At 30.7% G+C, this 72,089-nt stretch overlaps 1 protein-coding gene and 1 long non-coding RNA gene across 3 annotated transcripts; both read right to left on the bottom strand.

The window, feature by feature from the left end:
• Positions 1 to 46,921: 46,921 nt before the first annotated feature.
• On the bottom strand, positions 46,922 to 51,126 carry LOC124356305. The gene is made up of 2 exons (XR_006921844.1): positions 50,981 to 51,126; positions 46,922 to 48,409 (listed from the first exon to the last, which is right to left on the bottom strand). It is a non-coding gene; the product is annotated as an uncharacterized LOC124356305 (long non-coding RNA).
• Positions 51,127 to 56,080: 4,954 nt separating this feature from the next.
• Positions 56,081 to 62,155, bottom strand: LOC124354374. Of its 2 annotated transcripts, XM_046804778.1 has the most exons (3): positions 61,971 to 62,155; positions 59,717 to 60,229; positions 56,081 to 56,308 (listed from the first exon to the last, which is right to left on the bottom strand). In XM_046804778.1, exons 1-2 carry the CDS (start codon positions 62,040 to 62,042, stop codon positions 59,720 to 59,722), a joined length of 582 nt encoding a protein of 193 aa, XP_046660734.1. In that variant the 5' UTR covers positions 62,043 to 62,155; the 3' UTR covers positions 56,081 to 56,308; positions 59,717 to 59,719. The 2 variants fall into 2 exon arrangements, with proteins under 2 accessions (XP_046660734.1, XP_046660733.1); XM_046804777.1 differs by lacking the exon at positions 56,081 to 56,308 and having other exon boundaries at positions 59,366 to 60,229; positions 61,971 to 62,150.
• Between the last annotated feature and the right edge of the window lie 9,934 nt (positions 62,156 to 72,089).

The following is a 72,089-nucleotide window of genomic DNA, read 5'->3' as shown; positions in this document are numbered from 1 at the left end:
GGGTATATTTAGAATTTAAAGAATACCTCTTTTTATGTCTTTGAAATCCCTTTTTTACAGGTATTATTTCCAAGCGACTGTAATTCCTTAAGTATAAAAGCATTTATTCAAATATAGAGACATTGGTAGGGAATTTTCCATTCTGTTCTGTTTTTAAAAGTAGTTTTTAAGATGGAACATTTATAAAGGAAACATATTTGTTCAAGGGAATGCGTCACTGCTAGATATTTCGAACTTATCTCTTACACAGTTTGATCATTAACGTAAAATTTGCAGGTGGACAATGAGGACTAACGCACTGCAAAGCGTAGATATTAAGAATAACAACAAACATTATACGTCAATTTCATAAAATAAATGCCTCTTAAATAAATGCTTGTAATAAAGATCATAATATTCTGCAAATCAAAGTTAACATCTGGCAACCAATTACTTCCAACGGAGATATCATTTACTATTTATTACTTAACTGGAGAATACAATTCCCTACAGCATCTGCACTTACGCATCTCCAATCCTTTACAAGAACTTGTTTAACTGTCAAAAATGATACATGAAAAGTATAAAGTTTAACAATTGCTACTTATATCAATACTAAACACACGTATAACTTGCATATTATCTCAGCAATGTGTAACAGAAAATAGGATCCCCTTAAAGGGTCTATAAATAAGTCCTTGGCTACACGGTCATACTCACATCCAGTTACATGGGAGCGTTCTGAACAACCTTCATAATGAACATTATACAGGTCACGTTTTGACTCTCATTTATTATTTAAAGAGTTTTATTTTAAATTAGTACGATTCCATATTAGGCATTTATATTGGTATCTTAATTTATGTTATTAATCTTATACGGATTTTGTGATTCCCAAAGAAAACCAAAATAAAATAAGATTAGTAAAAAAGTTATTAAGATGTTCGGTCACTCAAATTATACATGAAATACAGAAGGATAATATCGATTAGGTAAGGTTGAATTTCGGGAGATATAAATAGGTTTAAAGATCCGAAAACTGTGAGACGGCACCTCTAGCTTGTTTTATTACTGATCAGTTATAGAACAAAATACCAAAGGAGGGTCTTAAAGGGCGATATGGCAAATATTCGCTTGGACACAGACTTCAGTACCAGTCCTTGTTGCTTCTAGCTACAATATTCAAAGCCTTATGACCAGGTTTAAAACACCAAAACTAGTAATAAAATCTCGACGGTAAATAAGTGGCGTATAGAGTTCTTTATAAACTGATTCAAAATAATCAAACAAGTTTGTAGGCAAACATAAGTAATATACGCGACAATATTTCTAAACACTCTAATATTAGTTATTGTTTAGGTGCTGGTTTTGTTTCTATATGTTTATCAAATGTACAGTTTAAAAAATGGATTTTAAAACACTACATTACATAATGCAACGTCTCTTGTGTTAATATATGACACACTGTACATGTGTTAGTTACTGTGCAACATTTTGTTTTGTTATTACATTGTACTCGTTCGGTAGTCAAGGTTATGGCCTCACATCTGCACGAGATTTCCCCTGATAAAAGTGCACAATCAGGCATTTCTCCACCTTACCTTCTGCTTCTCTTACATACTTAATTATGCACAATAATGTGAGAGAAAAATAAATTAGAAAATTGTTATATAACATCATTAGTCACGACACATTTGACATCTATAATAATAATCGCTTACATAATGTTAATACTCCACAGTATTTAAAATGCACTCTTTTCAAGCGTTCTAATATTTATTTTAGGCAAGTATAAAATTTATTGTTTAAATCATTATTAAAATTTTCAATTCTAATTTAAGGCAAACTTTTCTTCAAGAATATAATATTTCTTTGTTTATTGATAGTAAATGCTAGTATTGTTATCACATATAGATATACATAATCAAACCTATCACGGGGTGCGGTGCTATAGTTGTTTTTACGCTTTATTAAAGTATATTTTTCATATATAAGATTTACAGCAATAGCATTTTATTGGAACCCCAAAGGATAACCCTTATATCTGACTGATTATGCGAACCATTAATTCGCGGGAGTTGGTGTGAAAGTATCTTTCAACTCGGAATCTATTCAAGTACCTATATCTGAGTAATTAAATATTGGGACAACAACAACACTGTCCCATCCAACAATATCTACACATCCTGGGGTCTGCATATATTGATAATCAAGAGGGATTGGCTTAAAGCAAAATATAAATGATTACTTTTCGGTTGTTTTTGTAAGCTAGAAATCTTTACCACTTACCAAAAACAGTTAGGAAACAACTCAAATAGATTGTTGTGTAATAATTTTGGGTGGCTCATATTTGTCCTGTACTAAGGTTTATAATATATATGGAAAAAATATTGTTTTTAAGACATTCATCGGTGATTTCATGTTTTTTGAGTTTTACACACCCCTGAGGTACAAACGTCGCGATTTCCGCTAAGAAAATTAGTCTGTCCAGTCAAAAAACTCATGCTGCCATAACTCTGTCAGAGGCATTGTAGTAGCAATATTAATGTTCAAGGATGTCTTGGTCATCAAGTTTAATGGGGCCAAAATGTGTGATCGTTCAGTTAAAGGAAATTATTTCTACTTTAAATATTACTAAGCAGATTTTTAGATTATAAAGTTAATAGGGCTGCGTTTTTTAAAGCCTATATTAGTTCTAACAGTAAGACAGTGATATTTTAATGCAGTCAAGATGTCAGATCATACACCAGAGTTGAATAATAAATCATTTTTTTCAGTCTTGCAAGGATAAGATTTACTACTAGGATAGTAAATGTACAATATTTTACTACACATGTACTATATTTTTTTAATAAATATATTGTTATATTGCTGTAATAAGGTATAGATTATTGGTTCGTTGTGCCAGTGATTAATTTAGCAATGGCTACAGGATGTTCTCAAGAGCATTTAGCGTAGAACTTTGAATTCAGTCTTTTGCTTTTAAAAACTCTGTTTTGTAAATTCACGATTCATATTTTCCGAAAAATTAGCATTCCGTCCTAACTAGATCGGATTAAAATGTCTTAGACTTTAAATGAAAATAGTGGAAGAAATGGATGCGGAGAGTATTTCGTATTTTGACGAAGTGTTTTGAGGTCATAAATGGTCCATATATGACTCACCGGTGTCAATGCATCTTTTGTCTGGTTTCATTGAATTTATACTTATTTGAATAATATTTAGATCAAATTCCTCTGAGGAGCAAATATTATTAATACAGATAATGCCAACGTTTTAAAAGTGGATTCAGATGTATTGTATCTTATCGCTTACCCGACCCAGATCATAAAGGAAGTGGTTACAGCAAAACCCAATAAGTGTTTTGAGGTCATAAATGGTCCATATATGACTCACCGGTGTCAATGCATCTTTTGTCTCGTTTCATTGAATTTATACTTATTTGAATAATATTTAGATCAAATTCCTCTGAGGAGCAAATCTTATTAATACAGATAATGCCAACGTTTTAAAAGTGGATTCAGATGTATTGTGTCTTATCGCTTACCCGACCCAGATCATAAAGGAAGTGGTTACAGCAAAACCCAATAAGCTATATACAACATTGTGGCTAGAGGTTACAGTGATTGTAAAACTTGATCTAACGAGTGACGACGTGAGCTAAATATTCCAAGCCCAGGATCTACGTGTCTTTAGTGTTCTTGTGGAGTATAAGTAGATTACGATAATGAGTATTTTTTTAAGATTTCAAACCTTATCAATGAGATATATAGTTAGTTAAATGATTTTAAACAACATAGCAAGTTTCAAAAGTAATATATTGCTACTATTATAATTAATGTTTTCGATTAATCAGGCTGATATAAGCCATATTTTCCTACCGATGTTATACTATAAAACCCAACTGCATAATGACACTATACGTTATATCGTTATCTTATCTATAGTCAACTTATCCATAGTCATGAAGAAAGTTCATTATTGTATTTAAATTATGTTAGATTATCCAAACAGTACACGTTTCACATTACTCATCCCAGATACCACCATATATAGTTTAATGGTTGGTAGCAATAAAGCCGTTTCAGTAAAATATCTCCCTTTGGCCTGTCCATTGCAATGATTTATAGTCCATGGAGTGTACAACAGCATCACAACTGCAGTAGATTTCCCCTGACACTTGTCCGGCTTAAATGTTGTTGTTGGATTAGTTAAAAACTTAACCCAGTTTGTAGTTTTCCCATGGTAAAACAACTTCCCAATGGATTTCAGTTGACTAATGATTGTTATTCATTATGACACGCTACATAAGTTTGTTATTTTGTAATTGAAATTCACATTTTAATGCATAAGTAAGTGTTATGGATTTTATAAAAATAGTATGTATATATATATATATATATATATATATATATATATATATACAGGGTGAGTGGCTCTTGGTGTGACAAAATGTTTTGGGTTATAATGCAATGTAAATGTGATACAATGGCGGTTATAAAAAAGTCTAACTCCAAAAATTAGGTCTGAAATGAATTATTTTAAGTTTTTCTAAAAAAACCCGTGTTTTTGTACGTAAATCTAATATTTATCAGCAACGAATAGACATATGTGAGCAAACTACACTATTTTTAGATTCCCCGTTAAATCGGTTCAAACGGTAAGAAAAGAAAGTTAAGGGTCGATTTAAATGGCAAAGTTGCTAAGTTTCCGAAAAACTGAAATATCATTGAACCCCATCTTTTTACCACACCCTGTACACAAGAATGTGTCAAGTGATATTAAAAACTTTGCCATCTAATAGGCTTTAAAATGGTATGCCATATGACCATAGTTAAGTATTCGGTTACCTACTTTTATCGGTTTAAATATTACAAAACATGCAAGCTACAAAAATATTAACACAATTTAATAACAACTGTACTTCATTTTTATGTTTTATAAAACTGCCTCATAAAACAAGGAACTGAAGATTTTAAAAAAGTAAGGCAGTTTAAACATTAAAAGTCAAATCATTGCAGTTAATTCTCAAAATGGCGACCTTCTTTTCTCACACAAGCTCTTGCTTGCTTTCTCATTGCTCCTGCGGTCATTTGAAAAGACAGTTATTCCCGAAGCCTTTGAGCAGCCAGACCAATTCTCCCTCGTTATTTTTCTTTAATTATATTATTTTTTTTATATTATTTCAAATGTTAAAGTTACAAGGGATTTTTAAGGGTTGTATACTGTAAAAAGCGTAAACTCCTTGTGTGATAGAAAATTTTAGTTTTATCACTGAACTGTATATGCTGGTTTAAAGATTGATTATACTTCCTAAATTACAACACAAATTAAAAATACAAAGTGTTGAATTAAATTAAAAAATCATCACAACAACCTTATAAAAATATACTTAATAATATACTTTGACTTTGGATAATATACTTAATAAAAACTAAACACTACTTATTAACACTGAACTACAGACTGCACGTCACATTATGTCTGCACTCAACAGCCAACCAACTCTAATTTTTAAGTAGTAACGTAGTGTTACTGATGGTATTGTATAACTAAACCATAGCAAATATCAGAAAAAAAATCTTGTTTTCTTTTTAAGTTCCTTCTCAGTTGCATGTTCTTTCATACACATTAAGACAATTCTGTCATAGTTATTTGTAAGTGTAGTATATATCATAGTTTGACAGCCTGCACATTATTAAGTAGGCTACTTACATAATTCTGTGGAACCCGTTTATCTTGAGTTTCTGTTGGTGAAGTTAGAATGGTAAAGTTTGTCAGCTGCCAAAATAGCCTTGAGGTTGCGGCTGCTTGAGGTTATACTAAAGTTGACGAGGGCTCGGTCAGAGTTTGTTATGGCAGTTGTATAAACATCAAGATAGAACAGGTTTAGATATTAAGCAGGAAATTAAACATTTTGATTTTGCTTCGTTGTAAGTGATAGCCTTTAGAATTCAATCTAATCTTTGATTGCTTTTGGCTTAAAATCATTTTGTAGAATTGATTTTGTGCATAAGAGTAAAAGTTTCTATGCTCATATAATATTATAGTGTCTGTTATTTACCAAGTACTGTCTATAACTAATTTGATAATAAAACCAACAATGAGATAAACACTTTGTGTAAAATTATAGTTCTGCTTATTAGAGAGTTGTTTGAAATAGTTAGATAGTTAGGTTTTAGATATGTGTATTGCATATGATTTTTTAAGAAACTGGTGCTTAAATTAGGGAAATGTCAATTTCGTTTAAAATAATGTGATTTCTGCATTACTACAGAAGGCATGAAATGTGAATTCGATTCACTTTAAATTTCTTCGTTACATGTAATCATTTTAATGTTAAAGAAATAAATGCCGCTCAATGTGGCATTGACATTTAAATGTTACCTCTTTTATGGGAAACTTGTTCACTCTCCGACTTCTCAATCTACCCACGAGTTTGTGAGATTTTCATATAAATTACTGAAATTTCTGAAACTAAAGAAACAATGTTACACTATTATCTTCAAGTTTGCATTTCCAAGTTGAATAATAAACGAGACTAAGATCTCTAAGTTGATGGTTCAAGTTCGTTAACGTTATGTTTCATCAAAACTACTGAAACATTAGAAATTGCTCAACACACGCCATGACAGTTTCGCTTCCTGAAAACGAAATTTAAGTCCTCCAGCATTTAAAAGTAAACTTGAAATCATTTAGAAATAGGTTATAAATATATAATATGAATGTAATTATGAAATTAAACATAATTAATTAAAAGATTGTCTGTGAACATAACGGCTAGTATCTTTTAAATCAAAATCACGAGCGCGTTTATGAATAGAAATGGAATTGTTGAAATTATCACCGATCTTAATAAAGCTAAGATAGGTGAGACAAGCAGTTGCACATATTTAAGTACTTTTCTCGATGTTTTAGTTCAACAGTAACTTGTAAAATAGTTTCGAAATCGTACATTAAGTTATTTACGAATACATCCACCGTATCATCAAGTTATGTTTTGAATGTGCATTAAAGTTCAAAGATGTTTAAACAATAAATCGCCCTTATTTTGAATAATAAATATTCATATTTTAACATAAGAAATCGAATAAAGCAATCAAGCCACAACATGAAAAATAATTTATAATAACAATATAATTCAGTAACATTAATATCAGATAACAGTAATTACATATAATAACATAGCAGAATTAAAAAGTTGTTTATGTAAGATAATGAATATATATAACGATAACTACAGCATATGTTACACATACATTTCAGGTGATTTTCCCTTGGAATAAAGTTAGAAAGATACCTCCTGAAAATTTTTCGTGGGCCAAAGTATTATCAAAATTTGAAAAACAACCTTGAAACTCTATCCCGATAGGTATAGTTCACATAAAGGTCTTTTTTTTGGCAAATTAAGCCTTATATTGAAGAAGGCCAAACGGAGAAGTCTCATCCATCCAAATGATATTAAGACTAATATTGAAATTTACTACGTTAAGTAATCATCACTAAAAAGTATATTTTTATTAGTTTTTTCCAGTGATGGTAAATTAAAAAACTAAAATAGAAATATATCAATATTGTTGCATAGTTTTTAATATAGCACTTATAACAAAAGTTATTAAATTCTCATAAAACATGATCCTTGGTGTATAATATTTGCAATGGACAGTTTGTAGTAGGCTTTATTTCATTATATATAGAATACTCCTTGGTATCAGTTGTAATAGTTCAGGGCATTACAATGCCCAATCAATAAACTGGCGAACTGATTCAGTAAACTTTGTACATATCATAATATGTAATGGCCGTTTATCATTGGTGGACTCATTGCGTGGTCTCTGTCCGTAGGAATGCCCCTTAGACACTGGAACAGTCAGTCTCGCACTTTGCACTCTCTTTGGCAGTGAATTGCCTTCTTGGGTTACGATGCCCTCTTTTCTCGTACTCGTACGAGTTGTACCATCGCAGTCGATCCGACTATCACATGCTCCAGTGGCGGACGCTCACAAAGGCGTAGCCCTTTATTCTCGTTTCTAGTAGAAGTATCAGTGCCATATTGAATACATGAAGGCATAAAGCTTAAGCGGTATCTCAACAAACCATTTGTTTTCTCTATGGCAGAGAAATGCCGTTCTGGGACTCGATGCCCTTATTTCTCTTACTCGTTTGAAGTAGAAATGTCACCTCTGTGAACGCGGTTACCAAGGTAGTGCCACATCAGTGAGTTGGCATCCTTTAAGAGCACCCTCTCTATCTAATGTACAACCTATCCTTCCTTCTTCGGATGTAACTCTTTCATTTTATTGCAATTACGCTCTCACTACGATACAGGTTAGTTCTTCTAGGGAGAATATCTTAAACTAAAAACTTGGTATAAAGTTATGTTCATACTTGACCGTCTGTGATAATGTTGTCACATAAAGGACTTTTTTTTGCAAATGAAGCCTTATATTGAAGAAGGCCAAACGGAAAAGTCTTATCCATCCAAATTATATTAAGATTAATATAGCAATTTACTACTTTACGTAATTTACTACAATCATAACGATGCATTAACTAACCTACCATCTTGTAAATTACCAACTGGCACAATAAATGTTGCCCAATTCAAACATATTTCCCTAACAATATTTTACAAAAATATCAGTATTATCGTAACTTTTATCAGGTTACATAAGTTCAAAACATTAGTAACCATACATGACAATTATTAGTATAAATATAGCAATATTTTTGTGTTGGTTCTTTCACACAATGAGTAAATCCAACGTTAATTATAAAAGAAATTACAAGAGATATTTTGGTATTGAATTTTTACTATAAACAAATAAACAGATGCACTTTTACTATATCAGAGATTTAGACATGTGGCTCGGTAGTATATGTACTCATTACTTACAAGTTTAATTTTTCTAGTCTGGTAAAGATATATTGTTTTGTTCAGCTGTTTCGATTAAAGCATTATTCAATTCATTTACAAAAATACGCAACTAGACATGAACCGTAAATATTTCCTTAAGAATCGTTGTCTAAAAGGAGCTCAATAAAAAAACATAGATTTACATAATGTCTGATAGATGAATTAATATGTTCCGCTCTTACTAGATTTATTATTTTTTACACTATATTTTAAAAATGAAAACAAATAAAATCTTATACATTACTTTGAGTGTGAAAAGCATTAAATTCGTTACATTAAACTTCTATATTTAATATAAATAAAATACAGATAACAGCTAAAATTAGGAAAATTGAACAGCCCAGAAGATTAAAGCAGATAAATATCAGAAAGGGTGTAGGAAGATATATATTGGCATTGGTCTCAGTAATAGCTCTGTCGATAGCTGAGTGGCAATATATATCCGGCTGTTTTGGTGAACGACATGAAACTTCCACCTACAGGTTTATTGTTAAACTTTGCAATTGTTGTTATAAATATAGTAGTATCTAATTGGCTGAGCATTAGATAATTCTATCATTTGAGAAGCAACAAAATCCATAACTCTTTGTCGATTTGCTTGTCCATCCGTAAAATATTTCTACAACGAAGCGACCTATAGACAAGAAATGTGCCATTAACTTCCACAAAACGTTACATCAAGGTCGATGATAGTGTATGTCTCTTCACTTTGTATTACTTTTATTTCAAAACTTTTTAACGTGTTACACACCAAGATTCAGCACATAACGTTACAGCAGTCAGCTGTAAATAAAATTTTACTACTGGCAGTTTAAACTCATTCATTAAAAATGTCCAAAATCTCAGGAATAAGAAATGTTTCCTTCGACTGGAATGATAGTAAATACTTGTTTTAAAATCCAGTTGATAAAAATGGGACAGATAGATTAAATATTACTTAATTTATTGTAATGAATTTTTGTTTTAATTCTAATCCTGATAAGTAAAATTAGCCATTTAAATCTTTTTTTCTATTATTTTTGAAAACTTTATAAAAAACGAGTATATTTACAAAGCTAAATAAGTACATTGTTACGATTTCCGATTTATAATGATTGCTAATTGGCATGGCTTTGTACAAACATCATAATATAAGTTTGACTATGCGTTATGTCATTAAGTGCATCATGATGTTACCTTATAAAATTATGGACCTCTGTACAAGTGTTATTTAAATACCTTTAATCGATAACCACATGGTAGGAAATAATTGTGTCCCAGTAAAGATAGATACAAAACAGACTTTAAAATTTTCAGCGGAAAGAATGTTGAGATTTCATTCTACAATTATAACATTTTGACCATTAAATTTCCATATTTTTGCTCTCCTAACTGTTAATGAATTGTGGGTATTTCTTCATAATTTCGTAATGGCTGTGTGTTATAATAATTTGTTACTGTATATAATTATATCTTGTACATTTAAGTTTATTTAAAAAACATTCAAGTGGAAAAACCAGCATGGCAAGGAAACTTATGTAATGCACTTAATCTTCCATACAGTATTACATTAAAATTTTTGTTTTATTAATAAAAACAAATTTCAGGATGAAGTAAAACTATTTACTGTAACACCAGTTCAATTTGGTATAGCTAAGTTTTGTACTATTACTATTCCATTTTTTTGTAGCTAGAATAGTATACAAATTTTGCTCTAAACATATTATACTGTTAAAATTATTTTAAAAGTCTTGGAAAAATAGTATTTTTTAGTATGGATTGCTCAAATAGGACAACAGCCAACTAAAACATTAAATTTGCTTTTAATATTAATATGCTAATTGTATCTTTATTATATATTATGATTCATAGAACATTATATTTCAATTTTAATAATTTTTAGCACGACACATTTGTCAGTTTAATTTTTTTTTTATTTGAGAGCATAATTTTGGGGATTTAAATTACTTTATTCAATAAGAATTCGGTAATTTTTATTGTAAAAAAAACTGTTTATTCTGTTAAAATAGACAGTTCATTAGTCTTTGATAAATACTAATGGATAATACAAAGTAACTGAAAACTAGATAAAACAATACTAAATTGACTAAATTAGGTAAAAGGCTGTATATTATTTTTTTTTTTAGAAACTATATTGTACTAAAACGTTTTAAATTTATAATTTGCTACATATAACCCAAACGTTAATAAAATGTATAAAACTTTCTTTATGAACAGGAACCTTATAACTAACAGTTTGCTGAGAGACCTTTTAGTATTGTTTGTTATTCTTTCATGCTTATCATTAGTAAAGACAACAAGGAAAATTAGGTCATTAAATATCGTCTTGTAGTTTTCCAAATGAAGGATTACTAGTTCTTTTCTTAATACCTATGCACTTGTACTTTTTACTTAATAACTTCCAAATTTATTGGGGAATAAACCTTAAACATAGTTGTTAACCATAACTGTTTCCATGGTTTAAAAATACTGACCGTTAATTAATGAATTGTAACCAGTCTAGCTTATGGGAATGTTTACTTTTGGAACACTTCTTTGAATTCTATCTCAATAATCAAAACGTTAAAATGTGAAGTAAAAAGAAGTATCTAAAAGGTATTATTAGACTTCAAATTTTGTATAACACTTAATTTCTTCATAGAAAAGAATTAGTTCTGTGATGATGCATTTTAAACTCAAGAAATTACTTACATGTAAGATGTAAAACATTGTTTTTGTGTTATTTTCTATCCATAGGACGACTCAAGAACGAAATGACCAATATACTTAAAAAAAACTTCATACGAACTTAACGTAGCCTGTTACGTAACACGTGTTGTAGTGTACTTCTAACGTTTTAAACAGTATATATGAGTATTGGCAATAAGTTCTGATTACGTGCAAAGCAAGATTAGTATTACAGATAGAACTTTATTAAGCTCAAAAGCCTCATCTTGTAGACTATAAAAATAGTATTTGTAAAACTGTGCTGGATCACTTTTTAGAGAAGAAAGGCTAGCTTCCAGTGCTAAATATGAAAGGCCTTACCATATTCCTGAAATTCCTCTTATAATTTCTACTTTATTTCATAAAATAATTTAGAAGTTTATCTGTAAAATTATTTAATATGCTAATACATTACATTTTTTTTTTATTTGCTGTCAGAAAATATTTGGGTGTAGACGATTAAAGTAGGCCAACCTTCGTTCAGACCCCTGAACTGTACAAGATATAGTTCATTGCACAGTATGAATGTCAAGTAGGAATGCATGTAGAATAATTTGGACACATTGTTATTAAACATCTGATATTCTATCAGTGTTTTCTGTGTCATGCCATCAAATATTTAGATATTTTCTAGTTGCAGCCTGTAATTGATATCTATAAAAACATAAAACTATAGTATAATAGGTAATACTTTTCAAGTCAAACCCCATTCTATGTTATATTAAAATGCTTTTTGATGAAATAATAGAACACTCCGAAATTAATACATTTAATTTGTTTACTACTGTCCATACAACAGTAAAAACCGCAAATAAAAAAGTTAAAAATTTGGACATATCAATAACATATACTGTGCATGTGATACGGTATTACATTATTTACAATCATTTCTTAAGGGCCACAGAGTTTTAATGAACTGACGCATTATGGCTTAAAACGTGTACAGTAGCCTAATAATATAATATTTGCACTTCATGAATCACCTATTAGTTAAAATTAGTTGTATAGTAATATAAAAGTTTTTTACCTTTTTAAGGTAATATTTAATGCGTTTATTTGTAATCTTTATTCTTTTTAATGTGAAATTTACCTGTTCAATAAATCAACTGACTATAATATTTAATGAAAAGCTATAGGTTACGGAACTGAATTATTTAATAAGTTTAAACTAATTCAAGTATGAATAAGCACTGAATTTGAAAAAAAATTCTTGTTTTGAAACTTCTAATCGACAAAGGACAGGATAGCAGAACACTAATGATCTAGTTATTCTATCACAGAACTAAATACTGGCTTCAGTGGAGCCAATGCAAATGTAATGTGCAGCAGGAAGATCAAAATGTATGCTGAGTTAATGACACGTACGTCAATATTGTTTAGTTTATCAATCTCTTCCAATCCTACGATGAAAATTTATTTTTCTGATGAAATGAAACAATATTTAAAGTATGCTAACAGAAGGTTTTGGTAGCAGTTTTAGTATCTTTTTTGATATACTTGTATAGGTAGGTGTATTTATTTCTTATTTACACAAAATAATTCTAGAATAAAGTGTTATATATTTGTAAATATAAATTATTTTTAACAATCTTGTTCGTTTAAGGATATACTTAGAAGCTCGTGGATTACTAAATCTATTCAGACAGACCTGTTACAATGTTATGCCAATTCCGCAGGTGTAAGCACTAGGCTCGCAATGTACAGTAAATACACTTTGTGTTACAGCCTAGGTAAAAAATAAGTTCTATGATAAATGTTATTGTTCATACGGTAGAGATATATTTCAATGTTATAATAATACCATAGTATTTTAATAAGTAGTAGGTAAGGAGTGTCGAGTTAATGCACGGCAAAATAATTATCGTTCCCACTCAATTGAAAATTACTATTTTGGCCAGAACCTCTGTGGAGAAAGGATATTTATACAGTATCTGCGGAGGATTTGGATCAGAAATTGTAGCTCAATGTACATCTTTTTATTCTAGGAGAGTTCAAACATTACTAGTAAACAGGCTAGGATGTATCTGATTATCTGTAGCGTTTCCGGTAATTAAAGTGTTCAATTCGTACAAGGGATATCTGATGCTTCCCCATTAGACTACATAATACTTGAGAATTTATTGCTTAGATCGTAAGTCTTATGCTCTTTGCCAAGTATCAGATACACGTTTGTGTTTACAATGATGCCACAGAAAACGTGATAGAAGCGTCATGATGCCATATTTCACTTGTTGTAAGGTGTTACCGGTTTTGTTCCACCACGCCTATGTGTAAACCCATATCTAGCGTTTTTAAAAAGCATTGCCTTTGTCTTATTATCGTTTACTTCTATTAATCTATCTATCAATATTTCGCGTCTATCAACCTATCAATTAATAGTTGTAATAAGAAAATATAGTAAAAATACCGTTTCTATGGTAGTTAAAAGAGAATCAACTAATGCGTCTAACCAAAGTTATTATTAGAAACAAAGTAAGATGTGGTTAAAAATCACCGTACATCTACTAATTTCGAATTTCTAAAATATTATTGCAATTTGTTTGAATTACTTAATTTTAAATGTTGTAATAGGCTTCACTGAGGCTGCATGCAAAATTTGAAATTTAAAGCTCATTTCGTACTCTAGGTGTCCTGTAGCGGAAAACGCAATGAAAATAATAAGAAAATGAATGTGACAAAAAAACTACTCGTCATAGAACTCATTCTTGTAGCAATGAATTGTCCTGAATATTTTAAAGTCCATATATGAAATCCTTTTTTGAAATATCATGCTATATTAAGCAATCATATGTGTATAATTAAATTAAATCACATGAGTGTTTAATTTTTAAACATTTACACGAAAATTCATTATAAAATTGTGTTTTAAGTTGAGAAAGTTAAGCTAAATGTCTTGATATGTCACATATTTGAAAGTCTTGTTGGTCTATTCAGTTTTTCAAAATGTATTTATTCTGCTATATTTTGGTTGCCATCATATTTACCCAAAGGTCCAATGTAAAATATTTGCTAACGCTTAAATGATTCCTTAGGAGCGACATACATTTTCGAACGTAGTGTTACTCATATAGAAATTAAGCTTTATGCACAATTGAAAGTCCATTCATCATTTCGTTTTCCCTAAAGCTCTGTCAACAAATACATTCTAAAGCGGGAATATAAAAAGCAGACACGGGAACAGTTTGCGTACAGGGGTATCCGTCAGTATTTATTATTCAGAGAGAACACCTAGACTCTAGTTATGCACATTAAACGAGTAACCAACAAAACCGCGCCAGTCTTTGCGTTGATAACAAAGCAAGCGCTCTAATGAGTTTTGTTAAATAATAATGATAGATTCGAGACAACACCTTATGGTTGGTTTCGCTAATAAGACTTGTATGCATATTATTATTTTATTTTTTGTAAAAAATACATTAGGTACATAATAGTATGATACAGGATTTAATAATGCACAAAATAATACATAATTAATTCATAAATAATCACATAATACTAATAGTACAAACTGATTACTGCATATTGTATCAAGTCCATTGCTTGTTTGTCCTGAATAACCTTGTATTGATATTAATAAACTTGAAATATTGTATTAATCTTGTACTTAAGACCGCAATTTTTGAACAAAAAACACAATATAACTTTGCTTGTCACATCTAACTCAAGGTGTTAATATGTGTATTATAAAAGTGTCTTCGTATGTTTGCATTTGCAACAAAAGGATTAAAGTAAACGTAAAAATATAAATAAAACAGCATTGTATATCTATTTTAGATCGCCTCTTTTATGTATGTTTCCAAAGCGTACACAAGCTGACTTTGCTACACCTCCCAACACTAAACACTATGCAGCGTGGGAGCTATAGTTTTTTTACTTGAAAGAGTTTACGGTCTTTACAATAGAATACAATAGAAGAGCATTTGTTATGCCTAACAGACGGCACATGGTGCATAAAGTCTCTTGTAGACACACAAATAAATTTATTATTTATAAACACTGGTTTTAAATTTACACTCACAAGTATTGCTATAAGTTGTAAGTTTGTATATTTATACTAGTAATTGTGCTGTATAGTAAAAATTAGTTAACCTAAAGGTCACTGCATAAGGAAATATAAATTGTTTAAATTTATCTAGGATTATATCATATTTTAAGATTTTAGCAATTTTTTTATGCCAGCAGATACATTAACTAATAGTCAATTAGCTCACGTATCGGATTGAGTTAATTCAAAAGTACTAAGAATCTTAAGTTTAAAAAAACTTTTAATAAGGACTATTTTATATGACAATTATATTCCTTTATTGTATTAATATGTATTTAACAGTTCTAATTCTAATAATATTATCAAATGCGAAAGTGCATTTGTTTCTTTGTTTTGCTTTCAGGCATAAATTATTTATTTTATTTTATTACTTTCATGGTATGTAACTTCTATAAGAATTAAAAATTAATTGTGTTTGATAGGGGCAGCTTTGCTATTGAAAGGCCTCACAAAAAAAAGTTGTTAGTATTGGTTGGTGTGTTTTCAATTTATTGAATAAATTAAGAATAGCCAATACAAGCTCCATCTTTCAGCATTTCTAATTGTTGGTTTATAAAAGTGTAAATTAACTATAAAGCCTTTAATTCAATACATTTGTAATTATGTTCACTTAGTTTGGAGGAAGATTTGATAATTATAATTACAAAATATGATATTATATAGTCATAAGAAAGTGTACTTATATGAACAAAAGCAATGTGACAAAAATATCAAACCGAAAGCAATCAAAGGTGCTTATATCCAGAAGCTTCCACTTACATCCAAAGTTAAATGACTTAATTTCCTGCCCAATGCATAAACCGCACCTTTCTATTTTAATGTTTATAGAACTGCAAACTAAAACTCTGACCAAGCCTTCGTCAACTCTAGTATAACCTCAAGCAGCGGCAACATCAAGGCTATGGCAGCTGACAAACTCACCATTCTAACTTTGCCAACAGAAAACTCAAGATGAACAGGTCTAACCTGCCTTCTTAATTTACAAACTATGATATTCATTACACGTACAATTAGATTATGACAGAGTATTCTTTATAAGTAAGTAAAAATATAAAATTAAGAAGCAAATTTTATACACATTACTTACTAGATTAGGTGCAGGAAATAGTTTCCATACCTTGATTGTAAGCGAACTTCCATTATCTTATGTTAAAGAATTGTCTAGTGAAACAAATTACAAACATTGCCCTATAAAACATATTTTCATATCCTAATAAAAATTACAATTAAAAAAAAACCCATATTGTATTATATTGAGAAATAAATGATGAAAATGTTTTGTTTTAGATTTGACCTAATAATTTTGGAAAAATTATATTTATATTTCTCGAAATACCTTTATTTTTCCCGTAAACACTTAAACCACTATAACCTGAAAGGCGAAGTTCAATTTGTATTATATAGAACTGACATGCCCTATTTTTAAATTTACAGCATGGTATCACTTAAGGAAGAAATTTATCATCAGTTGCTCAATTATTTTGTTGCATACTGTATTAAGGCTATTATTTCTAGATGAGTCGTACATCAAGTTATATAACTTCCTGTACGGTATATTATTATTAAGAAAAAATTATGTTGTGACTACCTTTAATTTTGTCATACAGGTATGTTCAAGCACTTGTTAACTCATCCTTTACAATCTGCACGTCATTTCCACAATGACAATAACAAAAAAAACAGGTTACGTTTTTAACTATAATCCAAAACAACATTTAAGCCGGAAAATTTTTATGGGAAGACTACTGTACTTGTGATGCTCTTTAACACTCCATGGACCATAACTCATTGCTAGAAAGAGGCAAAAGGGAAATATTTTACTGAAACAGATTCATTGCTACTAACCATTTATAGCTCAACATCGGGGTTGAGTAATGTGGAATGTGTACTGTTTGGATAGTAATTTAAAATACCTAAGACACATTATTAAACAAAATTTGTCCATTACTATAATTTATCAATTTTTATAGGTATAAGATAAGATAAATACATAACGTTTAACGGTATTATACTGTAAGGTTTTACAGTACAAAATTAGTAGGAAGATTGCTTAGAATAAACAGGATTTCAACCAAATAAGTCATAACTTGTTTTTTGAGCTTTGAAAGATTTTCTGGCTCATTGTGGTAGTGTGGAAGCTTAACAAAACCACTTAACATCGACAATCTGCTTAATACTACGATGAAATTAACGACACCTACATCTTCGGCTTACGTCATCACTCGTCAGAGTACACCAACTTTAGTTATTACTTCCATACAAAATTGGTTTATTTCTAGTCACTGTGTTTGGAGACAGCATATTGAATTTTCTGCTACCGCTTCCTTCATCCATCGGTGGTTAGTTTTGCTCACGTATGGCTATAGTCTCAAATACATCATAGTCTGCTATTGTCACATAAGCTTCCTTCGTTGTTATAAACTTGGTTCTTCAGATGTAGTTGATCTAAATAGAAATCATAAATCCAACGTTAAGAGTAATGAGACAAGACAAAACTTCACATTGAACGTCGCATTTAGAACTCTTTGTCGAGATACGAAATACGCATCGATTTCTCTTTTTACATTACGATTCGCATTTTAAAACTAAGATATTATCAATCCAATTTAGTTAGAATTCAATACTTTATTTTTTTACTTTGAATCGTGAAGTAAACTAGAGTTCTTGAAAGCAAAAAACCGAATTCCAAATTTTTCGCTAAGTGCTCTTGAACACATCCTGTAGTTGTGGCTAAAGTATTCATTGACACAGCGAAACTATTACCTTTAAACAAGGGGTGTACACAAATACGTAATTTCTTGTCCATATCCACTTACCGATAAAGCTGACTTATTAAGCTATTGAAATGTAAGATACGGACATCTTGCCTGAGGAAAAATATCGCTGACTGACGGTTCGAACTAATATAGTATTTAGAAAACACTGCCCCACAGTTCTAATCCTGGTAACTTTCCCAAGTCACAAAATTGCACAATAATTTTCTTAATACAATTAATTACCTTTAACTGGACGATTACAAACCTTGGCAACATAGAGTTGATGACCACGACATCCTTGAGCGTTAAGTCTTCTCGGTCCTTCGGACAGAGATCGTGTGAGTATGACTTTGTGGAGGAGACACGGTAATTCCTTAACGGGAATCATGAATTTTGTACCTGAAGTTAGAATATAACTTACCAAAATATATTAACACCATTAAATCTATTTGAAAGTAGATTGTTTATTTATATATTACTCAAGTCATGGTAAAGGAAAATACTAAATAGCATTGCTATACAAAAATCTGTTTAAATGTTTTGCTTACTAATTCATTTATTGCTTACTGAAACAACCAAACAGCAATCGGTTTTATCACAATATCAAGGTTAGCCTCTAATCCAATCACCCTGCTCATTAATATATGCGTCTCTGAGTGTTCGGGTCTGAAATTAGATGGGACGGAGTGGTGAATGTTCTCACAATAGTTATTATTAACTTAGGTATACTTTAAACCGTCCCACCATGCTGTGTTTAATGACATTTTCAGACCAGTTCCCGGGATTGACTACGAGGATCGTATTGTGTGAGAATTTTTATTACATATTTCTATAGTAATCATGTTATCCTAAATAATGTCGTAAAAGACAATTAATATTTACTAAATTAGAGTATTACTTATACTTATATTTGAAGAAATAGTAGCTTTATCTCATAATTCTAAATGTTAACATTAATTAGAACAAAATATATTTATTTTACTAAATAAAATTAAAAAAACACTGATAAACAGTGTTTATTATGAAAAATTAGTACTTACATTTTGTAAACATTATTATTATAGGTAGAATTTAAAACTTTTCCTAAAGTTGGTTGTTGTTGAGCAGTTGTCTTAAATATTTGTAGTTATTTTTCAGTGATGTACATAATGATGTATATAAGAGATGAAGCAGGTAAGGCTGCGAGACGCTTGATTGTGTGCTTTAGTCAGGGGAAATCTCGCACAAACGTGAGGCCATAACCTTGACTAAGCGAGTAGGTTACAACATGAATGCTAGTTACTCGTTAACAAGGTACGAAGATTAACAAAAGTTTCCATTACATTACATACAATGACAACTGAGATTTGAATGTAATAACTAACAAATGGACACAAAATATTATTAATGGTATAAGTGTTCACCTCACACGCTGGACAGCATTACGATGCGATGCTCAGATAGGCAGCTATATAAGTGTGTATGAGTATATGAACTTTTATTAAATGATGATTTTCTATTATTTATTTACATCCTGCTTTGCTTTCTGACAAATGCTAATATAGAATAGCACTTATTACCTTACTATTGTTTAATGATTGTGTACAAAATTATGGTAAGCGAAGGGAAACACACTTGCTAATTAATTAAAACACAGTTAAATATTGCAAATAAGTATCGTAATGTGCATCCTTCGAGATTTTAATACAACAAGAATGGAATAACATATAACTAATATTATTCGATTTAATTTTCATTCCGTGCTGCATAGTTTTGAAGATATTTGAGACAGATACAGTAGATTAGGTGAAAAAAAAAACAATTAGTAACCAAGTTACAATACGTCTTAGTCATGTCCTAGATGGGTAAATTTAGTTACTACTTTCTGTGTTTTACAAAATTATTTCGCCTATATATTTTTTAAAGCCATTTAAAGTTGTATGTATTGATGATTTGACATATATGTACATTACAAATCATCATATTGGTCATCAGATTGCATATCTTACATATATACCAAATTGTCTAAATATTGTCAATGTTTTTACATTTAGAAATTAAATTACTCCAAATTATATTTAAAGAACACATAGAAATCTGAAATAAATCATCTGTTCTGAGGTATTTTTAAAATTTAAATGATACTGGATACAAATTTGCCAAGGTTCATTTTATAAAGATTTATTAAAGTTTTTTAACCACTAACTCCCGTTTATTGAATTCCAGATTGGATTCATAGATTTGTTATTCTTCGAGATACCGCAGGTTCCTTTCGTCATAATGTATATACAATTTTCAAGTAACCATTACTGGTAATTAAATTTTTAAAACGTTAAAATTATACTAGTTAACATTTATAATAATGCGTTTGAAGATTCCACACATAACTCGATTTTCATCATTAATAATTTAACAACTACTCTATCTGTACATTATATACGTTTAACACCATTCCTCTTAATAAAAGTATCTTTAACCTAATCTATGATCATTCATGTTTAATCCGTTTGAGACTAGATTCTGATAGAACTGTTGATCAGCAGAGAATTCTTCTAAATAATTTTAAGACCCAACATCAACGTTTCATAAGACTCAGCGCAGTAGATTCTGTTGAGACTGAATTCTTCCATTATTAGTCACCAAGGCTCTCATCTTCGACTACACACGCTGCAGGTGTTACAAGTATTGTTGTGTTAACCTAAAGGTTTTAAGTATTGTTGTGTTAAAATTATTAATGAAGTTCATTGTTATAATTACACCTTGGAACAATATGTATGTAAGTTATTGCGAGAAAATTATAAAGTCATCGAGTGCATACAATTTTAAAATATATTATAGGTCAAATTAGTAACAGATAGTAATGACACTCACAGCTCTATTAACATGGTAATGTTAACCTTTTCTTGGTGATGTATTACAAAATATAGTTCTTCTATAGGCAACCTATTTCAGCTCTTAAAGTTGGTTGAATTTAATACAATATCTTTTGTCTGTTGAGCGCCTAAGCCTCCTATACTTTTAAATTGTAAGTTATAACCCTTCATGAAGTTGATAAACTAAATTATATTACTTGTAGGGTATACCGAAGGACAGTCAGCCTGAAGTACCAATAAATATCTCTTTTGCCTTAAAGCTGATAATAATCATCTATTATAAAACTCCAATTAAAAATACTGACATATTCTTGGGATAAATTTATTAATTTATTCAACAAAATTTTCATAACGTGTTTACATTCTTTAGCAGAGCAAAAATGAACATGTGAATTGTTACAGTCAACACAACAAATAAAAATAATGAGATATCAGTAGTTTGTAACGTAACATTTTTGCTGAAAAAATTATTTAAAGCATATAAAAATATAAATATAAAAAAGAAGTATTTAAGTACTCTTCATCAGAGTAATAAGCCTGGTTTATGAGGTAGCATTATAAAGATTTTTAAATTTTTGAATTGAATAATCATTTTTCAAGAGCTAAATTATTCTCGAAGCAAAACAAGCTGTGTCGAGTTTTTTTATCATTAGCTCTACGTATTCATTCCATTGAAGGTGTCTGTTTACGACCCCGAGAAATTTTGAAAAGTGAACAACCTCAATATCAGGCAATTTTACTTCTGGAATCTGATTTTAAAAAGTCATGAAGAGCATTATTTGGCTTTGTTTATTGTTCACCGTTTGACCTATTACTTACTTCCAATAGGGACCTTTCCAAGGCACTTTCAAGCTCAGCCAAATAATGTAATGGATGAACAGCTTACGTTGTGTGGAAGGTCATTAATGAAATTTAAAAACAGCAATGGCCAAATACTGACCATTGGGAACTCCATGTGTAATAGTCTTCCAAGTTGAAATGTGGGTTTCCATTGATTCATCTTTGTATGTGACTCTCTGTTTCCTATCAGATAAATAGGAGCTTAGCCATTCGTAGACCTATCCCGAAAGCCATAATAATCAAGTTTTAATAATAGCAAATTATGTTCCACGCAACGAATGCTCATAACAAGTGGCATAAAATTGAAGCAGTTAGAATGGAATTTAATACTGAGTCCAATATGTAATCTGCAGTCACTGTAGACGATTTTCTAAGTGAAGCCAAATTAATTTGTACATAAAATTTTATATTGTTTGTAAATGTTTCAAAATACGAACTGTCATTATTTTTTCTGAGATTTTTTATAACAGAGGAAAATCGATATTGGTCTATAGTAGGTCATGTCTCACTTTTCACCCTTTTTAATTAATAGTGGTTTTACTGTAGAACGTTAGTTTCTTCGGAAAAAATCCCTGTCTGAACAAATACATTCATTAAACCAGCTAATGGAGCGGATATTTCAAATACAGACTGTTTAATGACAGAGGTAGGAATGTTATCCCACCCAACCGAGTTTGTCTTTTATAAGGCTCATTATAATTTTATGTTGTGCGGCAGGCTTGCCATGCGTATTGCCGCTTGACAAGTGCCATTCCTAATTCCTGTCGTATCAATGCCTGTATCGCAATTGCCCACCGAGCCTACCTCACTGTTCCCTCCCGTTTCCGTTCTGTCTTATTCATCTACACTACCTGTCAATGAAATAAGACCTTTCAATCACTCTTCTTTATTCTGTCCAACTCAAAATCATAGCAATTTTTAGAACCCAAAGTAAAAGATTTTTCTCTACGACAGGAGCTGGAGGCTTGTGCGGCTCGGGCCGGTGACGACTCAGCCCTAGTTCTATTAAAGAGAAACAGTTTACATGTGTAACTGTCACTAGCTGTAATATAACGTTAGTACTAAAATGCCTGAGTTAACGGTCTTTATGTAATCCCTCCCAGGAGACATTGACTGATAGTGACAGTGCCACTATTTTAAATATTTTGGCGTGCTACAAGGCAGTTTATGTGTAATCACGCTAAAGCGTGCGGGTTGCACTGTAATTTTGATAAGAAACGAACTTCATTATAAAATGTTTTTTTTCCAAATCATGTAAGCTGTTCAGAAGGCAGTTTCTAGTTCTCTATAATTTAAGTGAGTAAAAAAGGGTTCATTATACTAAATCGTATGCGGATTTGAATATTGGCATTCTATAAGGAAATAGCAATTCTATCGAGTTTAAGAATTTAATTACATCTTTTGGGCTAGTTATGAGTTTTACTGAAGCCACTAGAGTAAAGTAACAATCTTCAACTGGAATTAAAAAATAGTAACTAATTTTGCTCCAGCTCAGACTTATAACCTTGAACCCTGTCTATCAGATTACAAAATTTTAATTCTTTAATGTACCATTCCAAGATTTAAACAAACCCTTTCTAAAATACAATTTAAGAGAAATTTTAATAAATAGAATGTTGATATTATTTATTTCTCAACTACAAATTACAAAATTGCGATGTTTCTTTTAGTAACTTTAAATGTTTTTATAATTTTCTTGTGTTAACTTTTAGTAAGACTTTCCACCTAAAACCACAAAAAAAAAACAAATAAGCTAAACACAACCTCTTCGATGACTGTGGGAATTAAAGTATCATGTAAACGCAAAAGGCTTGTATTTGAAAAACAGGTCGACTGTCCCGAACTTACCACTCACTATAAGAAATATTGTAAGATATTTAAAAAAGGAATCAGCACTGTTAAAAGGATGGTTAACGAGAGACACACCTCGGGTGCGAAAAATAAATCTAAGGCTGTGTGGGAGGTTGTTCACCGTGATACAGGCAAAATGATAAACAGCAAGAAATTGTAACTTTGATAGTAAACGGGGCAAAAATCGGTAAACCTTGTGAAATTACAAATTCTTAAAAAAAAACTTTAAAATAAGTCTTGGAACAGATTTAAAAACGGATGTTTTATCCTCTGCAAAACATTTGAAGAAAAACGGAAAGACGTGTCCAACATTTTTTTTTCCATCTGACCCGGAGGAAGTTCATAAAATTATAATGAGCCTTATAAAAGAAAAACTCTGTTGGGTGGGATAACATTCCTACCTCTGTCATTAAACAGTCTGTATTTGAAATATCCGCTCCATTAGCTGGTTTAATGATGTATCTGTTCAGACAGGGATTTTTTCCGAAGGAACTAACGTTCTACAGTAAAACCACTATTAAAAAGGGTGAAAAGTGAGACATGACCTACTATAGACCAATATCGATTTTCCTCTGTCATAAAAACATCTCAGAAAAAATAATGACAGTTCGTATTTTGAAACATTTACAAACGTTACTCCTGTCCTATAGAGATGACATCTAATAAACATGTAACTCATATCATAAATGGGAAAAAAATATTTATGAAGAATAATCGCTATTAGGAAATAAAATTGAGAAATGAAACATCTAACTAAACACTTCTGGTATTTTACGTGGCTGAGTAAAACTTCCTTTCCGGTACAAGTGTGCTGGAGTTCGAATAATTGGCCTGTTCTACCTATAAGGCCAAATTCTTGCGATATGAGTCCGAAAATATTTTTTTACTATATAATATTTAGCAAGTCGAGAATTTATTGTGAATATGAGTTTTATTATATCGTAAAGTAAATAATAACAATTATTGAGTTAATAAATTTTCGCTTTATATGGTTAAGGCCAAATGATGTTTATACAATTTATTTTATCAATTTGGCATCGGATTGGCATTAATTAGTTTAGCTCACTTCCATATCGCTATGATCAAGCTAATCTAAATTATTATTATTATTATTTAACTAGTGTAAATAATTACATAAAATGTAACTTCAAAAATGCCAATGAAGTAATGTTTGAAACAAATGAGGGTTTGAGCCGGGCATATCCTGCACCTGAAGCGATATGGAAGTGAGGATACAACTACAGTAGGTTTTACAATATTTCTTACAGTTACCTTTAAGGTTTCTCCAAGTTCGTTTTGTCCTTCACCATCAATATCGTTCATACCTCCAAAAATATTAACAATATCGTCGACTGTGAAGTGCACTTCTTTTGTAATTCTTGTTTGGATAAATTAAACGGAATATTTTAGACTTTGAAGTTTTTTATTTGTTTTCTCCTAGACTTCTAAAATTTCTGTTTGACTTTACAATTACACAGCTTTTAATAAAAAAGGTCTTAAGATTAGTTCTGAATACTCCATGTATCTATGTTAAAAGTTAAATAACAATATTCTTTTACGGGACGATCACAAATCTTCGATCCACGAGGTAAGGATGAATTTTGACCACGAAAAAAACATGCCAAGGAATTCTTAAACACGACAGTCGATCGAGAACCCACCTATGACAAACCTAAACTAATTAATGCCAATCCGATGCCAAATTGATAAAATAAACTGTATAAACATCATCTGGCCTTAACTATATAAAGCGAAAATTTATTAACTCAATAATTGTTATTATTTACTTTACGATATAATAAAACTCATATTTACAATAAATTCTCGACTTGCTAAATATTATATAGTAAAAAAATATTTTTGGACTTATATCGCAAGAATTTGGCCTTATAGGTAGAACAGGCCAATTATTCGAACTCCAGCACACTTGTACCGGAAAGGAAGTTTTACTCAGCCACGTAAAATATCAGAAGTGTTTAGTTAGATGTTTCATATCTCAATTTTATTTCCTAATAGCGATTATTCTTCATAAATATTTTTTTCCCATTTAAGATATGAGTTACATGTTTATTAGATGTCATCTCTATAGGACAGCGGGAAGTTTTCTAGGAGTAACAGCCCTATTTCAACCCATAAAAATATTTCATTTTCTGGGAAATCTTCAGCGTTTCTAATATAGTTATGAGATAAAAGAGTGTCAAATTGTATCCTTAAAAAAGCATAGTTATGAATGGATTTCAACCCACATTTCAATCGCTATTGATGTTTTATCATTATGAAAAAGCTTTAGTTTATATTTTTACATCATGAGGCATACGTGTTTCAAATCACATTTTATATTATATCAAAGAAATGGAGAATTAGTGGAGAGTGGTGGTCCAGTTATTAACAGAATATGTACTTCCCTTTTTATATATTGATATGACTGTGAAATGGTAATAATGTTGTAAACATCTAATGGTTATTCCCAATAAAAGTAGTTAAGAATAATCATTTAAATTCTAACACATACTGTAGTGTCTAACAAGCAGAACAGAACAGAAAGAGCTGTGAGACAGGAATTGTAAATCATTGACTGAGCATGAGCGAGACAGTTAACTGGTCTTTGTTTGACTTTGGAACTGATATTGCTCTGTCTTTGGAAAACGACAAACAATGTCCACTTTGAGCGCGTCTGTAACTGTTTGTTCCCGTCATACGTCAAATGATTTTTATGTTGTGTTAGCAATAAATATTTCTGAAGCCCTGTTTAATTCTTATGCTTTAATAAAATAATATATAGTGTAATATATTGTAAAGTGTACAATAATCCTTATTAAAAGTTTAGTTTATAAGCAAACGGTCTCGTTGATATTAGTCATAAATGGCGTAGGTTTTTAATAACTTAATTAAGAATAAATACTGCCTACTTAGTATTTCACACACATTTTTTTACGTTAAAATGTGTTGTTATATTATATATACTAGTTGGTAAACGTGCATCGACACCAGAGACCGACTTAAAAGGTAAAATTTATTGTTTTGTAAATGTAATAACGTTTTTGGTAACTTTGTTTGGAGGATAAATTATAGAGAAGTCCAAATGACTCATTTAGAGCAAGCTTCCTCATTATTCTGTTTATTATATATATTAGTTTTTAGGCACGTACACTAAAATAAATATTTGTGCTAATGACTAACGAATATTTTAAGATGCTTGGATACATTATATCATCGTATATGATTGGGTGTTTTGGAACTATAACAAGAGAAATATTTTTCCAGGTCTTTTAATACAGAAGGAGTATTTTACCTTGGTGTTTTATAGTGAGGATTAATACTTTTAGTTATACTTTGGAAATAATTTTATTGGGAGAATAATGAAAACTGTTCGAAAGGACATCAGGTACCTCCTTTATTTGCAAAATTAGATTTAGATTTTTATTGAACTGACTTGACTGACTGACTTCATTTAACGATAAGTTTTGAAACATGTCAAAATGCAAGGAACATTACTTTATGTAGCAATAATGCCCAATGTAGCAAGTGTTCTATATAACATAATATTAGAATACTTCAGAAACTCAAAACTCCCAAGCCAGGTGTAATAGAAAATTGTAGGGCGAAAAATAAAAAATTCCGTCATGAAAACCTGTACTTGTTAAAAATATTTTCCATTTTCTTATTTTAAGGTAATTTTTGTACACATTTTCAGTAAAGTAGGATGGTTTATTTAATTTGAAGATATACAATATAAAATTAATTAATCAATGAGTATACACAATGAATACATCTACGTATAGTATGATGTACACGAAGTGTTCTGTATTGCCTACTCCCAAGTAAATTAAAAATACGAAATAATTTTGTAAAAAACCACTATATTTAACAAACTTTTATTTTGAAGTAGTTTTAATGTTACACTTACTGCTACAAATCTGATCATTTATCAAATTTTAGAATATTTCAAAGAAGAGTTACTCCAATTACTAGATTTAAGCTTCCTCTCGACAGCCGACGGTACCTTAAGCCACAATATATCAGAATGCATCTGTGTCACCTGGTAGGCTTAACCCTCAGGGAGAATGAATAGAATATATGATATCTTCAAAGCACAAGAGAGGTGGATTAAAACCACATCAGATCGCAATATTGAGCCTAGCGTTTCACCTCCAACGTAACTGCATTTCATATCATATTCTCAACCAGCATTTTCTCTTCAAGTATGGCAGTTTCTATCTCCAAAATACACATTTTTGCTCATCGAGTAAATACGTAACCCCTCTAGCTGAAATACAAACACGATTACCAAATACAGTTAAACTATGTAGATATACAAGTGTATTGATATAAATATGTTCTTATTGTTGTTGATCTATCTCGCACGATATTAGAAAATAATGACATGGAACTATTATTTTCCCTTGTAATTTGGAAAAATATAATAATATAATTCAGATTTGAACTCCATTAAGAATTTATTTTCTCATATATTTTTGTAGAATTAAAAGTTATTTAATTATTTTAAGATACTTATAATTTTTTACTCATAGTAAAACTAATCATTACACAAAATATATAAAAAACCCTAACGTGAGGTGTTCAGTTTATTAGTATACGCTTTATTATTTAATGTACTCATATACAGTGTGTTTCCTGTAAAATCACATTTTCTTTAGTTTGTTATCCTCCAGGTTTTTGCTATATTTTTTTTTCATATAAAACCCAACCTCTTATTTTTTCATATAAAACCTATAACCCAAAATCGATATTGTAGGTTTTTTTAAAGTGCTCAGTATGGATAGACTTTATCTTTGACAAAGCACCAAATAGTAGAGTTTTAGGCGTCACAGTATCTTCCAACTGTGGCGAGAATAATAAATCCATGTAGTTTTAAAATTCTGCGTTGAAAAATTGTTTTTGTTCAATATTCAAGGTCAACTATTGTAGAAGGCATTGACCTGTAACAACCCTGAATTAATAAAACGTAATTGCATTGTATAAAGTTTCTGACAGGTATATTTCCCCTTTAAAGTGGGTTCAGTGTAGTTTGTCATTGCCACTTACAGCTTATTAAAATTTAAATAAATAACCTTAAAAGAAATGTTTTTTAGGTCTCCGAACTTATTGGCTTTTTAACCAGATATCTTACTATAAAAATAATGTGACGTTTTTAATAAAATTTTGAGATATTACTGCTTCTTTGCTAATAATAATATGTGAAATGACTGCACGAAAAGCGTAGAGAAAAGAGCCTACCCACCCCTTCCTCCATGATTGAGTTTACTCCCCAGTGACCGTCCTGAGTTGATTGTGCTCTTGTAGTCTGTCTCACATTTACTATCACAACTCTACCACTTTCTTGACACCCAAAACTAGTTGGCTACTTTCTAAAAGTCTAAAACAAATTTGACCATACACATGCCGTAAAAGTATGTATACAGTTATTAACTAAACAAGTACTTTATTAAAAAGTACAATATTAATTAAATACAGCTTTAAATGGATTTCACAGATAAACAAATTTTGTTGTATATATTAGGAATGATAATGCCGGATTTCATAAGCTTAAAATAATAGTACGATTAGATACAAAATATAGAGCTAAACTGTATAACAGGCCTTTTTAAAATCAATATAGAAGTTGTGATTTTAAACTTGGAATTGAAACTGTTATATATTATATCTGAGATTTGTAAACGTGCGTCTTGACACGAACGAAAACATTTACTTAGAAAAATCATTATGGAGCCAAATAATTTAATGAGAGTTTGTTCAATTAAATACTAGAACAAATATTGTTTGTACTAACAAGTAATAGTGTAATATTGGTGAAAAGGGAATGATTGGTTAGTTGAGATTGGAATAAACCCTGACACGTTGAAAATATTAGTATTTAAGGGAAATCCCAAAACATTTTCAGAACTACGTAAATATGTATTATATCATAAAACGTAGGATCTCTGACTTTGTTAGAAAACTAGTAGTATTTATATTACACCTAGTAGGTAAAATCCAACGGAAAGTAGGCTAGAATGGTAAACAAACAGATAACCGGTTTCAGATACAAACAAAATGGTTATCACGCAAAGCAGTGTATAAAACAAAACTGGCCACCAGATAACAATCGTACTTCTCATGCAAGAAAAAACTACATTGGTCGCTGAATAAACGAAAACTAGTAAAGGAAAAAGTGGTCAATAACACAATTGGTTAAAACCTTTAAATATTAACAGTTGGGGATCATGAACTAGTTAAGCTTAAACCTTTTAAACTTAATCTGCATTAATTAATAAAAATTAAATGTTTCATTCATGAACTGTTACACCAAGAAATATTATAGCGTTGTAATAATCAATATTCGTGTTTTGATCTCTTGTTTGACTAGGAGGATGGAAAATATGAACGATTAATAAAGAAATACATAAAGCAATAAACTGTTAAAATCATCTTATAGAGGAGCATGAATTAGTTATATGAGTATAGCAACTTAATGGGTTTGTGTATTTAGTGCTTAATTTGATAAACAGTTTTTATCATCTATTTCAGGAAAGTTAATATTTAACTTAATATTTTGTGTTATTTGGTATTAATAAATTTAAACAAAAACATATTTTTATTAGTTACTTGTGGCGTTTCACTAGGCTACGTGTGTATAAACAAATTACTGTGTGATTTCAGAATTCCATGTACAGTGGTTTTTTTTTTTAATAATATAATTCTGTATTCCAAAAAAAATTGAAAAACAATATAAACATTTGTGGCAGATGTTAAATGCTTCTTGAAACATAATTTAATTGATATCTTCGAAAAGGTAAAATTGTGTTGTAATAAAATAATTTATTTGGACATTTGGTCTCCAAAAATGTTATGAAAAGGGAACGTACACGGGCGTTTCGAGAAACATCTAAGTCTCATAAAAATGGTATAGCTATTTATTTAAATGAATAACTATTTTTATAAATGTATTCCACATTATTCCTAAGTAGAAAAACCATGTAGTCATAATACAAATTTAAAGGAATAGGCATTGAAATTGATATGGGACCAAACTTTTAAAAATGCATTTTGAAAATTTAAGGAACGAGTGAAAAAATTTGTATTGGCGTCTTTGACTTAAATAAGTTGGTCACGTTACAATGTGATGCGAGTGATAAGTCATGCCTGTTAGAAAAAGGTAGTTAACGGAGCTCCAAAACCAATGGCGTATAACTCTAGAATTTACAGAACATTTAGAAAACTAACTAGTTACCGATAGGAGGTTCTGGCTATAGCTTGTTCTATTAACAAGTTTAGAATATTTCTGGAAATGAATTAATTTAATTTGTTACCACACATTTTGTTGTTAGCTTGAGTTCTGTCACATTTAGGAAAAGAAGGCAATTAGAGACTTCGTATACTTTTACATACTAGAATCAAAATCGTGTAGATAACTATTAGGTGTATGTTAAAAAACCATTAAGTAAACATGCATTGAACTGATAATATGCAATCAGGTGTGAGAAGGTGAAAGTTGGGGACCAATTAAATCAAATTAATGTCGCCTACACTGATTTAAAAATTGACACCAAAAACATGACAGAAACGTTTGTAAAATTATTAATAGTATAAGCAAATAATGTATTAAAAGTGTTATTTCAAACTGAAAATTTAAAAAAGCAAAAGTCTATATTTACCTGGAAATTCATTTTATTCAGTATAAGCATATTATCACAATGATATATTTAAACTGTTCTCGTTTTTACTTTTATAATTCCAGATTGCATTTTTGAACAAATATTAATTCTGTTATGTATGTTTTAAAGTTAATGGATCAAACTGGAAAGAGCAAGGACATGTGTAAAACAACATTAGCATCATACCCTTGTAAAACATATACATGCATATGTTTGGACCAATTTTTTTATTGAGGGAAACTACTTCAGGTAATACATTATCAGTAATAGAACATAATACATATAAGGTTATTTATTTGTCTAAGGAATTGTTTATAAATTATTGATCTTATTTCCAGGTGTACAACAACATTAGCATCATACCCTTGTAAAACATATACATGCATATGTTCGGACTAATTTTTGTATTGAGGGAAACCACTTTAGATAATAAATTATTAGTATTAGAACATAATGCCTCCAAGGTTATTTATTTATCTAAGGCATTGTTTATAAATAATAGATCTTATTTCGAGAGTGAAGGATTTATGATTTGTTATATTTAACCGTGGTATTGAACTATAACGTTTATTCTCTAAGGGTCCAAATTAAACAGCAAATTTTAAATATTCAAGTATTAAATTCGAGGTTAAATATAAGTTATTTGAACCCTGAAGTAAATAAAACTATTTTTATACATATAAAAATAAGAAATATAAGGTTTGTTGATTCAAATTTGTTAAGTAACTTAAAAAAGAAGTATTTAATGATAAAATCTAGCCAAAAGTATATCATGCTATGTCAGGGTATGTTCAGCAATGTAAGTAGAAACTACAATATATACGAGTACGTTTGAATATATAGGTATCAAGAAACGAATAGCTCGATCTAAAATTAATGATAAATATTATAATTAAATATCTTGATATTAACATTGTGGCTATATTTAAAATATTATACAAATGTATTAAATGAAATCATAACTTAATCCTTAATTCTTTTAAAATGAATTTTGTAAACTCTTGCAAACATGAATTTTTATAGCTTCTCTTATATCAGACTACACAAAGGATCAATCAAGGCGGAAGCCCCTCCTAACTGGGTTAACGTCAGAAACCCACTTGTCACTTTACTGTGACAACTCTACCCTACGGGAGTTGATCTTCTTTCGTCCTAATAAACTTTTGATGTTACAACGCTCGCAATTCTTCCCTCTTACTTTATGTTTGTGTAAGTGAGTTGTAATGTAATAAAATTAACTTTGTATTTTTATATGCAATAAAGTCACTACAAACAATACTAAAATAATACAGGTAATTGACATTCAATTTTAGTTTTTTTTTAATAATTTTAATCAGTTTTGGTAGGCTAATGAAAAATAATGTACATTTTGTTAATCTGACAGTTGTGTTTCAAAATGTTTTTCAGCGACCAAAGGTCTTTTTGGATAGGACAGTTACAAGGGAATTAGTTATTTTTAACTTTTTAAATAAAGCTAAGCTGACCCATGAATAATCACTAACTAGACAAATATACTGGTATTGTAGTCCTTAAAAACAGTGTTTTTGTTTCTTAAGGGGAGTTACGAGTATCACAAATTTTTTAAATACTTTGTTTAGTAGGGTTTCCTAGTTACAAAATTAAATTGTTTTTATTAAAAAAATAAAAAGACAGTTCAATCTATACGCTAAAATACCTGTTATTTCTTAAGGCAATTTCAATTAGGAAGCTAGTAACTAAGTTTCGTAAAAAATATATATAGCAAGAAACTATTTAATATTTAAAAATTTTTCTATGAAAATTTTTAAATTCTTTTAGGTTAAACCAAACTATGTATACATTGTTTTAAACAGAAGACATAATTTTGATCTTATAAATTACGAAACTACCGTAATTTCTTACACAAAAAAAGGATTTATGAGAATTTTCAGCTCTTATTGTCTTTTATTGTGTTGTCAAATGTAGAAAACCCTCCAAAAAGAAATAAACCAAATACTAGGGTGAATGAGTTCCACACATATGCATATTATAAACTCTTATTTCATACTATGATTAGCCATACACTTTTTGATCTAAAATTTCACTAATAAAAATTTTGATTTTTACTTATCAAATACGTAAATAAGTACACATATTTTGATCCTTATTCAGTTAATTCTAGTTATATAATACCTTTTGATTTACATTTTAAAACTTGGATCTGCTGTTCAGTGTAGTATAATATTACATAAATGTCTGTACATTATGCATTATACAATACTTTATCCTTTAAAATATATTTAAGTTCATAATGGGTGTTTGTTTAATGTTTAGAATTTCGATGTTATCATAACAAAACATACGTTTGATATTATATTGCCTCTATAACAATTCTTACTGTTGCCAACTGACGCTGTGCCAGACAGTTGTGATTTACCTTGGCAACAATTCTCTACGGCATGTTCTTTTAGAAATCCACAATTAATTAATATAAGTACGCTACAACATTCCATTGAGAAGAGGAATACTTATCTGAAACTGATCTAAATTACAAACCTGCAAGTACCAGAATATCTCCAATCATAAATCCCAGAAGCCAAAAACTTCCAAATTGGAAAAGGTAAATACATTTCCAGTTTTAACCAATAAAACAATTAAAATATGGTAGCTATTTGTGTGTATATATATATATATAGATATATATATATATATATATATATATATATATTATAGATCATTATAAAACCTTTAATTTTGTTAAATCTTTTATTATTTTTTTACCTCGTACGATTTTGATATAGCGAGCGTACGTTATTGAGGGAATGTTTTTGAGCTAGACTACTACCGTAGTTTTATAATACATATGGACTAAATTTTGTATAAAGACAGTGCTTAAACATAGCTTGGTTGAGTTCATAGTAAATTTTAACCAATAAAACGTTTCAAAATGGCGGTTATTAGGAACTTGGACAATCATTTTACCCCTGGCATATGCCGAGATAAATAATATCTGAAACTGTCCTTAAAATTAGCTTGAAACTAATCACTCTATCCAATATCAATTAAGTTTTTATTACATTGGCCTTAAAAGGCCAATATAATGAAAACTTAAAAGTTATGGAAGTATACAACTGGGCCATTATAAAGAAATATGTTTACAAACATAATTATGCACAATTCTAACTAGATCAAGGCCAAGATTTCACAAAGATATGCTTCTAGATATTTTTATAAAATTTTCAAAAATGTCTTTATGTTTCAAAGGAATATAGTTATTGCCGACATTTCCTAATAAGTGTTGCTAAATAATCATCTAAACTAATAACACGTATTCAGTTTGACAATTAGTGATAATATCCATACGTGTAATCTATCTACTTCCCACTGTGAGATAATTTAAACTATCCCTATATTTCAAAATACAAATATATATATATATTTATAATATAATTTTGAGCAAATTGTAACATCTATCAAACATATAGGCCTATTGTATGTAAATTTTATCTCTTGGAAGGAAAGAGATGTACTATAAAGTGACTTCTTTATCAAACACATCAAATACTGTTTATTCATGCTTAGTTAATTCATGACAATCATCAGAAAAGCTTAAAATCAGGCTATAAGTTGCATACGATATTAGATTACATTAAAGTGATTCGTGGTTTATATTATCTAATGTGGTTGTAAAATACCTTCAGAGAGGAAAGTAAATTTTGCATAGTTTATTTTTGTGATGCTAGTGCACAGCGTGAATTGAATTTTTAACGCTCGGTTTTTCAACAATGGCTAGTTATGTATTTCCTTATTTTGATGTTTGTGACTGAAACTGAAAGTGTAACCATGCTCATGATAAGAGGATATGGTGACTGTTTACGAACGTTTGATCAATTTGTGCATTTATTTAATGACAGTTTCCCGGAAAGACTTCCAACAACAAACGTACAGTATAGAGAACAATCCAACGTGTCGAAGAAACTGGCAGTGGACCCTAAAAGAATAGGTATATATACAGCTGTTGTAAACAAAGATAAATTCATGTATTCGTGGAAGAGCCACGAAATCATCAAAAACTGCTGAAACTGTTTAAGGTATAATCCATTTTAAAAAACAAAATCATCCTCTTCGTGACTTTTTAAATGACGATTTTGATACAAATGTCAAATTCTAAGAAACAATGATGGGTAGGTGTGTACAGAAACTAATCTAAGATTGTATTTAGAGACGAATCTACTAAACTTTACAGATCTGTAATTAGGCAATAATTTCGTTATTGCAGCGATAAAAACCTTCACTGGATAAGAAATAGCTATACCCATAAACCCCCACATGTCAACTTGTGGGCTAATATGGTTGGAAATCATATTGTACGACCTTTTGTAATCAATGGTAATTTGAATGGGGTTTCATATGAAATTATGTTGAGAGATACAATTGGGTCAAAGTTATAACACACTGGTATATGGTATCAACAGGATGGGTACCACCTCATAATGCACTACAAGTATATGAGCCACTGGATATAAAGTTTCCCAATCTTCGAATTGGAATTGGGGGAGCAATAGAGTGTCCGCCTAGTTCACCAGATTTAAACCCTTTAAATTCATTTTAATAGGGTTATTTTCAACAACGGGTTTGTATAACTAAGCATGCCAAAACACAAGAACTAATTCATGACCTCAATGAAGAAACTTGGCAAATACCTCTGTGTATGTTAAAACATGTTGTTACTGGTTTTTTTTACAGATTGGTATATTGCCAACAGACACATGGAGAGCATTTTGAGCAGTTATAGTAACTGTAATAAGTAATTGATAATTAATTTCACTACAGTAAAGTGATGCTATATTCACAAAATAGAATAGTGTGTATAATACTAATATGCATAATTTTATAAAAAGAATTGAAGACCACGTTTTGGATAGGGTAAACCTTTGTGATCCAGTTTCAGGTATTGTCTTCTATTGAAAAATAAATTTAATTGAGTGCACATCTCGACCTATGTTCTAGTTTAATATTTCTTCTAACTCCTTCGGGCCCTTTGTCTAGTGAATTATGCAAAATTAAAATATTTGATTTTAATAAATAGTATTGATATAACAATTCAATTGCTTTATTTGCAATTGCTATTATTGCTATTATTTCAATTCACAGTCTTATTGCTTTACAAGAAATATTTAAGAGTTAGTAAAACGTTTAATACGTTTTCAAGCACACTGTACATACAGTTTAGGACCATAACATTGTGGCGGACACAGTCTTTACCCTTGTTTATTTCAGAGGACCCTGTTTTTTGGTTGTTTATTACCCTGCCTCATTATTTCAGAGGAAACGCCACGGAACCACATGACATAATGACATTAATTTTGTTCTTACTGTCCGAAATTTTCCTGTGCTCATGTTACGTATTTCTATGCTGTTGACTTTTGTACAGTGACAACGACTAGATCCATTATCTCTTGTCTGTACTTCAAGCTTTTTTTTGGTATTATTCATTTCTTTTTCTTTTTTACGCATATTTTACATATGTATGTACTATTTTCTTTCCACTTAAAAGAGGGTAGATTAAAATTGTCGTACCGTACTGTTATATACTATGCAACATACGACGATGTCAAATGTCCAAAACCCTATTATCCCTTTAAACCTTCCATCGTCGATAAAAATGTTTAAAGAAACAATAATATATTATGTTGTGTTAATATAATAAGTGTTATAATATATATATACTACGCTAAGCTGTCTTTAAAGCACAGAACACACGAAGTCATTTGTTACATAACATTATACTATAATACAGGTAAATATAAATAAATATCCATTTTTTCTACAATTTTCATTTCACTTCTCCAATTCCTCAGACTTGAGTGAACAGCGTAGAAAGTTTAACTGAGCTACTGTTAAATAGTGTGGGATAAGTAAAAATCAAAATTTTTATTAGTGAAATTTTAGATCAAAAAGTGTATGGCTAATCATAGTATGAAATAAGAGTTTATAATATGCACATGTGTGAAACTCACTCGCCCTAGTATTTGGTTTATTTCTTTTTGGAGGGTTTTCTACATTTGACAACACAATAAAAGACAATAAGAGCTGAAAATTCTCATAAATCCTTTTTTTGTGTAAGAAATTACGGTAGTTTCGTAATTTATAAGATCAAAATTATGTCTTCTGTTTAAAACAATGTATACATAGTTTGGTTTAACCTAAAAGAATTTAACAATTTTCATTGAAAAATTTTTAAATATTAAATAGTTTCTTGCTATATCTATTTTTCACGAAACTTAGTTACTAGCTCTCTAATTGAAATTACCTTAAGAAATAACAGGTATTTTAGCGTATATCTGTATATCACCCAGCGTATATCAGCGTATATCACCCAATGTGAGTGACACTTGGGAAGCAGTCAGGGTTAAGCTCCTACAGTCTAGGGAAAGGGTGAGGAGAAAATGCAATAAGGGACGTATTGCTAACCCCTTCCAGGTGGGGGATCTTGTCTTTTGTAAGGACCATCCGGTCAGTTTTGCCGTGGATAAACGGGCAGCCAAACTTTGCTATCGGTGGACAGGTCCCCACCGGATTCTTCGTTTTCTCTCCCCAGTTACTGCTGAGTTGGTTGATCCCGTATTGGGGAGGTTGTGGCGGAGGGCCCACGTTTCTCATCTGAAGGCCTTCCACGGTGACACCTCTGGTCATGCTCTGGATACTGGTGCGGCTGCGGGGGTGTCCGGGGACTGATCACCCCTGGTTTTCCCTGTGGTGTCGTTTTACTCTCTTTCTGTTTTCTTCTTTCTCCAAGAGAGGCGCCTCTAAAACTTTCAGGAGGATCGTGTTTTGTCTGCCTCCTCCTCAGGACTTCGTTTCCTGTTAGGGTTCTCGACTTCCCGTATCCTGTGCCAGAGCTTGTTGATTCTTCTTTCAGTGGGGGAGAGGTTTTGTTTGGGGTTGCACCCTTTTTAGTGGGGGAGGTTGAGCCGGGGCTCAGTTTGAACATTTTTTGTCTTTTACCTTTCCCACCTCGGCCACTTTTGTCAGTCGGTGGGGGAGTCACTCCGTCAAAGTATTGATTATTTTCTGCCTGGATGGACTGATTGGTCGAGGTCAGGTGGTTGACCTTGACTGATTACTGACTTCACCGGCAGCGGCTACTGTTCGGAGCGGTCGGACACGTTCGGCAGAAGCGACTTGATTCTCTGGCTGTTCACTGCTCGTCCTGATGCCCATGGTTGGCTAATTCTTCTACTTTCGGCAGGGTCCCCGTGAGTGCCGTCAACAGACTGGTGCGGCGAGTCTGCCCAATGGTAACAACACTGGTATACCAAAATTGAATGCCCGCGCCCTGCCAGCGCTACTGTACCGGCATCCAACTGGAGTGTCTGTGCCCCTATTCGTCTTGAACAAGGTTGGATCCAAAATGTTTTTCCTTCTTCTTGTACTGAACTTGAGAGGATTGGGTAGTATGGAGCGCTGCCAGATATTATATCTGGAGGAGGGCCAGTGTTAAGCTACCTAGTATTTATTTAGTTTAGGGACATGATCTGTAGGGGAGGATTTCACCTTTAATTCGGATTCGTGGAGGCAACTAAGCCCCCGCCTCCTTCGAAACTCGGCTTTAAATATTTTTTTTTAATTTTCGGCTACAAACTTGAAGCAATATTACTTTTTAAAAATAGTGGGCCTAGAAATTCTACAACCTTTTCCCTCCCCTCAGTTCTTAAAAAATTACCAGTTAAAAATTTTATATTTACTACTGCCGTACCTGAAATTATGTTATTTATATACCAAATTTCTATTTATCATGTTATTTATGTTATATCATTTATTTATTATGTAATTATTTCTATTTATTATGTTATTGTCAATATTGGAATTCTATTTATTTTTGTTATCTAGTTTTTAAGTGACGCGGTGCACCGTGGTGCTGCAGTTTAAATATTTATTTTACTTTGTAGGCAAGGGGATTCATTTTGTAGTATTTTGTGTAAAAGTGTTTGCCACCTAATTAATTATATCATGTACTCGAAATTTTTTCTCTCTTTGTCTCTCTTCCCATTAGTGGCATATGATTGTTTTTTTTATGCTTTGCTCCGAGTTTGGGATGGGCGCGCTTCCGAGACCTCCTGTTGCGATTGAGGAGACTTCCGGTGAAGTTTATTTTCGCTAACTCGTGACAGCACTGAAATAATATGCCTACTTCTATTTTAAAACATAGAGCTTCATCATATTACATCATTAAAAGCTTACACTAAGAAGGTTACGCCCATCAATGTTCAAAATAGCGTGCGATACCGCGGGTAACAGCTAGTCTTATGAAAAATAATAATAGAGCAAAACATTTTTATCCGCTTATATTAAGACCGGTTGGACCTATCTAGCTATTTTTTACATTTATTGAAGTCCAAAAAATATTTATAGGAAAAGAAAGTTTGAAGTCCAAAAAATATTTATAGGAAAAGGAAACATCGGGAAATTATTTCAGAACTCATAGAATTTAGAAAAGTAATATTATATCTATGTGTCACTATACAAATGTGACTGACATTAAGCAGCTGTTGACACTTGTAAAGCTTATTTAATTTTTTAGCTGATGTTCATCAAATAGTTTAAAAATTTGTTAACATTTTTGTTTTTTGAAGTGTTTAATAAACAGGTCTTGCTCAGTAGTGGAATGCACATAACAGAGACAAATAACCCTTAACCTTTTATTTAATATTGCGCCAATGGCGAATGAAGACATCTAATACATTAGAAATACATTCTTTAAAATTTATTTTTGGTAATAACTAAAACATTACTATAAAATCTACCTCAATGTACAAAGCTTTGATGTTTACACATAACACAATAAAAATGGTTGAGTATTTAGAATTGTGATATGGCATAGCGTATTAAACGATCCATTCTATCCTAGAACTGTAGTTTAAAAAAAAATCAAGACCTCTATAACTCAAAGCCTATTATATACGATTATTTTAAAACAATACATAAATTTAGTAAGGACTTCCCCCTTATAACGGGAGTAGATTTTTTTTACCGTAGTAGGTTTCTCTGTCTTAAGTATGTATGTATTTTCTTAATCACCACAACAAGGCAAACTCAGCTATTGTGCTGGAAATGTCTTAGACCTAAAGAGTATTGCAAATAGACGCTGTTTGACCAAGATAGGTTTCTGAAAAATACATATTAATAATATATAATGTCCTAATCAGGATAATATAGCAAACTAAAATATCATACGTAAGTCCATTAGTTTACAAGCGAATACAAAGGGCCGAAAGTACACAATTCTTGGCCGAAGTATGCTTCTCAACCTTTTGTATTTACAAATATTTTATTTATTGAGACAACTAGAAAATACGAACTCAACTATGACAATTAATTTATTTTAATCCGGAAGTAAACTAAAAAGGCAGGAAATTAACTTTTCCTCAGAAATGGGTTTATTAAACCAATGTTTTATAATAAATTTATCGGGCAATAGCAGAAGCTGTGACGTCGGTAATATAATTCATCCAAACCAACATGCTCCGATAAGCACAAAACCTTCTATAAGAATCTGCCCCGTAACCTCTGAACTCCTTCCATCCTAACCATGAACATTTAAAAAATAATTACCTGATATGTTCTTACTTACCTTAAAAACTATCATAAAAAACAATCATATTACAGATCACAAGATTTTTATCCAATGAGCCTGGGCTTCGATTTAAAAAATTTCGTGCGGAGCCAATGATGACTGCTAGTTAAAATATTATACACGGGATGTGTCTGTGTTGCTAATACACAACTTCAGGTGTCGAATGCTAAAACATACTTACACCGATTTTAGTATTGGATAGTACGACGAAGCAATTATAACTTTGTACATTATTCTTATTAAATAAGATAGTAAATACTGTAATGAACCAGAACAAAAAAAAAGAAAGAGACAACTTCCACTTTTATACAGTGACCACTCCTTTCTCTATCCACTAATCATTTCGACAGAATTGAAATAATGAGAGATTTTTAGTGTTTAATGAAGTAAATATTACCAATGGTCATTCAAGTCATCAGCAGGGACAGTCTTACTATCTCCCAAGCCATAACAGTCGGCGCCTGGCCTGCGACCAAGTTATGGAATTGCTCTGAAAGGTCCTAATGGTTTCACGTTGGTTCTATTGCCACTATATACGTTAAGTACATTATTATATTTAAGTATATCAACAGTTATTTAACATTTACAGCAGCACTTCTTGTGGAAGTTAATTTAATAAGTTAAAATGATTTTAACATGTACCGCATGCAAAAAGTTAACATGAAATAATCGCATGTGAGTGCTATCAGAAACGAAAGTTAAATTAAAAGTATATACCTGTTATTGTTATAATTATTTTTTTGGTTGAAGACATTTGAGTTTTAAAGTAAAAATGAAGATGTATTGGGCACACTCATATCATATATTTATTTAGATTCTTTGTCTCGCTAATAACGATTATACGATTAATAGAAGTTTGATTTATTACCCTATGAATGATTTTTTAAATCACTTCTGACCAGCTAGTATTATGCATATAAGATGAAATTAATGAAAGTTACTTGATCAAGTGAATATAAAACGTGAACCATAACTAAGTTTTTCAGTTACATTAAAATGTATTCCATAGGAGTACTCAGTTTGAAATTAAAGAAAGAAACAAACTACTCGTTTGGGTATCACAGTGGTAGTCAGTATAATGGTACTGAACTTCATAGATTCTTATTTGAAAATGGCTAAAATATACGATTAATATGTAAATCTAACTGTATTTTTGTTTGTGAATCGTAAATTTAAACATCATTTTTTTATTGATCAAGTTACTATACTTGTTGTGAATGACGGTGCAACAAATTGGAACATGCAGAATTGATCAAAATTATAGAAATAAGTGGAATGAATAAATAAAGTTCCTGTTACTTATACATAGTATATATTAAACTAGTATCTTATATTTATCTTGAAGTAACGGGTAAAATATTTCTCAAAACATGTCGTAAGTTATGCTTATAGCGAAATAGCAATGTATATTTTAATCATGAGCAAGATTAAATGATATTGCATAACACGTTAATAAACTCATATTAGACTTAAAAAATCTTCTCATTTAACAAATATGTTTGTGTGAATGCCAAGTAATTTAATAAGAAAGTACTTGCTCCTCCGGGACTCGAACCCGGATCTCTCACTTGCCGGGTGAATGTGCTACCATTACACCACAGAGCCCTCACTTTTTCCGATTCAATTATTTTGTATTTGGCCGTATCTGTCACATATGCGTATATATATATATAATATATATATATATATATATATATATTTTTTATATATATATATATATATACAGGGTGGAAAAAAAGTATGGAAACGCATTTCACTAATTTTGTATAGCTTCACTTATACAAATTAAATTTTGTACATCACCAAAAAAAAACCCCCCACTTGTATTAAGAACCTAGTTTTTTGAGTCCAGTGGGGACATTTTATCTTTTCAGGGGGACGTCCCGTGAGGAGTCGGACGAAAATCTTAAATGTAAGCATAGGCCGAGATTTGGTATCAAATTAAAGGTCTAGTAAAGAGAAACTCATTACCGCAAACCGCACTTAAAAAGGTTGACCCTATCCAGAGTACGGGCCGTATGAATTTCATGACAAACAAAAGTAGTAATTTTTGTCTTGTGACGTAACTAATTTACTTTCATTAGTATGTTTTTTTTTCGGTTATGTAAATTTGAAAAACAATTTCCAACAAAAAATTATTTTTTTTGCCTCTACATTTATTGGATAACAGTAAATAGGGGTTTTCCTGTCTTGTCTTCAAGAAACTGAGAGTATTCAATAACACCACCGTAACTCCTTATCAACATGAGGTCAAGGTCCAGTCCCTCCAGCCCTTTTATCTCAGGCAAACATAAACTGGTTTAGGCAATACAAACAGTAACTGTCACAGCAAAACTCCACAGTTTTGTATTTTTAATATCAGCTTGGTTTTTAGTGTTACGTTATAATTTCGTCCACGTGTAAGTAAAGTTAGAAAGTCTTCACTAGAAGGTACTGCGATAGTTTATAAATTTTTTTACTTAAGTGTTTACATTTTATTCTACTAGTTTTTAAAAGCAATGTCACTTAGTGAGTTTGAGAGAATCACGCTGCTTATGATGCGTGGGTATGGATATCTAGTTCGTCCCTATGAAGAAAACAGCGCATTTTGTTTAATGACACTTTTCTTGATAGACCCCCAATTAGTAAGTCAATAGTGTTTAAGACAGTAAAAAGAGTTGAAGAAACTAGAACAGTCAAGATCGCGAAAGAAGTGGCAGGCCTAAATCGGCAACAAATGAACAAAAATCTTTGGATGTACTCCAAACATTTGTTGAAAATCCCAGCACCTGGGCCAGAGTGGCTGCAGAAGATCTTGATATGAGCCATACCTCAGTGTTGAATGTTTTACACAAAACAAGTATCACCCTTTTAAAGTAACCCTAACCCAAGAACTTGCAGAGGATGATTTTGATCGAAGGACTGAATTTTGCGAAATAATGATGAGAAAGTGTGACGAAATTCAAAATTTTTTAAGTTCGATATTGTTTTTCAGATGATGAAGCTACATTCTTTGTTAATGGACAAGTTAATAGGCATAATTGCCGTTACTGGGCCGACCATAATCCACACTGGATGATAGAAGGCCACACACAAAGGCCTCAGAAAGTGAATATGTGGGCTGGAATAATAAACAATAACATTGTAGGACCCGTTTGTGATAGATGGAAATCTAACAGGCGAAATTTATTTCAATATGTTGACAAATAACATTTTGCCAGCAGTGCGTGCTCTTCTTGGGGCAAATTTTAATGCAGTATGGTTTCAGCAAGATGGAGCACCGCCCCATTACTATTTGCGGCGTGCGCAATCTGTTAGATGAAGTGGTTTCTAACCGTTGGATTCGGTCGCAGGGGTACCGTTGAGTGGCCGGCTAGGTCACCAGATCTTAATCCACTAGATTTCTTTTTGTGTGGGCTTCTTAAAAGATAATGTGTATAAAACTAAACCAGCCAACATTGAGGAGCTGACAAATAGTTTATTAGAAGAAGCAAAGATAAGAATTATTACACCCGAGATGCTTCAAAATGTGACTGCAGTAGGTTTTTATAATAGACTAGCTCATTGCCAACAAGTGTTCGGAGAGCAGTTTGAGCACCTCATTTAAAAGGTATGGTTATTTTTTCGTAATACGTAGATAATTTTTAATTTAATTCTTTTGGATAATTGTGTTCCATAAAGTGTCATTTTCAGTCAGAACAGTTTACTTGAGACTGTGAAATTGCGGAGAAATAATAATTAATCAAACGATATTACTTATGAAAATTCAAACGGCCCGTACTCTGGATAGGGTCAACCTTTTTAAAGTGCGGTTTGCGGTAATGAGTTTCTCTTTACTAGACTTTTAATTTGATACCAAACTCGGCCTATGCTTACATTTAAGATTTTCGTCCGACTCCTCACGGGCCGTCCCCCTGAAAAGATAAAATGTCCCCACTGGTCTCAAAAACTAGGTTCTTAATACAAGTGGTTGATGTACAAAATTTAATTTGTATAAGTGAAGCCATACAAAATTAGTGAAAGCGTTTCCATACTTTTTTTTCCACCCTGTATATATATATATACATACATATAAATTAACATACCTACTTATCAACAGTTTATAAATACATCAATATTTAATGTATATGGGCAAATAAATGTGTGTGTGTATTTGTGTCGCTCGTATATAGTAAATATATAGTACAATAACAAAAGATAGTGAGTGCTCCGTGAATCCCGATCGTAAACCGTTGAAAATTCACAGGCCCCGGAACTAATGACATTGTTCTCTGTTCTCCGATTCTTATCCACTCGTGTTGCCTATGAGATAGTCTGCTTTTATCGCGTTATACGAGTATATAGTCATTTAAATGATTTAGGACGATAGGTATACTCAGTAGACTAACGTGCAGCCAGTACAAGCTTCGTTACCTACTACCCAGAACAACTGAACCTGATGAATATTCACAGCTTCTGGAACTAATGAACTTGTTCTCTGATTATTTATAACTCACTCGTTTTGCCTGTAATCTTTCTGCTTCAATCGCTGTTATATATGGATATCTAATTGATTTAGGACGATAGGTATATTCACTAGACTAACACATAGCCAGTGCAAGCTCCATTACCTACAATGAACTGATGAATATTCAAACCCTCCGGAACTAATGAACTTGTTCCCCGGTGATTGTCTGCACTGGTGGCCATGTGCCTGTCTATCTCGTCGTTTTATATCCAGACATCATACTATCACACGTTAGCCAACAATGTTAGTATTTTGTTTTTCTATTTAAGTAACTATATATCATAACGGCTAAACGGATAATCTATCATTCATAAATATATAACTTCGAGCCAAATTTGACAACAAAATATCCATCTACAAAGTGTTTGCAGTAATTGAACCTATTACAGATATGATTAAATTTTATGTTCGGGAAAATGTGTGGGGTTTACCGTAACTGTTTATAACACTGTTTGAAAATTTGGGATTTATCCCCTTCTTTTAAAAAAAGTACTGAAACATTATCCAAGATATTATTTTAAATAGCTATTCTCCTAAGAATTCTGAACTCATGCATAATTCTATGTAGCATTTCTTGAGATATTGGCTGCAATATATAGAATGATATATTTGGATGCACTCTTATTTAAAATAGTAGTAAATATTTTACTACTTCTATATATAATGTCAACGGAGAATTCTATGCAGTCTTATATTGGATACACATATAGATATTTTGCAACGCATAAGGCACACACACACATATATATATATATATATATATATATATATATATATATATATATATATATATATAGTTAATATAAAGCTTTATAGTTTATTTCAGAAAGTCTAAATTTGCGAATTTGATTTAAATTTGTATCATGTGCATATCCTATTTCAGTTACACAACATTTACTTTTACAGGAATAAGTAAGTGTATTTTTTATATTTTTTTCTTTAAACACTATGATAGAAAGAATTCACATATACTTAACTGTTAGAAAATATTTGTATGATATATCTATGTTGTTTTCTTCTACAACCAGCAATTCAGGAAATTTAAAACTTTATATTGTAGCTTTGAAACTTGCACAACAACTTCGTTGCAAATCGCCTCTACCATATGATACACGGCATCAGACGTGAGAAATATTTCGTAAGGGTGGAAGAGAGGGGTAAAGTTGATGTGAGGAGGTGTGGTAGAAGGAAGTGACTAACACAGTTATCTCCAATGCTATTAGTGATCTCTCTCTATAGTCAATTTATATTGGCAGATTTTATTTGATTATGACATAATTACCTTCGTTATATTTTAATCATGATGGTCTGTTTTGTAGTTTTAACAATCTTTTAATATACACTCATAACAGTATGGGAAAAAATTCTCGGAGACAATAGAAAAGTAGTGTAAGATGTGAATGCCAAAATGTTTTAGAAATACCTAGCATTAAACTTACACCACATACAGTAGCTTCAATCATATCTTTTTGGCATGCTAACATAAAATAATTACGTTTTAAAGACATTATTTTCTTTAGCTTATTTACATCAGAATGAAAATTATTATAATAAATATTACGGGTTACATAACTGCCATTGGTGTCATAAATATCTTATTATATATAATTGTTATTTATCATATCGTTTTATATGCAGATAACACATGGTATATAATAATGGAAGCATTAAATTTTTTGTAAGACCCTATTATTAACCTTTAACCCCGAATTTAGTAAACTACGTACAATAGTTCTATGAATAGAATTGTATTAGCAAAAAGTAAGCGTATCACTAATATAATTTAATGTTAACTGCGTTGGTTATGGTATAGCTAGAGAAGGTACCCTTATGTTGTAGCCGTCATAGAACTTAGATCAAATGATTAACCTTGGGATTGTCCTAGTTCGTAACTATACTAGTTGCTTCTATTATGCTTCTCCAATACCTTTGACAACAAGAGGTCCTTGAGCCCCTGCAATGTTTGATATATTAGCACATACCGCTGGAAGAGGTATTGAGTGCATTTCCCATGTAGAGCCTGAGGGGATAGCCTTAGATCTTGTATGGCCCACATGAATATATCCCTTTGATCTATGTAGAGCTGATGATATTACTAACTAGAGTAAGGTGTATTCTACATAAATAGTGAAACTCTAAAGTAATCAAGAATGTTATAACAATCTGAAATCAGCTTATTTATAAGTAAAATAACCAGTTGAATACGTCTGAGATATATTGATCAAGAATCTTAATATACGGGAAAAAACCATTTATTTTAGCAAACTTCATGATTCTCGACAGACCAAAAACATACGACTGTTCATTTTTGCAATTCCATCATTTTAAAAACTTTTCAAAATAATTTACGAAATAATTATAGCCCTTACTTCCTCATGTCATAGAAATTTAATGGATAGTATACTAACCTTACACCTTCTAATTTGATTTAACAAGCTAAATCTATTATGATTTTAAATGTATGAACATGATTAAAATGTTGAAATATTAAAAAACAAATATTGCTTAACCACATAGCTCGTATATGCTGGAAGTTTTGTCTTATTTTTAGCGATTATAATAGTAAGAGTTTATTCTTGAGGATGCCATAATGTCATCGAATGTTAAAACTCTTAACCTCTCTCTGGAATTGACACATATCAGGAGATGTGGGGTGGCGGGGAAGTAGCTGTATACACAGATGTGAGTTTCACAACAGTTACTTCGTAGATATAGTGGTCCTCGGCACTGTAACAGACAATAACTTTAGTTAGTGTTTCTCTAGCACAGGAAATAATATCATCGAGTGTTAAAACTCTTAACCTCTCCCTGGAATTAACACACATCAGAAAATGTGGGGTGGCGGGAAAGTAGCTGTATACACAGATGTGAGTATTAAAACAGTTACTGCGTAGAAATACTGGTTCTCGGTACTGTAACACACAATAACCTTAGTAAATGTTTCTCTAGTAATAATATCATCGAGTGTTAAAACTCTTAACCTCTCTCTGGAATTAACACACATCAGAAGGTGTGGGGTAGCGGAAAGTAGCTGTATACACAGATGTGAGTTTTACAACAGTTACTGCGTAAAAATACTGGCCCTCGGCACTATAACACACAATAACCTTAGTTAGTGTTTCTCCAGCGTTTACACAGGAAAGAATATGAGGAGAGGTGAAAAAGTATGAGTATTAGTAGATATATATGTGAGTTTACAGCAAATAATACGTGGGAACCTTGGCTCTCGAATCTGAAGCCCAAAGTTAGTCTTTTAATAGTGATCACAAAGGCAGGAATATGACGAGTGGCGAGAAAGCAGATGTAGACTCAACATCCCAAAGTTTTCATCGTATGGTACTAAATTCATGGTACTCGTATAAAATATGCAACAAAAAGACACAATATGTACATAAACCTCAAAATAAGATCACGTAATACTATCCCTACTGTTTGTATTAAGTTCTTACTTTTAATATAATATTCCATTATAGTTTTTAGAGTAAAAAACTTGTATATTAAGAATTGTATGGTTCTATTTTTATTTATAACGTAATAACAGAAGAGGGTGCCGTTGGTGATTCTCGTTATGACCTAGTCCAGGAGTAGGGTCTCTGAACAAGGAGTGGGCGTTGCCTCGATTTGCCTGTTTGCAAACTAGTAAGATTAGAATTTCTTTAGGTAGTCTGAGTCAAGTATCTTCATTTTGTACCAATTAGCCTCTCCGGATTCCAGTGACTTTTGTGGAGTGAAAGGAGTGACTCAAACTACCCGTCTACTCATGGACATCGCTCGACCCCTGACGTTACGCCCAGCGCGCTTAATATGAAGCGAGAATGAAGTGGTCAAGGCATTCCTCACTCATTTGTCTCCTTCAGCAGATAAAACAATACTTATTGTTCTTCCAAAACCGGGTGTAATTCATTTTTTACTTTAATGTTGTTTCCTAAGTATACAGAACCCGCAGTGCATTCCTATTCATTTTCAATATAACCAAGTGTATTCTAGTGCACAATAAGCCGGATGGCTGAGAGGCAACTACCAGGCCTAGGAAACATGGCCCTCTGTTAAAAAAAAAAGTGTATTCTATCGTATCACTAAAATTTTTATCGTATTAAATGTTTAATAATTTATGGGTCTGTAGATATTAAATCGCCTTAAATTATGGAATATTTGGAATTAAGAATATTCTGAATAAAATTTCCTTGTAATGATAATAAAATAATGATTTAATTCTATATTTCGTACAAATTTATACTGCAATATGGCCCAAGCACCATCCAGGTTCTTAATATCGGCCAATGCGAACTAAGCGTGGAAAGTGCTGCTACTATGCGGGAAACGTATAGCATAATATTTCATCTACCTTCAATTCAGTTCACTGTATTGATTTGCTGAAGTTTGTTCATTCGGTTAGGTTTCTGTGACTTTTTAAAGATTTTCAGACTAAATAAGTTATCAAACTACTGTCCTCTTTAGTACCATAGCTTATTAACCATAAGTGTGATTACAATCATGCTAGTATTGTAAAATTGCATAAGAAGCATGCTTTCTTTAGGCAATATCCGAAATTCTTTTTAGAAATAGCCGGCCGGTTTTATCTTGCGAAATATTTATATGCTAACGAGTGCCTAATAACGCTCACCACGTTGTTCCAAAGATCGCCTACACTTTTTAAAACTTGTTTACAACGTAAGAAGTTGTACAAAGTGAAAATTTAAAAAAGTTGTTGTAGTTGTAAAAACGAAGAATTAGGCATTTTGATGTCCTTGAAAACATTCAATGCTAAAAGACCAACATTGAAGGTTATGTCAAAAACCATTGGAAGAAATTGAAACATTTCTTTGCGTACCATTCATTGGGCCAATATCAATTTTCTTCTCAGACCTTGAATATCAACTGTAGGAATACTGTTTAATAAGGAATAAATCTTGTTGGGAAGTCTTACTTCAAAGGATTTAAGGCGAATTGACTTTCAATTGGCAATGCAAAATAATATTGCATATCCATTTTTTCTCAAAAACAAAGTGCCGCAGAAAGTTCTCTTTTGAAGCGTTATCCTGCCATAAATTTCTGAAAACAACAACAATTTTCAAACTCAAAACTAATTTAATACTTGTGTTGGTAGGTTTAAAAATATATTTTATTGGGTACAGATCTGCGTTGTTGTTATGACGTTATATAGGAAGTGACTAGTAGGAATGAGTATTAGTAAATTCACAATTTTGTACTACGACAGTATTCTAATTATTTCATATTAAATACACATGAAAATATATAGTACATTATTGGATTATTACAACTGAAAAATGAACTTACAAGTATATTGTCACACCGAAGCAGATTCGCAGAGCTTAGCGAGATAACAAAAATGATGATAAACAATAGCATGAGAAACAATAATATTCTCATATCTCTAATAGGAGGCAACTATCATTGGAAAAGATCAATTAAAAGTGATTACCTTGCTTTTATAACCATTATGAGTGATACTTTAATGACTTGTTCCACAAGACAGAAATGTATTACGATCCTTTAATGAAGTATAAAGCAGTAAAATGACTGAGAATTTGCGCAGTTGCTAGAAAGACGTTGTATTGCTAAAGTTTATTAAATGATATTACTTTTTGTGGGTATTTTATTTCATGATTATGCCAATATATTATTTTGGTTATTTATTAATTATTACGCAGATTTTTCAAAAACTTACTCAGTTTTTAAAGCAAAAATTTCCATTTTTTTCCTGAACTTCCAAAGTCTTGGAATAAAAGATTAAAAATTTATCTTTGTAATTGCTTTTTAAAAAAGTTAGAGACTATTTTATAAAATAATATTTTTTTAAATTTTAAACCAAATTTCTTAACCTGCAGTGAGTTGATAATGTTACGTTGCACTCTATTTAAATTAAAGTATTCACGTAATATGAACTCGTATACTATCTCACTATTACGTTAAATCATCTTTAAAGCATTTTTTAGTTTATCTTAAAAACTTTAATATCACCCAACATTTTTTTAGCGGCTGAGAAGCTACACTAAAACTGCTCAGTAGACATTCAATGCAATATTTAACAGTTTAGGTAGCCTTGGCCCAATTTTCATTTTAGAGGACTGGCAACATAAAGAAAGTGATCATTATCTAGGCTATATTTGATATTGGGCGAAATGAAATTTATTGACGTAGCATAGTTAGGATAGTTCTTGCTTTGTATATTTGCCATGTTAAAACTCTTGAATCTGAGTGCAATTTCCAGGAATAATAGTTATATCATTGTCATGCACTTACATTAAGATACAAAAATCTCCACTTTCAGTTGAATATTCAATCTGTATATTGTTTGATAACAATGATTTAGCTGTTATTTACTTACCTCCACCAAACCTATCACGGGTGACGATTAATTTATTTCTTGGTAAAAAAAATCAGGTTTAGGACAATTTGCCTCTGAGCTTCAGAATTATAAGTAAAGACCAATACAGAGATCCGTCAAAACGATATATTCAAAACCCGAAACTTCTATATTTGTTTTCCTGGAAAAATTCTAAATACTCCAAAAGCAGTACCGTATTAAATTATGATTATACATTATAATTCGCAAATGAAATGTTTTAAAGTGATGAAATTTTTTATAGTTACTTTAGATAATTTGTCGCTTTCAAAATTTAGTGTTTTTATAGATTTTATTTAGATACAACCAATGGCATGAGAACACTAAACTAGCCAAGTATAATCACTGTCAGCTTAGTTCTGGCATCAGTAAGCCACAACTCTAACCAAACCCTACTCTAATGACAGTCAGTGGTCTACCACTATGACCATGGATCGTGAAATTAACATAGTAATTATATGCTCATCCCTTTACTCTACATTTCCAGTTAATTTCATTGACTAACCACGTATGCTGTTATTGGGATCCAACCCAAACACAAAGGATACCTCCATGAAATTAAATTATTAAATTCGCTAATCCAAAATACTATAACAAAACTAATGTATGTTATACACTTTCCAACTTTTTAAAATTATGCATCGTCTTGTTAATTTCTAAATTACTGGATACTGTTAGTAGAATTAGAAATATAAATTATCTCGTTTAGCAGCGTATGGCACTCTATGGATTATCTTGCATTTTATTATTAAGTCAAACCTAATTAAATAGTTTTATGTAGAAGTAATCTATGTTGTAAGATATTTATTATAAAAACATTTATAGAATGTGTTTAGAATTTTTTAAGCTATTAACTACCTTTAGAAAAAGAATGAATCATTATTTTTATTATAGAATGAATTTAGTTGCGAATAAGAGGTATTTTTGAAACGAAAAATCGTACCCATTTCTATATCGGTAAAATCAAATAGTTTTTCTTCTTTAGTGGTTTAATCCCAATCACATATCAGAGTGGGAAGTTTGTAATTACATCACAATCTCATTATATATATCTGAAATTACAGATTAATAACAATGTCTTATTTTATACAGCCCCTGTACCTAAAACCAACCAAGCTAAAATGATACGAAAACAATATTCCACTCATAAATATGCTCGTATTTCAATGTATATTCATTATAATTTGTTTATAATATAGGCACTTATGAGGAACAATATATATATATATATATATATATATACAATCATATAAAAACTGGGAGGAAATTTATGTCTATATATCAAGTGAAACAATTAGTTTATACATAAAATCCCAAGAGATGTTTTCCAGGCCTACTACTCAAATTTGTTCTGTAATATACATGTAATTTTTAGCAATGTATCAGTACTTAATAAAGTACTTTTTATATCAGTATATAAGTACTGTTTATCCATAAAATCCTAAGAGGTATGTTGCAGGCCTACTACTCCTACTTTTCCTATAACATAGATGTAAAGTTTTAGTAATGTGTCCGTACTTTTCGTGACGGTAATACCACATGAGAGTAGAGCAGATTTATATGTCAAGACAAAATGGTTTCCTGAAACGTCTCTTACGGTTTACAAGAAACTTTTAATATTTTGTACATTGTGGTGAGTAAGTACAACGCTATGGAAGGCCAACTGGAGCAGATCCAACTTGTGCTGGGTTTTCTCCTGAGAGCTAGTATCCACATTCAAGCTTACATTTTAAACGTGTGTTAACTTAAAAATTATTGGTATATATATATATATATATATATATATATATATATATGTACATCAGACTTTATGATATATTATTCTGACAGAACTCTAGGTAATCTCTAACACTAAAACACCAACATGATATTCCTGGCCTCATCCTTTAAATATTACTTAGGACACTGAACGTATAAGTGTATATTTAATTATTGATACTCTCAAGTAACCAGTTTATGTGAATATGATTTTAGTTTTGCAACAAATTTAGACTATTTCAAGGATTCATTACGAAAAGTCCCAGCTGAACTGAATTGATTTTCCTTACACGTCCCAAGTTAAACTGCTGTTGTTGTTTAATGGCTTTTTAACTCTAAGCGCAAGTTAACAGTTCCAAGTTAGCCAATAGTCGTCTTCATTGTTTTTAAAGTAGCCACGTTGAACTAAACGCAATTATGACTTTATACGTTTAAAACTTAATATTATACCTCTTTAAAGTTTGTTCCATAAACAGAAACTAATGTTGGTTTTGTGCCAGATCGTTTAAACTGCTGAAAAAATATTAAATATATAATTATTTTGAATACAGTTGAGAATTTAAGGCCTAATTACTTCTATGGCTTTTCTGCAACACAAAAAACGCTTCAAACATGATTTATTGGCTACTATAAAACAATATTTATAAAGGAATCATAACAAATTAACAATTGATTTAAACAAAGAAAAGGTTATCCTATTGAGATGACAAAAAAGTGTTAAATACTTTCTAAGTTTTTCTATAATACCTGCAAAATATATTTATACTTTTATTCTTAGCTCTGGTTCACAGTATAATATGTAAAACGGCCTAAATGGTGATAATTGACTGATGGTGAGGAATGGGAATCGGGAAGATGTCATTTATATCTATCTCTTATATATTTATCAGCCCGTCCTCTCGCTATCTCGAGATAGAAGTAACCTATAGAATTGAAATCTCAAATGAAGCTTCATTTCTATATAAGCAATACTGAATTAAATTGCAGTGGACATTCTATGTAATTATATGTTATAGTAGTAACATACATGTTTACATTGGTTCCATGTTAATAACATGAAGGTCGTAGATTGAATGCATTCTTAAACAAACTAAATACAATGATACGGGAATTTAACACGAGACGTAGTGACAGTTGTTATATATATATATATATATATATATATATATATATATATATATATACAGTATATATGTACTTCAACAAGAAACCTCAGCAATTGATACAAAATTGAAATACAACAATAAAATAGCCAAACTTCGGAGTGATCATACTTTGTTTTATGCATTAAATAGAAGTGTATTAAGGCAACGATTACATTTTGTAATGTTGGTTGAAGCATAATAAACGTTCAAAAATAAACATTATGTTATTTATACTTTGAAATAATTAGGGAAAAATAACGCAAGTCTTAAAATCCAATAATCCTACCCAACAAAGTTTCGTACTTTAAGTTTCTAAAAAAGTATTTATTTTTAATTTAATTTCCAGCAAATAACAATCATATAAAAACTGGGAGGAAATTTATGTCTATATATCAAGTGAAACAATTAGTTTATACATAAAATCCCAAGAGATGTTTTCCAGGCCTACTACTCAAATTTGTTCTGTAATATACATGTAATTTTTAGCAATGTATCAGTACTTAATAAAGTACTTTTTATATCAGTATATAAGTACTGTTTATCCATAAAATCCTAAGAGGTATGTTGCAGGCCTACTACTCCTACTTTTCCTATAACATAGATGTAAAGTTTTAGTAATGTGTCCGTACTTTTCGTGACGGTAATACCACATGAGAGTAGAGCAGATTTATATGTCAAGACAAAATGGTTTCCTGAAACGTCTCTTACGGTTTACAAGAAACTTTTAATATTTTGTACATTGTGGTGAGTAAGTACAACGCTATGGAAGGCCAACTGGAGCAGATCCAACTTGTGCTGGGTTTTCTCCTGAGAGCTAGTATCCACATTCAAGCTTACATTTTAAACGTGTGTTAACTTAAAAATTATTGGTGTAGTATAAGAATTGAAGTAAGCATGCCTTACCAAACTACACACAAATACAGATATTATTAGAATAATGGTATAAAACATACAAAGTTAAATCAAAAGACTTGTTAGTTGTTATTTTATGTATCTTATGCCAACGTATAAGATATGTGTCAAAAGAAAGTCATGTGATGTGAGACTAACTGGAATAGATTGTAAAGTTATTAATAATAAGCATAAAAACACATATATACTTACAATATTTTAAAGAATAAACAGAGATAGAAATCAAATTTAATATAACATCGTAATGTAACGGTATTGCGACAAAATAATATCAGTATTTGTATAAAAGCAATACAAGTGTACCAGTTTTAGAGTACGTTATATTATTATCACATTGTGAAAGGCCAACACACACAGATAGGACATCTAGCACTACTGATATGTTCTGGAGTAACACATGTATGTCTTGGCAACAATTGCTGCTTTCGACATTGGACCCGCGCACTGGAACAGAACATCGGTTTACTAAGAAAAAATACTTAATAAAGATACTACTATTATCTCATTGAACTTAATCATGTTATAAATTTAATATATAAGGACTATTTTATACTAATTAGCTTTTATTTTGCAAAGTTGTACAAAAACGTATTTTACTCAAATAGGTTGGCTAATAAATATAGTGACAATCTTACATAAAGAGGCCATTGTCTACCTAGATAATATAGTGTATAGCGTGTGTATGTGTTACTAAATCAAATATAAACTACAGAACCAATTATACTGAAACTTTAAATGGCTATTCTTTTTGTAAATATAAACTTATTCGTATTTTTAAAATACCACCGGGCTACGCCCAATTGGTTTCTGAATTTTGGAAGATCCCATCTAGGCCACTAATAATAACAAGAAAGGAAAAATATCATTAATTTAAAGAGCCTCTTAAATGTAATCAACTGTTCCTATTAAACTTTAAGTTATCAGAGTATAACTCGATGTTCAATTAATTTAAGTTCTATTATATATTTTTACATTATTTATAGTCTTTAAACCATAGTGTACATTTGATGGTAAATAAGATTCTCATTTAAACCTTTTTTGTTACTACTCTTGATCTCAGAGTAAGAAAATATCCAGATAAGGAAGTTAAAATAAATTAGTTTTAAATAACTAAAATATAATTACTATTTGTAACTAAAAAATCTACAAATAAACTATACCGGTTGTCTAAAGCATTTAGGACAACCTCTTGATGCTTTAGTAGGGATACGTAAAGACGCCAACAGTATTTATTTATTTAAATTCCCACGGTATAACCATTTTGCAAACCATATAACTTAAGATGAGTAACAATAGCAAATATTGATAAAAATAGTACGGTATGAAAAATCAAATTCAATAACCAACCATGTCTATGACATAATAAATGAACAGGCATAACAAAGATATAACTAAAACAATGTGAAACACATATTGGGACATGAGCTCAAAGCAGTATTGTAAATGATAATGCTGTCATCTTTCTCGTAACTCCGTTTACGAGTTACAATACTGCAGTCTTCAAGCAATAAATATCCACCTTTGGTCTTAATTTTAGTAATTTAGTAAACCACTCAATCTAATGAAGTTATAATAATTATATTACGCTAGCTAATATATCATCAAATGTTGATAACCAACAATATATTACAACGAGATAAAGTTCTCCAAAGTGTCACTGTATGAGACTAAACAATAAACCGGTTTTACGATGAGAAGAGTATATAGCTCCTCATTAGTGGCACATTTTGGTTTGTGACTCGGAAATAACGACTGAGGGATCGGTAAATAAGTACTTGAGATTAGATGCCGTAGTACCAACATTCTTGAATTAATAGTCTCAGCAGTCTTCAAACCGCATCATATTATTACGTTATTGCCAACAACATAACAAAACATTTACCATCACCAAATGATTTCGTTAACTTATAGAACTAGGAGTCTAATTTCAACTTTTCAAACCAATGAAATTGGAAAAAATTAAGGTGTTAAGAAAGAAATAAGGGTCCACATTTATTAATGTTAAAATATAATATTTGTATACTTGTATTAAATTGTATTTGTTACTTTAAATGTGGTAAATAAAAACTTCGTTTGAATTACAAGAAAGTCATTAACTCGGCAAAAATCATTTAACAAATAATTTTTTCATTTTTCAGTGAACAATTAAACACTTTATTTTTTTCTTAATTTAAAGATATCTGAAAAAGGACTTTTTGCTATTTCATGTGAACAGTGTATATATTTACGTTCATTACCTACCTTATAGTGGTGAATATGACGATTTAAGGTTTCCAAGAAGATTTAAATTGAAACATTATATAATCTAAGATACTGTAATGTACCAAAATAATAATCCCACATTAGTCGTAGTCAATAAGACCGTTATATTAGCCTTTTGAATAGTATCAGCTTCTTTTTCATTATTAATAGCACAAGGGTTTACAGGCATTTTAGGTTTACGTCTTCATTCTTCGCTGTCAAACAACAGCAGTACCATATATTCCTGCGCCATAAAGCAAATGTTATCCTACCAAATCAAAGCCACCATGGTACATGGCATATCATGAAGTCTGATATACTATAATCTCAATATCTTAATATTAGCAATAGTATTTAGCGATAAAATATTTGATTAAAATTTGATACATTTCTGGTACGTCTAAATGCGGATTCTTGATGAGAGTAGATTGACTAAAATGAGAGTGAACTGTGATACATTTTGAGGTATACATTTACAATAATACATTTGAGGTATTTAATTTGTTATCACCTCTTATTTAAAATTATTAGAACTGGTAAGACATTATATTTCTTTATCTAATCCTTTATGTTAACGTCTCAAACACTTGATGAATAGCCTCATCGTTAAATTAAATAGTTATAAATATTCTTCTAGAAATAGACAGTAATCCAGATTGAAGGCAATCTATACATTGTTAACTTAATTATTCTGACTTCCTCTGATACGTGATCACGGCTATCCAGTTCATCATGGCCAATCTAATATTTTTATATATACAGTATAAACATTATATACAGTATTTAAACATTTTGATATAAGTTAATCTTTCCTATTAAAGACCTAAAATACCTTATCGCAAAAGGTAGGCTATTTTTAGAACTTTTCAACACTATTATGTTTATAAATAGTCATGCCTCACATGATTACATTGAAACTGATGTACTAAGTAATTAAAATTGTTTAATGGTTTTTATTTTATATTGGAATAAAAATGTAAATACGTGCTAATAGTTATCTTATTCTCAGGTAGAAAAATGTTATTTCCAATAAACTCAGCTATAAGAAAATTAAGTAGTTTTATTAATATTTTCTTGTTCTGATAAATAGTTTAATTCCCTAAATATTTTCCTACCTGCAACGTTTAGATATCCCATTACTCTTAATAGACATTCTATATTCATTGTATATTGATATTGGTCCTATTTCTTATATATTGAGGTTACTGCTCTAACTTAAAATAGAGTTAACCATGGAGATTTTAAAAATTCGTAAAATAATCAAATTTCATATATTATATTTAAAGATCAATATGACATGCGTTTAATGAAAAAACTGTGAATACCTAAAGAAAAGAAAATATTTTCAGGAGGAAGAATCACATTGTCTACGATATTTGTAATTGAATTCAGACACGAATATGTGTTTATATTTAAAAGTTATTCCACTTTCCCTTATAACAGATTAAAACTTAAAAACATAATAGATGTTTAAAAAACCTAAAAATGTTCATTATAATCGTTAAATTTAGGGAGGCAGTTCTGTTCTGAAATTCTTCATATCTTTATAATGTTGTAATATTATTTTAAAATAAAGAAAACAAAATATGTAAATATCGTTATTTAACTGACCCATTACATAGCAAAATAGTTTTGACCTTCTGGTAAACCTCTTATTCTACTGTGTGATACAAAATCATAGGTTCTATGTGGTTGACGTTGATTCGGAAAAAAACTGTTCCCTTGTTGTCTTGGTTGTTCCAAAGATCTGTGTTGTTCATTTAAAACAAACCCGTTTTGAAATTGATTAGGAAAATTAATGGGTTGATTGTATGGAAATCGATTATTGTCAAATATTTTTGGATTTTGGAGATGATTAGTTCCGTAAGTCTTTGGAGGTAGGAATCCCCTACGCAGGTCTTCCTGCTGGAATCCAATATTACTAGCCGTGTCCATCTCATAGTTCATGCGCTCTTTTTTTGCTTTCTTCTTCGCGTAATCATTCGCAGTCTTCAGGACCTCATCAAAGTTCAGCACTCTGGATCTTTCTCTCTGGTTGACACATACCAGCACTGAGATGCCACGCCTGGGGACGCAGACGTAACCCTCACAGCAGTTACTTCTGTAGTACTGGGGTCCTTGGCACTGTGGAAATGTCAGTTTTATTACTAATACCAACATGCATGACACAAATTATGTAACATATAGATACTTTATTAACTATTATTAAATACTAATGATCTAAACATAGTCCGTATTTATCCATTCATATCTACTTTTTAAAATAAATTATATCAAACAGTACAATTGTATAGTTTCAGAGTCTAATTTTTAAGGTTATTCAATTAGTTAAATCTACATATATTTCAAATTGAATATCTGGACTTTTAAACAAAAAACTTACATTAAACAGATTTATAATACGTACTTTTAAATAAAATAGAAATTAATTAAAGTAGAGAACAACAGGTTGATAAATAACCATTGGTAAGAATGGACAATGTAATTAAAAGTAAAACAGTAATACTGAAGTAACACATTACTATTAGTAGACTAATTTACACATTGTGCATTTTGATAATTCACTTAAATTAGTATAGGTTGTAAAATGATAGGCATGTTCAAGGATATGTCGCACAACGTGGACTGGAAAGATGTAGCGTTCATGTCGATTCTGACTGCGGCCCTAATTAATTGTAAGGCACTGTGTAGTTTTGAAAACGAAACGTAGAGGCTTACAAAGTACGTACGAGTGTTACTGTTAGTAACTTATACATTATATAACTATATAGGAACTTGTACATTGAACTATAAATTCTCCTTACAACGTAATCTGGTGCTTTAGAAATTTTATTGGCAGTTTAATCGTTAGCCAGGAAGGCCAATTTCGATACACTGAAATTCTTGCAGAAAAGGGATGAATAAAATTCCGATAAACTCTTTTAAAGGCATTGCATCCTCTTGCCATATTAAAATATTGAGTAACTCAAAACCCAAACGAGGTTGAACCCGTATTTTGGAAAACGTAATTAATAAATCAATAGCCAATAATCGAAAGTCATGTATGAATCTAACCTTTAACTTCTAGGAAAAACTAAATAAAAGTAATACATTTAAGAGATTTTAGCAAATTTATGAGATCCAATGCCTATTTGGAATTCTATATCTGAAATTAATTTTACTTTATAAAGTAAACCACCAGCTCAAAATTACAAAATATTTATAGTTTATATTATATAGTAAATCAAATAGTAAATAAGAAACAGGATTTTTATTTTTTCATTTTTAAGGCCAGAACATGTATTTTATTAACAATTGTAAAGCAAATTTTATGTAACATTAAATATGATAAAACTGTTAGTCTCTATCTTATCCTTTAATAACTGTATACAATGAACCTGCAAGTTCCAAGATTTGAAATGTATTGTTGTTTATTCTGTTAAACAAATTTCAGTATTCTCTGTTGTAATATCTCAGTATATACGTCAACTGTTTTCGAAGTTTATATTAACGTTTTTAAATAGCTAAAGCTTACATAAATAAGCTCTGTAAAAATGTTCAGGAATATCTCAAATAAAATTATACTGATGTAAAAAAGTTTATTTGTTGATCTTTACATTAAAAACAGTTATGAAAAAATTAACTCAAGTTCCGACAAAAAACATATCTAGATCTAGATTGTATTAAAAATGTTTCTCAAACAGTAAAAATACGTAGAAGTTTGAAAAGTTTTTTGAAAGGTACCTAAAACGTTTTGTTATTTTGGAAAATAAAACTTAATGGTGTACTAATGATACTAATGATAATGATAGGTCACTTGTGTATCATTAATATTTATAATTCGTATCCAGAAAAAACAAGTCTTTAACTAATCTGATGTTCCTACCTGTAAATTCTCACAAGCGAGAGCAAAATATTGTATGACGGCAATGAAGAAAAAGCACAAATGAAATAACATTTCTATGCAGACAACAAGGTAAACACTGAATACACTAATATTGCATTTACAACTTCACTACAATGCAATTAAGATCAGGACGAGCTGCTTCACACAATGAGTATATCTCATTAGCGTTTCTTGCTTAACAGCTGCGACCTGCAACACTTGTCTTGAGACTATAAGTGATCTAACAATTGCGTTTCATCTCTAAGACCCATTTACATCTGGAATACGCAGAATTGGCAATGAACATTTGGGTAATTTGTTACTTATGCGAAAAACGGATTACACTGTAAAAACTAAGAAAATATAGTTAAATTATTCTATTTATAATGCTTTATAATGCGAAAAATAAAAAAAACCTTTAAAGTAACATTTATACATTAAAACCAAAACCATATAATATTATTCTTCTTTTAAATTATATTTATGGTGCTTCATAGTCAATATAGATTAGTGCGATAAGGTTCCGTTATACTAAATTGGAAGAAATACGAAAGCTCTAACAAAGCAACAAAATCCAAAAGCCTCTCTCTCTCTCTCTCTCTCTCTCTCTCTCTCTCTCTCTCTCTCTCTCTCTCTATATATATATATATATATATATATATATATATATATATATATATATATATATTCAGTTCTCTTAAATTAATTGTTTTATATTATATGTACAAGCATACTTAGTAGCAAAAGTGAGATACCTTAGATATGTCGCAAATTTGTTATTGTTCCAGTTTCATTACAGCTTGGATATTGGCGATGGAAGGTGTGAAAGTATAACAGGATTTTGTATATTGTCATCATTAAATGGCACAAAAGGTATAACACAACATTTCTAGAATTGGAATCCATCCTCTTCCTTAGGTGGAAGAGATAAAATGCAAACAAAAATAAAGAACGTAAAGAAGAAAAGATTGGACAGAAAGGGTTCGAACAAAGGGTTCGAACATACCAAAATGCTAGTTCTGGCGTTGTAACTACAAAATGAACTTGAGCACAAGTCACGAGATATAGAATCACACATCATACCAGCACCAGCGACAGTGACTGACAGGAAAATCGATGTATGTTCTTTCTTCGACACCGCATCGTGTCATCTGAAACAATGGGACAGAAATGCGATGGTCAACGGGGGAAAAGGTAAAGGCAAGCCGCTTCCGGCCCTGTGTGTTGGTCCTAGACCACAGTGTCGCGGTGTATGTGGTTGAAGTTTGTTTAACTGGTATAATGTTTTTAGGTTTCTTAGTTCTATTTTTAATATTGGTAACCAAAGTGGTCTAATCTTAATCGAAGTTTGGCTTAGCAGTTGGTCTGCTAATTTTTTATGAAGCCTCAATAAGTTTGCGTAAAAAAATTCTACTCGCGGTGTATTATTTTGGGTCTTCCCTTTTAATGTGATGATCAGGCCAGAAATATTGACAAGATTTATCCTTTTCTATTACTAAGTTTTTCGTATCTTCTTTGTGTTCTTTATTCTCACATTTAGTGATCATTTTGTCTCGCCTATGTATTCCCCATTACAAGAACATGTTATAGTGTAAACACAGTTTATTTGTTCTTGTAATTTCAGTGAAATGATTTAATGTATAATAGTCTAGCCTTAAACTTTAATCAATGTATTTTATAATTAGGTAATCGTTGAACAAAATATCTGCTGTTTTACTTTTATACCTATCAGAAAGTAACTGAAAAATCATTTATATGTTTCTACAACTAATTTTGTTTTGAGGAAATTCCTTATGTTTTGCAATATATATTGCTTAAACGTATAGATACAAATTACATAATCTATCACCTCTTTGTACGAGAAGCGTTTTTATTGTAACACGAGTAGAAACTTTTCGACACCTGAGAGTTGCTACACTTGGCTTCAGCCTGGTTTACCTCTCAAGGTGACAAAGTGATATTCTACACTAAATTACATAAAGCGACAAGAAAGGTAACGTTCTCACAGGTAAATTAAAGGTAACTTAATTGTAATTTTGTGCATCTCCTATTTAGTTATTAGGTTACTATAACTCCAAATTGACAGAGAAATCATCTAAACTATTACGGTTGCAAAACTGTACAGAATTAAAAGCATGTGTTATGTTTAGTATGACGGTGGATATTGTTGAAATTATTCTTTATAATATTTTAGACTATTTTCATATCTTAGAAATTGAATTCGTCATGTTTTATTATCTTTTATTATCCTTGCGAATAATCTAATAATAATTAATGGCATATTTGATTAGTCATCTTTGAAAGTGTAATTTTTTAGAGAGCAATTATATTCTTAAATAGTAATTGTATAGTATTGCTGTACCATGTATTAGATATTCATTATTATTTTAGACAACCATTTAAGTGAATACAACACAGCACAGATGGCACGGTCTTTAATTCAATTTCTGTACCTTACTAATGATGGGGGCTACAAGGAGGGTATTTCCCTCTTCTCTCGCAGGTTCTCGATCCCTCACACAGCCGCAAGCTAATGAAATACACTAGGCCTTTCCACCAAATCAACATACTCCTTTCAGGCTGCAGTGCTTTGATTAAAGGTTTAGCGAAATTGGTGATAATTCAGTCGGAGCTGTCATGTCTATGTAAAACGCAATCATTTGGAATTACAGTAATCTAACACTAAACTGATTATCTGATCTTAATATTAATTGTAACTCGCAATTACTGAATTACTTTGTGTAAAGTTTATTATTCACAATGTATGATTTGAAAGAATAGTAAGATTTATTAAAAATATGTTTGTAACAGTGGCCAATATCAGATTTTCTCTAAGCCCTACATCTAGCTTTCATTTTACTACATTTTATGAGTTACTCAATATGTTTTAACATTCTCTTGTTGTAGGTGTGTAAATAATTATAGAGTACAGAATAAAAGTATGTACGAACTTTCATACCTCACGGTATTAGATGACTAATAATGAATCAGTCAGTCATTTAATAAGGACATCTCTTAATATATACAGTATATACACATAGATGTCCTGACTAATTTCCGACTGAGTCACTGATTCTTGATTTATAAGATTCCACCAAAACCGTGCTATATTCAATTGGTATAATATTAAATAATTTTCGTTACGGCTCTGAATGGATGGACGTTGCTTTATTTACTCCATACGATCATAATAATTATTGATAATAATTATTGAGTTGATAATAATTATTATTATCAACTCAAAACACGACAAAATTGTAATAAAATAAAATTTTCAAACTACATTTCCCAACTTAGTACGGGAATAAAAGAAGCTAGAACTTCGCGACCCGAGGATGACAATCATCAGTCAAACTCGCGTTTGTGGTAGGTAACTTTCATTCTTTCAGTATAGTAGTGAACATGTCGTGAATAGTAGAATAAGTATAGTAGAATTAATGTCGTGAATGGAAACCAAGATGCATTTTTATACACACACACATAGGAAACTAGTTAATTTTTTCAAACATGCTGAATTTGTGTTGTATGTCAAAGTAGGTTGATTATAATAAATTCTATCCAATTTGACATGTTAAAAATCCTCTTTTTGTGTATCATAGCGTATGCATAGAAAGACCTTTCAGTGGTTTTATGGAAATATTAAAGTTACGATTAGTCATTCATATTACAGTAATTTAAGGAGATTAACAACAAGCTGCAAACCTTGTTCAAAAAAAGGAAAAGGTATGTCTGTTAACTGGTGGATACAATTGTTTGAATTACTATTAATATTGACTTTTATTTCATATTATTTTTGGTTAAATAGTAAATAATTATTAATAATAAAATAATAAAACACATTTGACATTTTTGGACGTTTGTAATTTAGAGTTTTCATATATTTTAAGATGTCAATTAGGAATAGGTTTGGGATATGGAATATAAGTTTTACGTTAGGTGGTTTTAGTGGCTATTAATATTAATGTGTTTGATAATAAATCTCGAGTTCCAGATGAACTTTAAAGAATGATAAAAGGCAGGTCTGGAGGTAATAAACTTAGGGTCATTAAGTTCGGATAAATGTATATTACTCCCAGTTAGTTTGCCACTCTATCAACTTTCCTTTGTTAAACAGTATTCTAGTTTTTGGGATTCTCATTTTCGGTCCGTGCTTGTGAAAAGTGACTTACATATGTTCGGAATTAGATATGTTTTTTTGTAAATTCTTGTTGCTTTAAGAAAACACTTTTACTAATTGATCGTTTAGCATGCATTGAATAACAAATAATGTAATGTTAGATTTCCAAATTATACTTTCTGTGATTTTTAGTTAGCTTTTACCAGAAATAGTTTCTAGAATAACAGTCAAAAAGAGGAAAGTACTAATTTAGATGAAATTTTCCATGAAAATTGAAATTGATTAAACATTGTTTTAGCGAGAGTCAAATCCATGTGTCCAGATTACAAGGATGTCCTGTTTATATCGAATCTCTTTAGAGGTTTCTTTATATGGATATTGAGAAAGCTCCGGTAAAGAAGTCCCGTAATAAAGATTTAATAGATTATTTTATTGATTTATGATTTTGGTTTCAAAAAATGTTAAACAGTTATGATTCAGAATCATTTTATAGTTTGAAAACAAACAAGAAGATGATTTTACAGTCGTTGGGCAGTATATAGAAAACGTTTAGAGCATTGTTACCAACATCAATAGAGATTTTGGTACAAAATAATTCCTATTCTATAGTAACTAAGGTACCATTTTCAAGTTTTCGACTTCATGTAGTTTTTATATTTAAGGGTTGGAGTCTTTGATATAAGATGATGGCTCCTTAACAAATGAATGGAGGGCATCATCCACAAAAACGAAGAAATCTTTTTTTTTCAATTCGACATCCTTAATTCAAAATTATTAGTTTTCCAGGTGGTGCCTTAATTGCTTTTCGGATTTCAGGTAGATTGTAGAAGAGTGAGCTTCTGGCAGTAAAAAAATTAAACATTCTTTATTTAGTAAGGCAAAGTTATGGCCGCAAGGCCCTTTCTTACACTAAACCTGCGACAACATACCATAACAAAATTAATTAATTAAACTAATTAAAGGTTTTTAAGTTAATATATTTATAGCTTTTTGCAAGCCCTCTTTTGAACCATAAATTAAAGAATGTTGTTGATTTCTTGACAGTTATTTGTTGTGGGATCATTAGTTAGGTAATAGGAAAAGTAACAAATTTTAGTTAAGAAGTTATATGTAGAATTAGATTCGGATTAAGAAATAGTTGTTCAATTTTACATATATTTACTAATTTAAAAATTTTGATATTAGGTTTCAATGTAATTGAATGTATAATTAATGTTTTTAGGAAATAATTTATTAGTTATTAGAGGTTATGCTAAAGTCTCGTTCAGAAGAAGATGTCAGTTTTGACAAACAATTTTACACGTGTTTTCATACTGAAATTTTGGAGTTGTTGGCTTAAAAATAAAATATTAATGAATAGTATATCATCCGATTCTGTGGTTGAACTGTTACTTTCTTCTGAGGGAGTTTAAATTTTCGTATTCGTAGATGTAGAAAGAATATGTATAATATTCACTGTTTTGTATTATTTGTATCTAGACAAATCTCTGCAATTTCCTTGCAAACATTCATTACAATTCTGTTTGCTAAGATTTTTAGTACGAATCGAGAAAATTAACAGGTAAATGAATGCTGGTTTTAGAGGACAGAGCCAATATGTTATTGAGTAAAGAAGGAAACCGTTGATGAGAAGTTTGGTTGGTGTCCATGGGCTGTATCTCCTAGTGCCAAAGACGTTTTTATAAAGAAAATAGTACAATTAGGCTGCGTAATAGTCTTGATATCAGTTTATAAATTTTTTAAAAATGAAAAGACTTTGGTTTGTCAGGATTAGGATGTACTGCTTCACGTTACCATTGAATATTAAAATTGAAGTGATTTTGATGAACTTGCAAACCTAGTACTTACGAAAAGTGTTTTGCTTCTTTAGTAAACAAACTTAAAAATAACCAATAGTTGATGCACGATAATCCTTAAATGTAAAAGTATGTTTGTGAAAGCTAGTAAGATTGATTCATCCCATTATACGTAACGCTGCAAAAACAGACCTCCTGAGATTGAATAACAATTGGTTAGGTTCTAGATACTATAAGAACACAATTTAAATTATTTCTGTTATAAAATAAAATTATTATCTACTACGAAAATTTATATATATTATCTAATTTATTTAATAAGCAGAAGAGGAAAGTGGTTCAACTATAATTGAACATCCTAATCATTTATGATACATTTATCACATCAGTGGCAGGAAAAGAGATTGTATATTCCGTTATGAAATAAGTATAACATAAACAATATAAAGCACTTACAGGGCTAAGTAATGTACGTTATATTGAGTAATCTTTCACCCAGGGACATCACAGTAAAGTGACAAGGGAGGTTCTGCTGTTAACCCAGTTAACGAGAGGCTTCCGGCTTGATTGATCCCTTGTGTAGGGCAAACAAAAGAAGATAAGGGAAGATGGAGTGAGAGGAAGTAGTAGTCAGCAATTTAGAGGAAATCTTCGCCTCCATATTGTCTCCTAGCTATTTCAAGGGGTCACGTTATTTTATTCCATAATATGAAGCGTACTTTAAATATATTATTAATTATAGTTAATTATTAAATGTGTCATTTTTCAATTTTCTTTACTTAAGTAATTTGATAAAAGTTTTGAAAATATTATTAGATTGCAAAAATAGCTTTCATATCACAAAACTAATAAACATCACCATTTAATGCGCATTCGCATATCGATTTAAAGGTTCCAGGTTTCTGTGAAATTTCCCTTTTTCAGTCCGTTATAAAGTATTAGTTTTAAATCTAAATAACAAATACGTAAATACTAGTAGAATTATTTTGCCCTATGTATTAAACTTTTTGTAAAATACTGTTTTTCATTTAAAGAAATAATAGTAAAAATTATCAGTGATTACCCTGATGTTGTGCCACCAACAATAATTATGATAAACTGTACGACCAGACTACTAGGATATAGACCATTAATGCCATTTTATATGATATGTATAGTCTTTCTATAAAAGTCCAAACTCGATTATATACATATTTATATTTATGTAAATTTACGTAAGACCCAGTATGAGTAGCATACTATAATTATTCTTCCAATGCATGTTTTAACGTATTTCAAATTTGGACTTTGAGACACATTTATTTTCTGCTTTGGATATTAATATTTAAAAAATTAACCAGAAAACCTAAAAAGATATTAACAAATAAAAAGACCTAAACCACATTTAGGTCCGAAGACAACTGTCTACACTCTCTCTCCCAACCATCTCCTCCCTGTCTCATTCTTTCATATGATACCCCACAATACCACAGGAACGACCGACATTCCTTTTATTAATATTGTTTTACTTTCGCATATACGGATGTGATGTGTAGTTCCTGCTCTTGACCTCTGTGCAGTGACAACGCAAGGCTTCATTTACTCTTGTCTAGGCTTTAAGATATTATCGGGTATAGCACCCATAATTTTATTAATGACAGTTTATTTCAATACGTTATATTTTAGGTATGCTCATATGTTAATTTTATTCAACGTGAGGAAGAGCTTATATTTTAATCCTCAAAAGATATTATTATATATATATATATATATATATATATATATATATATATATATATATATATATATATATTAACTTATAACGAAAGCAAGTGACCAAATCATATTATCCTAGCTAATATACCTGTACAGTAAGCTCACTACTTATATTGTATTTTAATAAAGAGATATACGTTTAAACTATGTTAAACACAAAATCAGGCATTTTTCTTTAGTTACTAATCGATAGGCCATAGAATATACAAACAATTATTTAATACACATATTAATGACTTTTGATTAATTTATTAAATAATCCCTACTAAACAAGAGAGCCGAAAGAAATACTATGGTTAGCGTAAATGTTATTATTTTTTATTTAGAAATGTAATAGTAAGGAACTGACAGAGCAAACGAGACAGTTAGCTTACACATGCAGAGCGCACTGCAGTTTAGTGATTCTCTTCCTAGGATCTATATCTAGGACCTTTACATAAGGGATTTTCACACATATAAATTGACTTTTGAGTTTGAGCCCAAGGTTAAAAATGTTTCCTTCTAATGACAGGAAGCTGTATACTGTATAAGTTCCAAGTCACATCTCTATGAAAAGTTATATTTTAGATTGGCGGACAATGACACGAGTTAAACAAAGCCCGATAGGATATTTAATAAACAAAGGAATCTCATATTTGTAACAATACTATCTAATGTCCTTTGTATTTAGTTGTTGGTAGTACAACTTTACTATAACAAATAATTCACTTTCAAAAGAAATTCATATATTTCAACGTAAAAAAAAAAACTGGTATATGTTGGAATAAATTATTATAAAACCAACAAAACTTAATAGAAATGTTGTAATTTACTTTCGGTCCATCCGGGCCTTTGCTATAATTCCCCACAGAAAGTGTTTCAAGACTATAAAGAATTAGTCTCATAAGTTCCTTCTTGTCTAAGAAGAACTCTTCTGATTTTAAGGACAAAATATAAAATGGATATCCATCGATCTGTGTGTCCATTTGTGCGATAGATATTTTCTTTTTAGTTCTCAGGTTATTTGCATCTCTTATAAATTGGTGTATTACACTTTATGTTGAAGTGATTTATTTTTATAATGCACATTAAGAGCTCATATTCATTTGCTAGATTATAATAGCGTTTTGTTACGAGTAATATTAAAACTAATGATCAATAGGAGGCCTATTACATATCCTGTTCAGGATTAAAAAACCAATTATCATTGTTTAAGCGCAGAACCTGGGTTTCCTTGAAATCGACAGAAACCTTCCCGTGAGAAAGGTGAACCGCACTAGTTTTGGTGAACGTCAAAATTAGAGAGTTTCAAGAGGGTTTAAAATATATAACGGCACCTTTAGTAATAGTATTGTTAGATTAACATATTTAAAGCCAAGTATTATATACAAAAATAAACTAAATCAATCAACAGTTTGCCAAAAAATGGTCATTCTCAGTTGTTTATTTAGTTGCCTATCAGTAATGTATCTAACTTCAAACCTGCTTTTTGAATTAAGTCGAGTAAATATATATATATATATATATATATATATATATATATATATATATATATATGCCTTTTCAACTAGCATGGGTGTCGATCTTTTCTTTTGTCAGGGGATATTTATCTGTAGACTTAAGGGCTATGGACAAGTAAAACAAGAATTTAGGTTATAAATGAAACCTCTTTGTATGAAAAAGCTACATACGTTTCCTTCTAGTCACACTATATTGTTTACAATATCTAATTTTTAAAAAAATCTTTATTTCAGCTTAACCGATGCAATAAAGTTTGCTATTAACTATGAAAAATTTATAAATAAGAAGATTTTTATTTATTATTTTGCACTATTTAACAAAATAACAAAAGTTAAAATGCAAAAATCCAACAAGAACATTTTAACTGTTATATAGAGTGTCAATATTTAAAGTTGCATATAAATAACTAAAAGCTAATCTAAATTCTGCATATTGGAGATTCTTACAGACACTAATGTAATTAATCCCACTAGATTAGTTGTTAATTAATTGAAAAACAAAGCGTATACTCCTGTGTATTTATTTACAGGTTGAACCTGCATTTTAATTTTACGTAAACGGCTACATGGTTGGTTTGGTTTAACAATAACGTCAATTCGCGAACAATCAGCCTGCAATTGCTCGTATATTGAACTTCTAGACCCACTCCTCCTACTTTAGAACTACCCCAAATCACCCAGATCTTTGACCTTCATACTTGTCTCTTCAGGTACATAAATTTGAAGTATATTATGAATATGTAGTAAAAGTTGACCAAAATTAACCTTTAACTAAATGATCTGACTCTAAGTGTTACTGCTATACCAAAGGTTCAAACGCATTATTGCAACGCATTCAAGCATTACGAATACAGGTTGTTAACTGATATACGAGTAGTACTGATCTAACAGCTCTTTAGGAGGCTAACTAAAGACAACTCTCAAGCAATATATCTTTTATTACAAAGTCAAC

This window comes from Homalodisca vitripennis, chromosome 2, assembly GCF_021130785.1.
Source record: "Homalodisca vitripennis isolate AUS2020 chromosome 2, UT_GWSS_2.1, whole genome shotgun sequence".
NCBI classification, from domain to species: domain Eukaryota; kingdom Metazoa; phylum Arthropoda; class Insecta; order Hemiptera; family Cicadellidae; genus Homalodisca; species Homalodisca vitripennis.
Note: the sequence above shows the minus strand (reverse complement) of the source record. Positions and strands in the feature narration are given on the sequence as shown.

Excerpts from the sequence above, each read along its gene's own strand:
- LOC124354374 (XM_046804778.1), bottom strand. The coding sequence starts at position 62,042 with ATGTTATTTCATTTGTGCTTTTTCTTCATTGCCGTCATACAATATTTT. Across the intron at positions 60,230-61,970 it reads TCGCTTGTGAGAATTTACAG|TGCCAAGGACCCCAGTACTA; the intron begins GTAGGAACATCA and ends ACATTTCCACAG.